At 41.1% G+C, this 72,089-nt stretch overlaps 1 pseudogene; it reads right to left on the bottom strand.

The window, feature by feature from the left end:
- Positions 1-28,077: 28,077 nt before the first annotated feature.
- On the bottom strand, positions 28,078-58,097 carry LOC136569485 (coiled-coil domain-containing protein 171-like; annotated as a pseudogene).
- Between the last annotated feature and the right edge of the window lie 13,992 nt (positions 58,098-72,089).

The raw sequence follows: 72,089 nt of genomic DNA, 5'->3' as shown, positions 1-72,089 counted from the left end.
GTCTGGAAATCAAGAATAAACGGCAGGAGAGGCTCCTCCAAGAACTGGAGGTAAAGCTTTCTGCCTGCTGCTGGGAGCCTCAGCAAACACTGGCACAACTGAGCAGTTTCATTTCTGAGGGGTGAAACCTCTGAGTTAGGCTATGAGTGCCCCGTGTTTTTTAATAACAAAATGCAGAGCATCACTTGGCAGGAAAGGTGGATTCACAGGTGGATGCTGCGAGCCTGACCTGAGAGTGGTGTTTGAACTGCAGATGGAAAGGGGTTTATGTCACTGGGAAAGTACTCTTAGCAATATGGGTACAGAGGGAGTATTTGCGCAGGATTTGTGATTTTTTTATTTTTTATTGAAGCATCTTAAGCAGATAGATCTTGTGGGAGGAGGCAAAGCTTAAGCCTTTTGGCTGATGCTTTTGTGGAGTGGGTTTGGTAAGCTCTGTGCTGTGACTTTCTCTTTAATAGGCCTTCCACAGATCGCTGTTTCTCAATTATTTCCTTTTGTGAATGAGTGAGCTAATACAGAGTTTAAATTTATTGCCAACAGCTCGTATGTTCATTTGATGTATTAATTTATTTTTCAGTTAACGTTTCCCTAACTGAAGTGCTTAGAGTTAGGATTCAGTCTCACATGCTTGCTCCTTTGCTTTACCTGTCCAAAATCAATGACTTGACTTGTATCTGTGTAACCTTCAGTGTCCTAAATTACTTTTAATATGAATGTCCTTTTCTTCATCTTTCTGGCATCACTTGAAGGCAGAAGTCATTTTGGGGTGTATTGTTCTTTTCAAATCAATCATCAGTCAAAGTGAAATGATGCTTTTGAAAGGAAACAATGTAGTTGAAATTTCATGTGAATTTCTATTATAGCGGCTCTGTTGTTACTGCTTCTGCTAAAAACATTTTTTCTACTGAAATACCATGTCCAGGCCTTTATGTAGAGACAGGTATCTGTGACTATGAAAACTGTAGCAAAAACATAATCCTACATCAACTTCTTTAACTAAATAGAAAATATTCTTTAATATTCTGGATATGTAATTGTTTCCTTTTATTTATTTATTGACATGAGTTTTCACAGTTCCAAAGTGCAAGTAGTTCAGATACCACAGGTTGGTTTATGGAGCCCTAATAAACTGAAGAAATTAAGTTGTCTTTGCATGATGTTATCATCTTTCTGGACTTAGGTATTTTTTAAATGTACTTACTTTTAGGCAGCTGCAGTGAAAATAAAGGAACTGGAGGATGATGCTGCAGCAGCAAGACGAGCACATGTAGAATGTAAATACACTACAGAAGTCATGCAGGTAAACTTTTGATTAAATATTTGGTAGATGTTTGCAGTAAAATAGAAGATGAACTTGTAAATGTGCCATCTTCCAAAAATGTTAAGACTTCCTTGCTCCAGGGGAAACACTGAGTAGATTTTTTGCAATGATTGTCAAGACTTGTAAAAGGTAATAGAAAAACATCTCCTTGATTTCCAGGGAACCATCAAGTTAATAGAATCAATAGCCAACTAAAATGTCACATTCTTGTGTTTTAGAATTCAAAGGAGCATTGAAAGCGTGAGGGAAAAGGAAATGTTTCACAATAGTTAAACTGCTAAAATATTCTGTCCTATATCTTTGGAATGGGCACTTAGGTAATTTCAGATAGAGTGCATTCACCCAGCTTCTCTAGGTGTGAGATATTAATGCATCCTGAGACTGCAGTTCCAAATGTAACTATTCAGAATACATTTCAGCTATTACATCTGCTGTTACCAGAAAAGTTTGAATAGATGAAAAAATGCAATATGCATACTTGAATATCAAATTTGTGTACCACTAAACTGTGTCACACAGGGTTTGATCCATTAAAGCAATTAGGGTTTATTAAAAAAAAAAGTGAAAAACCCTGTAAGATGATTGTTGAGTGATCTTGTACTGACTAACGAAGCCTTCCTAGTGGATTTTTGAAGAACTAAATGAGAAAACAAAAGGGAATTTCCTATTTTTTTTCTGGTTTTCTGAGGAACACAAACAAGCATTGCCACTTCTTCAGTCAGTTATTTTCTTATGACCTTCTCTAAGTACAGGCACTTGGATTTCTGAAGTGATGATTAAATAAATTGTGATGATTCAGGTTCTTTTATTCCCTCTCTACTTTTACAACATACAAAGGAGCTGGAAAAGTAACATTCCGTGAAGTTAGAGATTTATCTTTTATGGGTGAAGACCTCAGAAGGTTTTCTTCCTTGTTTATGTACATGAACAAGCTCCACATGAGCTTTGCTCTGAGTGCAAGTGTAGCTTTTACTGTTCATCCCACCCTTTTATGACTCTACTTCATGAATAGAATTCCCCTGGAAAACTTCTGTAATATAAAATGGAAAACAGGAAAATCCAAACACCATGCAAGGAGAACAAAATGTGCTTTTGGTCAACATATCTATTTCTTTCTGTTTTGAACTCTATGTATTAATCCATTTGTATGTGTGTTAAATGCTTTCTAATTCCATATAGAATTAATAGAAGATATTCACCTATAAAAAGCAGAACAGAACAGTGAACAGCATTCAAGACCATGGTAGTCTTTCCTAACTTCCTTTAACTGCTGTCTTATCACTTGGTAGTTGAGAATTCAAGAACTCGAAGGCATTTTGAATGAAGAGCAATGCGGCAGGAGAGAAGATTTTCCAGAAGGGATAGCAAGGGAAGATTTCAGAGAGCCAGTAAAATGCACTTGAGACAGGGAAAAAAGCGTAAGTTTCCTTTTAAAGCCATTGCAAAATGGCAGTAGACAGCCTCAGTACAACTCGCAGTTTACAGTCCCTGCATTTTTCAGTCAGCAGAAAATCTGGTGCAATGTGCCAAACCAAACTGAAGGTTCAGAACCTGGCAGTCCATCTATAACAGGCCCATATCAGTAACCAAAGGTATCGTGAATGGTACAGATAATAACTAGCCTGTTACAGATTATTTGCCAAACCAAAAATTTTGAAAATCATAGTTATGGTTAGGTCCAGCCTGCAGCAGTGGTTGGGGTGAGTGTAGGAAAAGATATCCAGCAGGTCTAGAAAAGATGGCTTTTCTATATACACTTAGATTATTATGAGGACATTGTTTTCCACTTCAATGAGTAAGTTGGATCTCTAAGACTCCTGTCAAGAAGTTGTGTATCATTTATAGTGGATAATCTTTGTTTTCAACTTTTGAATGGCTGTAGAAAGCTTTAAATGGTGAAAAAATATTGATAAGTGTGAGAGCAGAGGAAATCTCTTGGGATGTTTCCTGGCCAGCACAGTCTGCTGTGCGTGTGGTAGCAGAACTTGGGTGAGCTCTCTTTCAGCCTGGAGCTATATGGCTCTGTATACACAGGTGTTTATGTTGACTTACACAAGTACTAGTGGAGAATGAAAGAAACTGTGTCCAGTTCGGCTGTCTGTCTCTGCCCGGACACGGGTAGGGTGGTTCTTGGGTGGCACGCATTTCAAAGGATGAGTCTGGACTCTTCAGCTTTTCAATCTTCAGATTGTTTATTGTTCCTTATCTACAAAATTTTGTGTCTGCCCACCAGTGGTCTGATCTGCAAGGCAGCCAAGGGCACTCTGACCACCCACGGGGCGGTCATGTCTTTTTATACTAAAATCTACGTACATGATATTTACCATTATTTTCCAATACTTTTCACCCATGGTGAAGGCAAGTACACCTTCAGCATAAACCAATCCCCAAGTGCCAACATCACCACAGGAGATGGAAGACAAGAAGAAGAAAGAAGAAGGACGAGACACGCCCTGATCCCTCCATCTTGTCTCCATAACCCCCCTGTACCAAAAACCTTGAAGTTTATATTTCACCCTATAAATGTGTCCCTGTTACACCCTTCACTCTAAAGTGATTCTCATGTCCTCAAACTGCTGTCACTTCTGTGGATGCATCAAAATCAAGCCACCAAACACTCTTGGCAACATTCCAGGATTTCCGAGACCCCCAAGGGTTCTCCTGGCAACTCTGGACATCCGGAGTGATGTGCTGAGTTCCCACATTGGGGCTACCTTCTTCTGTGGAAACTGACAATGGCCCTGCCTTGTCTCACAAGAAAACACGTCAGTTTTTATGCTTATGGGGAGTCTCACACAAACTTGGTATTCTGCATTCACCAATGGGTCAAGCTATTGTTGAACACACTCATGCACTTGAAACATGTTCTGGAAAAATATAATAGGGGAATGCCGGGAGAGACTTCACATAGTCGACGAGAAAAAGCTTTATATCCAATTAATCACCTTACAGTGCCAAAGAATTCAGAGATTCCTGTAATTCTGAATCATTTTCTCTCGTTGAATTCAGCAGGTGAGACGCACGTGCCTGGAGCCAAGGTCTGGATATGGGACCTTGCCACCAAGAAGTGGGAGGGCCCGTGCCACCTTATGGCCTGAGGCCGCGGGTATGCATATGTCTCCACAGGTACCGGGGTACGATGGATACCTGCAAGGAGTGTTCACCCTGACTTGCAACATCAGAAACAGAATGTGGCCAGCAGGCAACCTTCGAGCAGTGGCCAAAGTGCTGACCATCGATCATCAGTCTGTGAATGATGATCAAGACACCGACCATCAACAAGCTGAGCCCTCTACAAGTGGGGAATGAACATTTTCTCTTTTCTTTGTTTCCAGAAACAGATTGTTGATGAGTTAGACTCCCAGTGTTATCAGCAGATTAACAATGTTGCTATACTAAAAGTTGGTAACTGACTTTTACAATTAAGAGTTAAAGTTTATGGAATGTAATAGAATAAGTATGAGATCTCTTTGACCATTCTGAGCCAATGTCTGATTGAGGTTTTGAACGATAGCTGATAAAGCTCTGGAGCTGTGTTTATTCTCTTTCCTGCAAGGGATTGCACAGGATCAAACAAACACCGCCTCCTCCTCTAAACAAAAAGGGGGAATTGTGAATATCCTCAGTTCAGTCGAAGAAAGAACAGAGAGAATTTCTCCCAGGCCAAGCCTGGGAAAAGAATTAAAACAATTATTATCTCTCCTTCTGTAACCGTTGTTTATAGGTATGGTTCTCCAGAGTGTGCTATTCATAGTACACCAATAGTGTGAGAGGTTTTTACTTTGAGACCAACCAAGTCTCGCCTTAGTGAGTCACATTATAAAAGACACACTCCCTTGATTCAATTGCCTTCTGATTCAGCTTCTGAAGACTGGAGTCTTTCATTCCATCTCTGACTCAACAGCATCAGTGAATTATTCTACTCATTCATCTGGAGGTTGCTGAGGCAGCAGCAATGCAGTTCAATATCAAAGATTTGTTATTGTTTAGGCCACATTATGAAATCTCTTGATTATCCATGTGCAGCATGATTTATTTCTTTGGCTAATATTTGTGCTCTTGGTAAGCAGCTATGGATTGTAGGAGACATTTTAGATCACAGACCCTATAGTTTCCATCTAGGAAAAGTAATATTAAAAAAGCTTTCATATTCTCCACATTTTGTTATTTTAAGCCATCTAAACCAAGAATTGCTTTTGCCTAAGTTTTTGTCTTTGCTCTTCTGGGCTGCTCCAGGATTGTATATGAAGGCTCATCAAGTCTGTGATAACCAGCTATTCTAGAATTTAGATATCTATAGTTTAGAATATCTAAATATTCTATAATTTAAAACTAGATATCTAGAATTTATCTGTAGTCTCAGCACAGCTGTCTAATATTGTTTTAAATGCAAAATGTCCACAATATGACCCAAGACCTGCAGAAAATGCCCTTTGGGACATGCAAAGAAAAAATGTCATTTACCATTAAAATTGATAACAAACACTCTTAGGCAGCTACAGAAAGTCTCTATAGTAGGACTGCATCTTCTTTGCATTCCTTATTTCCCCCATCCCTTATTTCCACAGGTGTATTGTAGTTAGAGATTTAATCATTTTGGGCTGTACTTTAGTCTCCCATGTACCTGTGCCTCCATGGGAGCTTGTTTAGATAGATAGATATAGATATATAGATTTATACACATCTCCATCTAGAGATTAGACACAGCTATAGATATAGATAGATATCTATCTATATAGATATGTAGATGTCTAGATATATGGATATATGAAAATCTAGCTCAGCTTGAAGGCATGAGGGTCTGCAGGAGATGTTGGCAGCTGCAGGTGTGCTCAGCTGGCACTTCTGCTCTTAATTCTCAAGACAAACCCAAGAGGCTTTGTTGAAGAGGTCTCCATCGGTGGGAAAGCAGCTTCATGAAGGGCACTGACTTTAGGAGTCTGACTTTTGAAACAAATTAATCCCTTTGCTGAATGGCTGTGATATTTAGCAGGTGTGAATGGTTATAGTGAAACTCACTTAAGGAGAGGGTCACACACGTATGTGACGTAGCAATAAAAACCAAAAAACCCACACAGTTGGGGTGCACTTTTTGACTCTTCACTGTGAGCTGTCAGCACTTTTGTCCCTACTCATGTGACTGCTAGAAGAATAGAAAGGAGAACAGCAAATTCCATTTTAAGAGTGCTGTGAAATACCAAACTAAGACTAATAGCAGAGGAATGATTGTGATTTATAAGCATGTATCTTGTTTTTATTGGAGGAAACAGACTGATTACAAAGGATACGAAGATCAGTTTAATGTTTTCTCTGGGATCTTTTCACAAAGTTAATTATTTCCAATTTGCATTTTCCAACCCACTGCAGTGAGCAAGAATGCTTTCACTGATCTGAACTGACCTAACTTTTTGTCATAGTAGAAAGCACTTATGCATGGATATTTATTAAAGATGTCCTAGCCAATCTTGTCTTTTTTTGCATTTATTCTGGTGTTTCTACTGTTCCTTTCAGTCAGCGACTAACCAGCAGACTTCAGATAGCTTCAGAAATTGCTTGACATGGTTTGACATTGTGGTGGTTTGACAGGAAATGTGTTTTTTGGGATGCTGTGTTTTGGGCCAATGGATATTCAGGCTTTAATATTGGCATTTAACCTGGCCATTTAGGACATGGACACGCCTCTGAGAACACAGGGTTAAAAGCAGAGCTCTCCCCTGGGAGGGTCCTCTTGGGTTTCCAGCAGGAAAGAGTTTGGTTCTCTCCCCGGCCCAGCTGCTGGCTGGGCAGGGGGAGGGGAAAAGCCATGTGGCCGAGAGAGGTAGGCCTGAGCCCGGGGTTGGAAGGGTGGAAGAGAGAGAGAGAGAGAGAGAGAGAGACACCGGGAGCCATCGGGCAGCCCCCCCTGAGAGACACAGAGAGAGAGAGAGAGAGAGCCGCTGCCTGAGACTGTAACCTTGAAACTGGATAAACATGGGCCTGTGCCGGCAGCACAGCACGGCTGGGAAGGAGAAGAAGGGGGGGGGGGGGGTGCAGCCGGCCACTTGTAGGAGCTTTTAACCCCTTTTTGGAGAATGAGAACTTTACAGATCATTGACCTGTCCTAGAAGATAGAGTGGAAGATGAGGAAGGAAATGTGCAAGTGTGAGAGAGGTCTGGGCGAGTGAGAAATAGTGGAAGACTAGAGAAGAATCCTAGTGGGAAGAGACGATGGAGTGGCTTTTGCTGGACTCTTTTTGTATAGCCATGGACAGACCCATGTTCCTTGTGATACAGAGACTGCATTCTAGGGGGGGGCAATGGCCACAGAACCAAGAGGGTTCAGTGTTGATGCCCCTCGGCCCCAGGGGGTGAAAAAATATGGGGGGGACAGGTGTCCCAAAGGAGAGATTGTGGGGACAGGTGTCCCAAAGGAGAGACTGTGCCTTTTTTGGATCGGGACAGAGCATCCTTAAAAGACAACCCTAGAAGCAGCTCTGGTCCGTGTTCAGTGGTGAGAGCACTGGACATGAAAAGGAAGAAGTCACGACAGCAGATGTACTCTGGGCGGTGCCACGAGTGACACAGAAACACACGAGGCTTCGACTGTGTTTCCAGGGGAAGCCCATGGTACAAGAAGGACTCCTCTCCTCTTGATGAACTGAGGATTGATTGTCTAAAAGGTGCTGCTGGACCGAGAGTTGGTGATTTGAGGAATAAATGTATTGTGTTGGAAATTTGGTGGGGGGAGGAGGAAATGCATTTGTGAGGTTTTCATTTTCCCTGTGTGTGTGTTCCTTTTTATCTGTAGTTGTAGAGTAGTTAATAAAGTTCTGTTCTTTTTTCCCTAAGTAGGAGCCTGCTTTGCTTATTCCTGGTCACATCTCACAGCAGAAACCAGGGAGAATGTATCTTCATGGGGGCACTGGCATTGTGCCAGTGTCAAACCATGACAGACATGATTTGATTCTGCCTGTGTTTAACATCACTTTTCACACGGTACTAGGTGTACTTCATGCTTTTCTTACTTTCTTTGTACAGTCCTACTTAAAAATAAATGACGGAAAAATACATGAAAACTTATACAACTTGAAATAAAAGTTTCGGAGTCATAGCCATTCAGTGTATAAGATAGGTTAAAATCTGTATTATGTGTTTCTGTGCTTTTATTCTCAGCTCTAAGCTAAGTTTCTTTTTGATCCCTATATTGCTTCATTGCCTTCTCTGAAGTGCAGCTTTCTCAGGCTGGTCTAGGGAATTCCCTATTGTAAACACTATTTTTCTCTTTGGAAAACCAACATTTTTTCTTACCCATAAATCGCAGATCAAGCCAGGAGAGGATGTTTTTCCAATATCCCTTAACTGCTTTATTAAACACTGCTCAGAGTATGGAAGCATTACCATCTAACACATGAAATGAAAGTTGGTCCCTTCAGGCTTTACTCATGATGCAGTTCTTGAGGCATAGAGAGGGATTATCCACCAGTTCCTGAGGAAAGCAGTTCTTGACCATATGAACTGCCAGACCAAACAGCACCGAGTAAAATCATGTTCTCCTCTGTGTTTGCTACATCTGCTTCCCTGGAAGACACAAAGTAAAAACTGATCTTTGAAGAGTTAGGTTTTAATAGAATTGAAGAGTTGTTCCTACTGCCTATTACTACTTTTGCCCATCCCTTCAGGATGGTAAGAGGAACAACTTGGAGCGACTGAGAGCATTCAGCTGTTTATTGCAACTTGCAGAATGAGTTGGGAGATGAGAGAGCAAGTGTGTTTATGTACATATTTGTGTATGGGGTTTAGTTACATAGATTGATATCTGTATAGGTAGAGGCCTCTTTTTAACCTGTTTCTCTGCTCTGCTTTCTCCCTCACTTCCTGCTTTTCCCCCGGTGCCCCCTGTGTCCCCTGTCCCTGTGCTGGGTCCCAGCTGGCGGCCGGGCCGGGCGGAGCAGCACTTCCAGCCCCAGCTGTCCCTGGAGCGGTGGGAGCTGCCGCTGGCCCCAGGCACTGTCCCCTGAGGAGCTGCTGAAGGACGGTGAGACAGAGGGGGCTTGTGAGAAAAAGTGAGGGGAGAGAAAGAGGGAAAAAAATCTCGAGACCAGTGTCTCTGCTAGCAAAAGGCAGGATTTCTCTGTTAACATTACAAAACAAACAAGCTCCAGTTGCTGTGAAATTCCTCCGAGACAGTCTGTAATTTACAAGGTTGTGAGGGAGGAAAAGAACAGTGAGAATTCTAGTGGTTCTGAAGAAGTTAACATATTACATACTAATCCCGCAAAAAGAGAAAGAAAACCTACTTTACCTTCTTTTGATTCAGAAAATAATTGAAAAAGACTGACCAATTGGGGTAAGGTGAGATGTAAAGTCGTACAAGATAAAACCGTCTCCCAAGTGATCCCAACTTATTACCCCCAGGGGCACGATGCAAACGAACAAATTCCAAATTAATTTATTTTTAAAAAATCTTTTACCATGAATACACTCACACAGGAAATGTATTCACAACAAAAACAAGATTTTTTCATTATAGGCAAGGACAGTAATAAAATTCTTGGACTTTCAATTTTTCCAACTGTTGTCTCAGCAAATTATAATGAAGAGCTGATGATTTCAGCTCTTACTTACAATGCTCCAATGGTAATTGAACCAAAACCAGCAATAGCTATCACTAGTACATTACCAGTGACTAGAAATAAGTAAGTTGTATGCTGAAAGTTCTTTTGAGAGTTTTAAGAGTTCTGGCCCGATGCCCAATGTCCTTTGGATAAAACATGTCAGCAATGAAGGGCCAGAGCTGGCATGGAGTCTTACACACCTTGGTCAAAGACTTCGTATTGCAGGTATGCTGGACACAGGGGCAGACATCACTGTGATTTCTTGTGCATCCCGGCTGTGCAATTGGAATTTGGTGACAGCCATGGGTGCTCTCACAGGAACTGGAGGAGCTATCTTGTGTCTGCAGAGTGAACTCATGATTACTGTTCTAGGTCCCAAGGCAAGGACGGCAACCATCCGTCCCTTCGTGGTGCAGAAGCCCATCACAGTGCGGGGGAGAGACGTGTTGTCCCAGTGGGGAGCAAAGACAGAAGTGGGTTTTTGACAAAAACCACAGCAACGCCTGCCACTCTGAAATTACCATGGAAAACCAATCAGCCAATTTGGATTGATCAATGGTCTCTTGAGCAGAAAAAATTGAATAGTCTCAAAAAATTAGTAAGTGAACAACTACAGAAAGACCAGATCAAACCTACAAAGAGTCCCTGGAATTGCCCAGTTTTTGTCATTCATAAGAAGACTTATGATTCCCAGAGATTGCTCCACGAGCTGAGGAAGATCAACAAGATCATAGAGGACAGAATTGAAATGTTTATCGTTGCAAGAAATGGCTCTTTCAAAATGTCTGCAATAGTGTTATTGGTCCATGATGTTTACAATCAAGTATTGTTGTATTTGTCTGCAGAAGTTGTGCAGCATGAAGGAAGATGCTGGCAAAGATCCTACATCCAAATGACTATCATTTCTTGACAAGCAGACTTCCCATCAGGATCAGGAGTACGAGGTGAAATGGGTCCTTGGGGTACGAAGACAAGCTGAAATGATTCTGTGTAGAGCAAGTACATTTGTACTTCAGGGAAGGTGAATTTTAAAAATATGGAAATGCATGGAACTGAAATGGTTCTGTTTGCAAGGGAAGGCAAATGATTTATCACATCAAGAAAATAAATGCCTTCAGTAAAAAAAAAAGTTGAAAGCGGAGATAATTTTAAAAACGAAAAAAATTACAACCTAACACCAAACCACCCAGTGGAACCACTCCCCAAAACCAAAGAACCCAACCAACCAACCAAATCCAAACTGAAAACAAAAATTTTGCATGCAGTCGAGAACCAAAAGAAAAATCCCACAAGTGATTTTAATCCCTGTGTTAGGTTTCACCATCCCCATTCTCTCCTTTAAAAACTCTCACATTTCTGTTAGCACTTGTTTTATTGCTCCATTATGTTTAAAATCAAGGATTGTTGTATTTACCTACAGGATCTGTTCAGCATGAAGGGAGATGCTGCCTAGAAAGCCACATCCAAGAAACTATCATTTCTTGAAAAGCAGACTTAGCATCAGAAGTAGGAGCAGCAGGTGTACTGGCTGCTTGGGATGAAATTGGAGGCTGAAAATTACCTGTTGAGTAAAAGTAAGTTTTAAAAAACAAGGAAATACTCAGAACTGAAATGCTTATGGTTGAAAGGAAAGGCTATTACAAAAATGTTAATGGTTTAAAACAGAAAGAAAGGAAAAAGGATTTGGTTAAAAAAATGCAATTAAAAGAAGTCATAAAAGAAAAAAAATGAAAAATAAAACACCGCCCACCCACAAGGACCACTTTGAAAAACCAAAAAGAATCCAACCAACCAAGCAGCTAAACCCAGACTAATATAAACAATATCTAAGCAAATAAAAGACCCATAGGAAAAAGAAATCCTCCAGCGTTAATTTTAATCCCTGTGTTAGCCTCCAACATCCCTGTTCTCATCTTTAAAAAGTATTACACCATTTCTGTTTGCATTAGGTTTAACGCTCCATTGTTTTTATAATTAAGTGTTGCAGGATTGGCCTCCAGAAGCTGTGCAGCATGAAGGGAGATGCTGGCTAGGAACTCACATCCCAGTGACTAAAATTGCTTGAAAAAGAGACTTTGGAGAAGGAGCAGGAGAAGGATAAACAAGAGGTGTACGAGCTGCTTGGGGTGAAACACAAGGCTGAATATTATCTCTTGTGGAAAAATAGGATTTACAAACCAAGGAAATTCACCGATGGGAAATGGTTATGGTTGAAAAAAAAGCCTATTGCAGAATATGAATAGTTTGTAACAGAAATAAAGGAAAACCAATTTTGCAACTAAAAAAAAAAAACAAACCAGAACGAAAGCAAGCATGCAATTAAAAGAAGTAATAAAAGAAAAAAAATCAAATGCAAACACCCACACATCCACATCAACCACTCCCCATGGATGTGGGCTCTGAACCCACATCCAAATGACAATAATTTCTTCACCAGCAGACTTATAATCAATAGCAGGAGTAAGATCATTAGGTGAAATAGGTCCTTGGGGACGCTGTGAGGAGTCTGTCCAGAGAAAGTGAATTTGCTTCAGATATGGTAAATTTTAAAAAGCAAGGAGATGTAAGGAATGGAAATGGTTTTAGTTGGAAGGAAAGGCAATGATGGGTCCAGAGACAGAACAGGTTCTGTTGGATGACACACCGGCAAATACGTTGCTTCCAGACGCAGTATAGTATCTGCTGGGTGAGTGGCCTTCAGATGCAGTACAGTATCTGCTGGGTGAGTCGCCCTCAGATGCAGTACAGTATCTGCTGGGTGAGTGGCCTTCAGACGCAGTACAGTATCTGCTGGGTGACGTACTGAAGGCTGAGCCGCTTCCAGACACAGAATAGGTTCTGCCGGGTGTCATGCTACTGTAGCCTGAGTCAGTTTCAGAGTATAGGTTCTGAACCTTGGACGTCCCCAGAATGCTGGAATAAAAAATAAAAAAAAATATAAACAAATCAGGAGAGAATCTACATTTGCTGTTAAATAGCTCTGACAAGAGTATGTATTTGAAGTACTTACAACTGTTTGCTCCTTGTCTTAATTGCTTATTTGAAACACATGGCATATAAATATTCTATATTAATCCTTAATAGACAAAGGACATTAGCACAAGTATCTTGCCCTAGGAAGTATTGTAATCAGACGTTGTTTGAAGTTCTACATATTCTCACAGACATATTTTACCCCTCGTCCTTATAATTTCTAGGGCGTGTTTTTTAATCAAGGAAACAAACTTCTACAGTCGGACAAAAATTTTAATCCCTGTGTTAGTTACACCACCGCTTTCGTGTCTGAAGAATGTCTCAGAACATTTCTCTTTGCACTAGGTGAATTGCTCCATTATCGTTACACTAAAGTGTTGCTGTATTTGCCTACAGAAGCTGTGCGGCATGAAGGGAGATGCTGGCTAGGAGCCCACATCCCAGTGACTACAGTGACTGCTCTCCTGAAGAAGAGACTTACCAGCAGGACCAGGACCAGGTCCAGGAGCAGGAATGACAGCAGGAACTGGAGCAGGAGCAGGAATGGGAACAGGAGCAGGAGCAGGAGCAGGAGCCGGAATTGCACGAGCTGCTTGGGGTGAAACACGAGGCTGGAAAATATCTGTTGAGTAAAAGTAAGATTTAAAAACTAAGGAAATGAACTGTTTGGAAATGGTTATGTTTGAAAGGAAAGCTTAATATAAAATGTGAATGTTTTATATCAGATAGAAATGAAAAACCCTTTGGTTATTAAAAAAAAGGAAAGGAAGGACAAAAGAAAGAATGAAAGAAAGAACGAAAGAAAGTAAGAAAGAAAGAAAGTAGGAAAAGAAAAAATTCAGAAATCAAACACCCACCCACCTACCCACCTCAACCACTCCCCAACACTAAAAAATGTCCAAGCAACCAAACATCAAAACCCAAACTAAAACCAAAACAACCCCACAAGGACATAGGAACTAACAGAAAATACATTCCAGTAATGATTTTAAACCCTGTGTTAGCTTTCACCATCCCCTTTTTCTTCTCTAAAACGTATCACAACAATTTTGTTAGCACTAGTTTTAATGCTCCTTTATGTGTTCCCTTAAGTTGCTTTATTGGCCTACAGAAGCTGTGCAGCATGAAGGGAGATGCTGGCTAGGAACCCACATCCAGGGGACTACAATTGTTTGACAAGCAGACTTACTTGCAGGAGCTGGAACAGGAATAGTAGGTGTACAGGGTGGTCTGGGTCCAAAGCTAATCCGAAATATATCTGTTCAGAGAAGGTAAATTTTTAAAAGCAAGGAAATGCATAGAACTGAAATGGTAATTTTTGCAGAAGATGATTAAAAACCATTAATGCTTTATAATAAAATGAAAGGAAGAAGCCTTTGGGAGAGGAGGGGAAAGGGAGAAAATAAGAAAAAAAAAATTAAAAAGTTAAAAAACAAACACCCACCCACTCACTATTGCTACTTTGCAAAACAAAAAAAATCCATGCAACAAAGCAACCAAGCAAAAAAAAAACCCAAAAAAACCCAACCCTAAAATAGCCAATCAAATGGGGACCAATAGAAAAAACCACAGTATTTACAGAATTCACAGAATGACTAGGTTGGAAAAGACCTTAAACATCCTTGAGTCCAACCCATGCCTTAACACCTCCACTAAACCACTAAACCATGGCACCGAGTGCCACATCCAGTCTTTTTTTAAACATATCCAGGGATGGTGACTCCACCACCTCCCTGGGCAGACCATTCCAGTACTTTATCACCCTTTCTGTAAAAAACGTTTTCCTATTATCAAACCTATATTTCCCCTGATGCAGCTTGAGCCTGTGCCCTTGGGTTCTGTCAGTTGCTGCCTGGAGAAGGAGACCAACCCTCACCTGACTGCAACCACCTTTCAGCGAGTTGGAGAGAGTGATAAGGTCACCTCTGAGTCTCCTTTTCTCCAGGCTGAGCACCCCCAGCTCCCTCAGTCATTCCTCACAGGGTTTGTGCTCCCAGCCCCTCACCAGCCTTGTTGCCTCCTCTGGATGCCCTTAAGCATCTCAAGATCCTTCCTAAACTGAGAGGCCCAGAACTGGACACAACACTCGAGGTGTGGCCTCACCAGTGCTGAGTATAAGGCAAGGATGACCTCCCTGCTCCTGTTGGCCACACCATTCCTGCTCCAGGCCAGGATGCTATTGGCTTTCTTGGCCACCAGGGCACACTGCTGGCTCATGTTCAGCCAGTGTCAAACAGTAACCCCAAGTCCTTTTCTGCCTGGGCACTGTCCAGCCGCACCATCCCCAGCCCATAACATTGCAGGGGGTTATTGTGGCCAAAATGCAGGACTCAGCACTTGGATTTATTAAGCTTCACCTTGTTAGACTGCCCATCCATCCAGCCATTCCAGATCTCTCTGCAGAGCCCTCCTACCCTCCAACAGATCAACACACACTCCCAGCTTAGTGTCGTCTGCAAACTTACTCATGAAAGACTCAGTCCCCTCATCCATGGCATCAGTGAAGATACTGAACAGAGCTGGCCCAGCACAGAGCCCTGAGGGACACCCCTGGTGCCTGGCTGCAGCTGGATGCAGCACTGTTCACCACCACTCTCTGGCCCGGCCATCCAGCCAGCTCTGAACCCAGCACAGAGTGCTCCTGCCCAAGCCGTGGGCTGCAGCTTTTCCAGGAGTATGCTGTTGGAGACAGTGCCAGAGGCCTTGCTGGAGTCCAGGCACACACCATCAACAGCCTTTTCTGCATCGACCAGGTGGGTCACTTGCTCATAAAGGGAGACCAGGTTGGTCAAACATGACCTACCCCTCCTAAACTCCTGCTGGCTCGCTCTGATACCCTGGCCATCCTGTAAGCGCTGTGTGATGACACTGCATATAAACTCTTCAGTCCCCCTTACTGGGGACTGAGGTCAGGGTGACTGGCTATCATTAACAGGATCCTCCTTTCCACCCTTTTTATCAATGGGTATCACATCGGCCAGCTTCCAGTCTTCTGGAACCTCACCAGTGAGCCGGGACTGTTGGTAAATGATGGAGAGCAGCTTCGCAATCTCATCTGCCTGCTCTCTCATCACCCTGGGATGGATCCCATCTGAACCCATGGATTTGTGAAGGTCCAAGCAGCTCAGCAGTTCTCTGACTGCCTCCTCTTGCATAATGGGGGGACCATTCTGCTCCCCAATATCATCAAGCAACCCAAGAGGACAGTTGTCCTGAAGGCAAGCCTTCCCACTAAAATCTGAGGCAAAGAAGGTGTTAAGCACCTCTGCCTTCTCCTCATCTGCAGCTACTAAGTTCCCTTCTGCATCCAATAAACAACAAAGGTTGATCTTACTCTTCTTTTACCATTTACCAAATGATCTTTTACCATTAATCTATTTACAAAAGCATTTTTTATTATTCTTTACAAAAGTCAACACTTTAAGTTCAAACTGAGCTTTGGCCTCTCTAATTTTTTCCTACGTGCTCTAGCAGCCCCCTTAAATACTTCCTGAGAGACCTGACTCTCCTTCCAAAGAGAATACATCCTTTATTTTATTCCTAAGTTCCTCCAAAATCTCCTTGCCCATCCAGGCTGGACGTTTGCCTCATCGACTCATCTTTCGGCACACAGGGACAGTCTGTTTCTGTGCCCTCAAGATCTCTGTTCTGAAGGTCACCCACCCTTCCTGAACTCCTTTGTTTTTAAAGGCTGCTTCCCAAGGAACTCTCTGAATAAGTGTCCTGAACAGGACAAAGTCTGCCCTCCAGAAGTCCCATGTGAAAGTCTTATTAATGTTCCTCTTGATTTAACCAAATATAGAAAATGTTACAATTTTATTATCACTGCAGCCTAAGTGACTTCCAAGCATCACATCTCCCACCAGTCCGTCTCTATTTGCAAATAACAGATCTAACATTGTCCCTCCCCTGGTGGGCTCACCCACCAGCTGTGACACAAAGTTGTCCTCTGCAAACTCTAAAAATTTCCTGGACTGCCTTTTTTCAGCTGTGTTGAGTTCCCAAAAAATGTCCGGCAGGTTGAAATTGCCAGCAAGAAAAATGGCTGATGATCCAGAAACATTCTCTAGCTGTTTATAGAATGAATTGTCCACCACTTCTTCCTGGTTGCGTGGACAAGAACAGACTCCCAGTAGGATGTCAGCCTTGTTGGCCTATATATTCCCTAATATAAAGGGCCACCCCTCCACCTCTTCTCCCTTTCCTGTCTCTCCTGAAGGACTTGGAGCCATCCAGTGCAGCACTCCAGCCACGTGAGTCGTGCCACCACATTTCTGTCATGGCAATGACATCATAGCTTTGCTGATGTACCGTGGCCTCCAGCTCTTGTTTGTAACCTGTGCTGCGTGTATTGGTATACCTGCACCTCAGCTGGGCTGCTGATTTCACTCCTGTCTCAGGCTTACCACCCTTGGGCCTGCTTCCAGACAGCCCAGATGCATCCCCTTTCCCCTTCAGACCTAGTTCCATGTCCTTTCAACAAGTTCTGCCAGTTCCTGAGTTAAAACCTTCTGTCCTTAACAGAGAGACGGAGCCCATCTGGTTCCAGTAGAGCAGGTGCTGTAAAAGTTGCCCCATGATCAAAGAACCCCAAATTCTGCCGATGACACCAACCTTTGAGACACTTGTTGATAATGTGAGCTCTCCTATTCTTTCACTGTTTTTCTCAGCCACCAAAGGAACTGAGGAAAAGACTACCTGTACCCCTGTCCTATCAACCACTTGTCCCAGTGCCCTCAAGTCCCTTTTAATTGTCCTGACACTCCTTTTTGCAATCTCATCACTGCCAGCCTGGAATATCTGCAGCGGGTAATAATCAGAGGGCTGAATCAGCCCAGGAAGCCCCTCAGTGATATCCCAGGCCCCAGGGAGGCAGCAGACCTTGCTGTGGGGTGGGTCCTGTTGACATGTGGGGCCCTCTGTTCCCCTCAGAAGGGAGCCATCCACTACGAGTACCCTTCTTTTTTTCCTGATGTTAGAGGTGGTAATCCTTCTCACAGATGAGTCATAACTGGGAGGCTCACTGGGCAGATAATTTTCTTCTAAATCATCTGGTTGACTCTCTAGATGGAGGGGTTCATACCTATTCTGAAGTGGCACCTGACTTGGGGATGGGGGTCGGGAGGAATTTTTATTATTACCTCCTCAAGTAGGTACCCATTTCCAGTCCCCTTCACCTATCAGGTGTCCTTCTATTGTCTGACAGTGAGAGGCATGGGAGTCCTCTGACTCTTGGTGGGCTTCCCTTAAGGATGGAAGGGCAAATCCACCAATCTATTTCCCTTTCACTTTCCCTGATACTCCTTAGTCTTTCAACTTCCTCTCTAAGCTCAACCACCAGAGAAAGGAGATTGTTCACCTGTTCACACTGCAGGCAGGTTTGCTCCACAACGCCCCCTGAAACTGCTACTAAGCTCAAACAGTCCGCACAGGAATGGGTCTGGACCGATGTAACCTTTTTGGAGGGTTCCGTTTGATTATGTACACGTGTACTAACTACAGTTTTCAATTGCGTAAAAACCATTACTAACGCAAACCCCAAAAACCACCAACCAACAGAAACACTGCAAACAACACACAGCAAACCTTGCGGGCAAGAAAAGTTGCAACCCTGCCTGCTTGCCCTGCCTGCGCCAACTGCTACGCAAACTGCTGTGCCACACCCTCAGAGAATAAAAATTCATACTAGTAATTTTTAGTATATTTTTAGTATACAAAATATAATTTCAATCCCTGTGTTAGGTTTCACCATCCTCTTTCTCTTCTGAGAAAAGTCTTACAGCTTTGCTGTTAGCGCCAGTTTTACTGCTTCCTGATGTTTGCAATGAAGTGTTGTATTTGCCTACAGAAGCTGGGCAGCATGAAGGGAGATGCTGGCTGGGAACCCACATCCAAGGGACAACAATTTCTTGACAGGCAGACTTACCAGCAGGAGCAGAAACAGGAGTACGAGGTTTTCCAGCTGCTTGGGTGAAATGGGACACTGAAAGGCGTCTGTTCAGAGAAAGTAAATTGACTTCTCTGAACTTAAATTTTCTTCAGAGAAGAAATTTTAAAAAGCAAGGAAATGCTGAAATGGTTATGGTTGGAAGGAAAGACGATTAAAAAAACGTTACTGGTTTCTAACATAATGAAAGGAAGAAGTCTTCAGTTAAAACAAATACAAAGAAATAAAGAAGAAATAAAAGAAAAAAAGAAAAAATCAAACACCCACCCACCCACCACCACCACTCCCCAAAACTAAAAAATCCAACCAGTTTAGCAGCCAAACCCAAAATAAAAGCAGAAATAGGGACCAATAGAAAAAAACATTACAGGAGTAATTTTAATCCCTTTGTTAGGTTTCTCCACCCCCTTTCTATTTTCCAAAAAGTCTCAGATAATGTTTCTCTTAGCACTAGATTTAATGTTCCCTTATGTTTATAGTTAAGTATTGTTTGCCTCCAGAAGCTGTGCAGCATGAAGGGAGGTGCTGGCTAGAAACCCACATCCCAGTGACTACAATTGCTTGGAAAACAGACTTACCAGCAGGAGCAGGAACAGCAGCAGCAGAAGGAACTGGAGCAGGAACAGAAACAGGAAAAGCAGCAGGAACAGAAGCAGGAATAGGAGGAGGAGAGGAATAGGAGCAGGAGGTGTACCACTAGGTTAAAGTGAACTTGCGGAGATTCTGTTTAGAGAAAGTCAATTTTAATAAGCAAAGAAATGCACAATACTGGAATGGTTGTGACTGCAAGGAAAGGCTATTACAAAATGTTAATGGTTTCTAATAGAAAGAATGGAAAAAGCCTTTGTTAAAAAAAAGGAAAGGAAAGGAAAGGAAAGGAAAGGAAAGGAAAGGAAAGGAAAGGAAAGGAAAGGAAAGGAAAGGAAAGGAAAGGAAAGGAAAGGAAAGGAAAGGAAAGGAAAGGAAAGGAAAGGAAAGGAAAGGAAAGGAAAGGAAAGGAAAGGAAAGGAAAGGAAAGGAAAGGAAAGGAAAGGAAAGGAAAGGAAAGGAAAGGAAAGGAAAGGAAAGGAAAGGAAAGGAAAGGAAAGGAAAGGAAAGGAAAGGAAAGGAAAGGAAAGGAAAGGAAAGGAAAGGAAAGGAAAGGAAAGGAAAGGAAAGGAAAGGAAAGGAAAGGAAAGGAAAGGAAAGGAAAGGAAAGGAAAGGAAAGGAAAGGAAAGGAAAGGAAAGGAAAGGAAAGGAAAGGAAAGGAAAGGAAAGGAAAGGAAAGGAAAGGAAAGGAAGGAAGGAAGGAAGGAAGGAAGGAAGGAAGGAAGGAAGGAAGGAAGGAAGGAAGGAAGAAAGAAAGAAAGAAAGAAAGAAAGAAAGAAAGAAAGAAAGAAAGAAAGAAAGAAAGAAAGAAAGAAAGAAAGAAAGAAAGAAAGAAAGAAAGAAAGAAAGAAAGAAAGAAAGAAAGAAAGAAAAAACAAAAAATAGTAATACCAAAAAAACCCAATAAACCCACCCACCCCACAGCCAACACTTCCCAAAACCAAAAAAATCCAACTCCCCAAGCAACCAAAACCAAAGGAAAATAAGAAAACCCAAGCAAAGGGGGTCGAATAGAAAAAATAAATTACTGTAGTAATTTTAATCGTTCTGCTATCTTCCACCATTCCCTTTCTCTTCTGAAAAGTCATAGATCATTTCCATTAGCACTACTTTTGCTGCTCCATTATGTTTACACTAAAAATTATTGTTGTATTTGCCTACAGAAGCTGTGCAGCATGAAGGGAGATGCTGGCTAGGAACCCACATTCAAATGACTACAATTGCTTGACAAGCAGACTTACCAACACTAATAGGAGAAGGAAGAGGAATAGCACCACCAGGAGAAAGAGGAGACAATCCAGCTGCTTTGGATTCAAAGTGGACTTGTAAAAATTTTGCTCGGAGGAAGAAATTTTATAAGGCAAGGAAATGATAGAACTGAAGAGGTTATGGTTGCAAAGAAAGGCCAATACAGAAATGTTAATGGTTGCTAACAGAAAGAAAGGCAAAAAGATTTCATTTAAAAAAAATAAATAATGCAACAGAAAAGAAAGAAATGAAAAACAAAACCAGCAAAAATCAAAAACCCACCAAAAATCAAAACCCATCAAAAACAAAAAGAAAACACCCGCCCAACAACCACCACTACTACCCAATAACAAAAGATTCAACCAACCAAACCCAAACTAAAACCAAAAATATCTAAGCAAATCAGGACCAATAGAAAAAAAAATAATAGTAGTAATTTTAATGCCTATTTTATCTTTCACCATCCCCTTTCTCTTCTGTAAAGTCACAGATCATTTCTCTTATCACTAGTTTTATTGCTCCACTATGTTTAAAATCAAGTATTGTTCTATTTACCTACAGAAGCTGAGCAGCATGGAGGGAGATGCTGTCTGGAAACTCACATCTAAGAAACTCTAATTTCTTGAAAAGCAGACTTACCTGCAGGAGCAGGAGGAGTAAGAGGAATAGGAGATGAAGTAGCTGGTGCAGGTGCAAAGTGAACTTGTGGGGATTCTGTTCAGAGAAAGTAAATGTTAAAAACCAAGGACATGGACAGAACTGAAGGGGTTATGGTTGCAAAAAAGGCTATTGCAGAAATGTTAATGGTTTATAACAGAAAGAAAGGAAAATCCTTTGTTAAAAAAAAGGAAAGAAAGAGAAAGAAAGAGAAAGAAAAATAAAGACAGAGAAGGAAAGAGAGAAAGAGAGAAAAAAGAACAGAAATAAAGGTAATGTATAAAAATAAAAAGAACTAATACCCACCCACCCACCACCACCACTCCCCAAAACCAAAAAAACAGTCCAACCAATCAAGCAAGGAATCTGAACTAAAACCAAAAAACCCCCAATCAAATAGTGAGCAATAGAAAAAAACATACAGTAGTAATTTCAATGATTGTGTTAGCTTTCACCATCCTTTCTCTTCTGGAAAATATCTCAGGCTATTTCTCTTTGCAGTAATTTTATTGCTCTCCATTATGTTTACAATTAAGTGTTGCTGTATTGGCCTGCAGAAGCTGTGCAGCATGAAGGGAAATGCTGGCTAGGAACCCACATCCCAGGGACTACAATTGCTTGCAAAGCAGACTTAGCCTCAGCAGAAAGAGTAAGACTCTCAACAGCTGATAAGGATCCATAGTTAGAGCCCAAAGAGTCTCTTCCTGCTCTTAATACGTCAATTTTGGAAGCCGCCAGTGAGTAGACATCCTCAAAATTTCTAACCACATTCTTAAATCAAAGTAGAAGGAATCATTAGTGCCAGGCAAACTACACTTAAATGGCAAATAGCACATATCCAAATTTTTTACAAAAGACAGATTTTTTTTTTTAGCAGAGAAATAAAATAGAGTTTGTAAGCCAGGGAGAATGTCAGTCTCAGGACTTAAACATCAAAAACATCTAACACTGGATTTTCTATTTTTTTCTAAAATGTTGAATATTAATATCATTGAGGAAAAGGGAATTGCTCCACACCCTAGTTAGGAGCTGCTTTGATGAGATGTTTTCAAGCATGCAATACAGCATTGAGCTCTTGATACAACTTTTTCATTTTATTTCAATACAAGACGTAGTGCAGGTTCAATTTCTGTTGACAATTACCACACAGTTTCAGGCTAATGTTCACACTTGCAAGATCAATCAATTTACTAATCCTTCCACTCCACAGCAAAACAATTAACTTGGCAGTAAGAAAAGAAACATCACAAACCTACAGACTTCTGAAAACAAATAATCTGATTGCACTAGAACTGGAAAAATGTAGCTGTTTCCATGTATGCAGTGGAAGAATGTCCAAATTTTGTTATATTGATTGGATTGATCATAAAGTTAGCAGGACAAGAGAGCACAGATGATTTGGCAGTACTGGTCACTTTATATCTAACCCAAGTAGTCTCAACTAACTGTTGAAATTATTGGTCTTCTTTGCAATGGTTAATCACATTTTATTTGTTATGATTTTTCCCTTCAGATAGTATTACATTGGTCTTTTGAATGTAAACCTGTGATACAGACAAAAATCAGCTAAGTATCACAAACAGGGATTTGCAAAGGTTTTTCAGTTTTCCTTTCCTTGGTTTCACATTGATGATTTTCAGAATAGATGTTAACACAGCTAAAATCCATCAGGTTATTTCATCATGGTGTCTAGGAAACAGCAGTGGCAAATTAACCCGTATCACATCTTTTCTCATCAGAAAGAATCTCCAAAATGTCTTGGTGCTGTGGTCCTAGTGCCAAAAAAGGATTATTGAAGATTATAAGGCCTTTAATTGAAATGTTCCCATCACAGACTAAGGCAGTTCTAGAGAATGTGCCTGCAAACAACTCCACTGCTTTTAATGACAAGTGTCCCTAAAGTCATTCCTAGCTGCTTACCTCGCTCAAGATTGCAGGACTGCCCTTAATACAGTTTGGCATAGAGTAAAACTAAAATCCATTAAGTCACCTCTGTCCATAAAAGGCAAACTTTGTAATAAAACCTCAGTAATGAGCTTGGAAAGAAATCAAACAGGAACTAGAGAAGAGGGCTGAGGAGAGAGAGAGGGAAAAGGGTGAATGAAAGAGAGATGAGGAAAGGGAGAAAGAGAAAAAGGGATGGAGAAAAGGAAGTTCACAGTGACACAGACTGTGAGCCATTGCTGCTGTTTGTATATGTATTGAGTTACCAAATGCACCTGAGGCTGCAGGTGAACAAGAACTTCACAGTTCTGCCCCACCAGCGAGCTCCCCAGCACATACTGTACTATGTTATTTATACCACAAGCACTCTGTGCAAATATGAAATGCAACTTTTTGTGTTTATGATTCTCTTCTAGAGAGAAAGAGGGAACAGGCTGCAGGTTCTTCTGCAATCATTGTGAGGTCAAAAAAGAATGGGAGTTGAGATGGGACTTAAAAAAAAAAAAAAAGCAGCATCCACTACCAAATTAGGAAATAAGGATTTAAAAGCTGGCAATTGCCACAATGCCTCCTGTGGAAATCGCCACCCATGGGACCTTTTGTGCAGCTCTAAAATGGATCATCACTGTACTGGGAAAAGATTTGTAATTCTGCCTTTTGACAGAAAAGTTCATCTGTGCTAATTAGCTTTATGGGAATCTCAAGGCATTCCATATTCCATATGTCCATATTTTAGTGTGGAAACATGATAATGCACACATAATTTATATCTTTATCATATTGAAATGTATGTATGCATGCAAGAGGGCAACAGTGAAAAATTTCCAGTTTAGAATCTGCCTTTCTTGAATGTTTGATTTTGTGAGCCCGATCCTGCAATTATATATGCATTAGAAAGGAAAATCTACAATAAATTGGGAGGAATTACTGCAGAAGCTTACACACTGTATGCAATACTTACCTTGCCTAAGTTCCTTGCACTTTACTTGATTACCTACTCTCTCTCTAATTCAGACAGAGAAGCACAATGAAAGACATATGTACTCACTTTGCCTTTTGTTCTCTCATTGGGAAAAAAATTCTGTCTTGGCACTAATGTATTCTGCACAGCTCTAAAGACTAATATAGTTTCTGTAGAAGACATCAAACTTAAAAATAATGAGGAGGCATTGCACTGAATCTATGTTCAGAGCTGAAAATATGGCACATCTTCTGTTAATTTCTCTTTTTTTCCCACTCATTGTTTTATCCTAACAAAATTAGTAGTTTGAAATGTGCAAGTTTTTAAACCTACATGGGCAACATAGCTTCTATGTTTAAACATTCTAAATAGCAGTTTCTTTTAAATAAGGAATGCTCTAAACCCCACAATTGATTCTAAAACTCTGGGTTGAAAAAAATCGGATACTGACCAAGAAGGAATATGAAAATTTTGTCTTTTTTTTTTTGGTTGGTTTTGTTTGTTTGTGGGGATGTTGATTTTGGTTTTGTTTGTGTTTTTTTTTGTTTTTTTTTTTTAATTAGTCTTTTTTATATTAATGGGAAAAAAGGGAGGGGGATAGAGGGATATTAATTTTTAGGTATATGTACTTCTGTCCATGTTTGTATTGCTGTCAGTTATTTAACGCTGTAACTGCAAAATTAAAAGTTACCATCATCTCTGAAATACCATCTGCAGGAGTATAATTGGAAATTGTCTTTCAACTGTTGACTGCAATAGTTTTGAAGCTTTTTGCTCTCCACATGCTCAGAGCAGCTGTATCTCAGATGCAAAAAATGAAAGAAAATTTAAAAAAAAAATTAAACAGGATTGGTTTTAGACTCTAACCTGGAAGGATGCAGCCTCTGGCCTGCCCGCCGTTGCTTCCTCTGGAAGGGTCTGCAGCTGCAGGCTGGGGAGTGGCGCGGCTGCTTCAGCACCTGATGCCTCTGCCTGCTCTTTGGCCTGAAGGGAAAATACCCCAGCATCAGTGGTAATTCTCCTTCAGACACACCAGCGGGGATGAACGGTGGCCCCTTGAGCCCATTGAGTGGACTTGCTTTGATCACTGCACCTAACATCCATGAATAAAGTATGACTGATTGAATTTTCGTTGCAAATAAATCTCTAATTCAAGGGGCTGGGAGAGAATGCTACCAAAACAAAGCACCTTGCCCTGGTCTGAAAAGAGAAAGGCCAAGGATATGGCACATATGTATTACTGTAAGAACACAGCACTTGCTGCATGACATTCACTTCCAAAGTTTGAAAGAAGCAGTATGGAGATGGTGGTGGCACAAAGGAAATTTTCTATCAGCACAGTTTGCTGTAGGAGAAAGATGCAGTTCAGATTCTGTCACTTTCCGTGAACATTAAAGGAAAGAGACTAGAAAAAGATATCGGAAAATAAATAAATTAAATAAATAGCAACAGTTTTGGTGACCTCTGAAACTAAAATAGTGATTCCCACATTGCTGGGAATTAAAGATATAGTAAGGGAAATTGACACTCCCAGCTAAGAAATCACTTTTGCTCTGTGCTGCTCTAGATTAAAAACAGTTATGAAACCATCTGCCATGAGAGCTATAGTTGAAAAAGTCCTTTCTCCTAAATAATTCATATGTACAGCTTTGTTGGAATTTCAAATAGTCCTATATCAGGACACAATTGCACAAGTCAGAGGGAAAACATGAGATTACTATTAAGGTTAAAATATGATTTTAAAAAATACTATGGAAGTTTCTGACCACAGATTACTACTTCCTGCCTTTTCCTTTCCTATTGATGATGTTTCATAGGTTAAAGTAGCAGACACAAAGCCAAACGTTTTATGGCCACCAAGTATGTGACGTTTTATTATTCAGTAGAGGGGGTAACTCCACAACAATTGCCAATTTTTGGTGTGTTCCATTAGTCTTCACTTGTCAACCAGAAACAGTGCTCAGTGAGGGAAGGCAAGTGAATTTTGTCATAACTTCTACATTCAGAAAAAGTTGTGTATGTACTACAAACTTGCCTTTTATTTCACTGTGGTTTTTTAAGATGGAACAAGTTGAGAGGGGAAACTTCAACACTAAGGAAAGGAAGTTGCTTTGCTACAACTTCTCTCGTCCCCTGAGAATAAGCAGTTCTAAGGCTTTAGCTGATTTAGAAACACAAATCAGAGGGAACACGTCAAATTCTTACCTCATTCAGGGCAGCTTCCACAGCTTTCATTTGACTAATAATCAACTCTTTGTCTCTATTATAAAAGAAAACAAAACAAAACAAGAACAATGAAGTAACTTTATGGAACTGAAACTCTACCAATGTAGAAATTAATCTTCTGCTACTTTATGGCTGTCATGTCTTGTAAAATAATTGTTGATAACCCAAACTATGAGGATTTTCTCTCTTTTTCATATTTCCAGTGCCAACCCGAAATATAGTTCATGTACCACTATTTGGTGCATTTCCATATGAAAGATGCTTCTGTTGAGGATAAGCAATTAAAATTGAGATAATTATAGGCCTATCAATGAACAACCATCATGGCTTGGATATAGAGGTCATAAAAAGCCTCTAGCAGGATGGAATTATATTCTTGTATTGAAAACCACAGACAGATTCTGTTTATTTAATCTCTGTTGTTTATATTACAAAGGGAGAAATAAAACCTATTAGTTGTGAAGAGTTGCTGTAAGATTGAAGGAAGAGTATCTTTCTTTGTTGATATTCAGCTGCTATATACAGGAGAAAAAAAAATAAAGCCAGTTTTAAAGTTACTTCACATTAGAATAACCTTTTCTGGATATATATATATGGCCACAAGGAATGATCTCTACTGAAATGCCCAAAATAGATTGGGGCAGGATGAAAAGGGCAAGCTTTCTGGAACAAATCTTTCTGCAGGTGACACCTGCTTTGATCAACTCATACCAAATAACATTTGTCATTTTAATTCGCTTGTTAAACATTTAATTGATGACCATATAAATTGCATTATTTCCCTGGTGCATAAAACCCTTAAAGCTTCTCAGATATTGTTCTTCAGAGGTTGAATGATCCCAGGTATGATGAGAAATTTTAATTAACTAACATTTTTTTAGATCCCAGCCATGGAACAACAATATTCATAACACATACTTCAGACTATGAAAAGTATTAGACAACAAAGTCTGCAAAGACTTATTTTTTTCATATGGCATAAGAATTGGTTAGTAATAAGCTCCTTCAAGTCAAGGGGGCTCCTTTTGACCACCAGTCTTTTCAAGACCAGTGCCTGAGCCTTTAATGCCACTCCAGGTTATGGTGCAAGTGGTGTGGGGATTAGGTCTAAATCCAAAACTCCCTGAAATCAGCTGGAAGATCTATCTTGTACCACAGGAAAGGCGAGATCCAAAATGGGTTTCAGTCCCTTTGGCAGTGAAGACCTGTCCCCTAGCTGATGCTTCTGTATTTACTATAAATAAATTGTATCTGTCTATAAAAAGTTGGCGTGGAAACACAGAGACCAAACAACCATTTCTTAAATAAACAGAACTTTAAGGATGTGCCAAAGAGATGTTGTCAGATCAGTTAGATAGCACAGGTATTTTGTTTGCCAGTTATTTCAGCACCCAGAATTTGAAGCACTACTATGGGATAACCGCATAAAATGTATGACCTAATATTTTGAACTAACACTTGTTTTTAGAAGACTATCCCTGAATTTCAAAACAAAAGAGACGGATGTACTTTTCTCTTCTAACCTTACGCTGTCCAGGGAAGTAAAGCCCTGCCCATGGAAGTAGGAATTTCAATTTTTGTTCATTTAAAGTGACATCCCCCAGGCCCCAGGGCTCACTTTACTCCCTGTTCAAGGGCACGTTCTGCCTCCTCGAGAGTCTCCCACAGCTGCTTCTGGTCCTGCTCCATGTCTTTCAGGAGTTTCTCCTGTTGATCCAGAACTTGGTCTCTTTTCCTCAGCTCCTCTGCTGTATCAGGGAGGTCCTGCCAGCAGACAGAGAGCAGAGTTACTCTGTCGCCCAAAGAAACTTCACTTTATGCCACTGGCTACTGACCAACGTGGAAGACAAATTGATTGTGAAGTACATTTGGACCACTGCATCCTAAGGTTTTATGAATTTCCTAGCAAAAGCATTACTGACTCAGAACCCCCCTAGTTTTTAGTATATTTGCTATATATAAATGTGCTTTAGAATGCAAAATGATTGTAGGCAAAAAAAAACCCCAAAACAAACCCCCATTGAAGACTTTTTCTTAAACCGTTAAAAAAAAAACAGCTTAAAAAAATTTTAAAAGGAGTCTTTGAAGTGTTTTCGCAGTAGCCTAAAGTTCCAGCAGACTGAGTAGTGCGTGTGTATTTACTCCTGTTATTTTATTTACACAAGGACTGCGCTATTTGGCTTATTTCATGAAAGGTAATACTCTGGTAATACTCAGGACTGTTCCAGAAGAATAATCTTACCGTTGGAGATATGTGGCTTTTACTTAGCTCAGTAAATGAGTGTGATTCCAGTCTATTGCTCAGCTCCTGAACCCGTCGCTGCTGTTCTTGTAAAAGCAATTGTGCCTCATGCTCACGCTGCAAAGCATTTTGTAACTCCTCCTGTACATTGTCTTTGTTGATTTTCTGGAAAGAGAAACAAGTTGTGCCTGATTCTGTAACTATATTCAGTGGTTTCCCTACCATTGAGTGAGTTCCACTTGCCCACATATCAAATTCTAAAATAAACGCATGCTTATGATTAGTATTGAGGTTTTTTTAACATGAAGACATCACTGACCACTAAGATGGCAGACCAGTTAATTGCTGTCTTTTTTATAAAGAACATTCATGGAAAGTCTTGGCATTCATTATTCTATTCTAATTAGCACCGTGGGATGCAAAACTTCAGTATTTAGAAGGAAAAATATGCAGGTCAAGGTTCAGAATTTTAGTGGAGAGCTTCTTAACCCTTGTAAACACCTTTGTGGACTGTTCTTCCTGTCCAAAAACTGTTCCAGAAAGAAATAATTCTTCAAAGAAAGTTGTCATCTGCATTTCAACTACAATCTAATATGTGATCATTTTCATCTAACAGTCCAAAACCACTAAGGGCATAAAACCTGTTAAGAACAAAACTGAAGATGATTAGAGATTTTTGAGTTAAAAAAAAAAATCCATTTCACTAGCTAAGAATAGGAAGGACAATGGGTGAGACATCATCTAGCAGATATTCTTTGCTTAGAAGTGTTTGGATTGGGACACCCTGACAGGTTCTACCAACTAGGCTTCAGGTTAGGGAACCCACAGTGTCTCGGTAAGTCAATCACCAACAGCAAAAGACTCAGGGGAATTTTGTGCTACTGAGAATATAGACAAAAGCTTTTCCTCCCCCTGCCATAAAGTTACTTCTTCAGGGAAACAGACCCGCTAAAATTTGTCTTGTATTTATTATAACATTCATCAACATCCATACAGAGTTTCAACGGCTATCTTTATATTTCATTAACATTCCTATTGAATACCCCCATTCCCACTGACTTTACTCTGTTGAAGTGAAATCTTCTTTTAGGATACATAAATCAGATCAACATTTCCAACAAATGATAGAACCTGGATTGCTGAAGACCAAACTCTAATTTATACAGGATACCTCCTTCTACAAAGCAAAAGATAACTCCAGTGGAAAAGGGATATTTCTAAATAAATCTGTCTTCTGGTTTAGTGACATTTACAGGCAAGGTTTGTTGTACCGTGTTCGGTTAAAGTTGGACTGTTCTGTTCCCCCCTTGTTTGACAATGGTTCTGCCCTGGTTCTCCTTCCCATCCCTGTTAGTGTCTGTCACCCTAACTCCACCCCAGTTGGTATTGTATCCTTTAAAACTCCTCCCCGGGTTCCCCAGAAACCAATGTATCCTTTTCTCAACCCGTCCCCAGTGTCCTGCCAGTCACTCTCCATCCCCACCTTTGTTGCTAGAAGTTTCCAGTTGGAGAGTTGGATGATTGGTCCAAGGACCAGGGCCCCTCCTCAGTATTGTCCCCATTGGTGTTTTCCCTGTGTCAGTCCTTCGGATCCCACTCCCCACTGTGTCTCTATTGGTCCTAGGTCTGGCACCTCCCTTACCTCCTCCAGCTTTTAAAAACCGCTGTAAATCCCCTCCTCCCCATCTTCTCCTGCTGGTTCCCCTAGGATTCCCTAAATCCTGGATAAAACCGCAGTTGGAGTCCGCCCTCTTATTCCGCTGGTTGCAGCTTCAATACAGTCTCGTCCTGCACAAGGCAACACTTACAGCCGCAAGCTGGGCGTTGGCCTTAGGCGCTGTCCTGAAGCTGAGCTATGGGGACAAGTGCCCCCTGTGCTGCTAGCGGTGCTGGTTGGCTAGCTGGACGTCTTTCTCACAGCTGCAGTGCTGCAAAGGTTTCTGGAAAATTCTGCTGAAAGGAAATCAATTTTATGCTTGTTTTCCAAAAGAACACAAATCAAAAAATGTGTAGAAAGGAGGATCTCTTTTAAGCAAGAGAGCCTCCAAGTCAAATGCACTTACTTGCTGAACTTCACTTAATTGGCTCTGCAGTCTGTGGGGTTTTTCAGCATCTTTTTGCATCTCGTTGAAAGCCCATCTGCATTCTGCAAGCTACAGGTGCAGTGAGTGGGACTCTACCTCTGCTGCATGAAGCCTTTGTGAAAATTCAAATATTTCTTGCTGCAAAGTTGCTATGTTTCTCTGTCAGCAAACAGAAACAAGTTGATGGGCTATAAAATCTGCTATTTTAGCAATCAAATAAATAAGACTTAAGACTCAAGAAAAGAAAACATAATTTTTTCCTCCAGCTCGAAAAGACATACACAAGGACAAAAATTTGAACCTGTCACCTACCAAGGGTTACTGCAAATTCTGTTTACAAGGAACTACTCATTTCACCTAAGGTTTATTATGGAGATTATTAGAGAAAGAGTTTATCCTTTCATTTTGGTTAAAGGGAAGAAGGTTATTTTTACTGAAAGAAAGGATGGTAAACATGAGAAAGTAGAAAATAATCATAAAAAGCAACCTTAACATTTACATCAAGCCAATTTGTTTTTATAAGCTAATACAGATCTATCTATACAGATAGAACTTGAAAAAAAATCGTGTACTTGAATACACTAAACCTCCTCCAAAAATTCTTTCTCAATAAAAGAAAAGACTCATTCACACCCTAATGTGTGACAAATCAACTTGTGGAGTGTCCATATAGTAGCACTTGACTGCCCTGGACTCATCACCAGCCTGAAACCAAAGAAATGTTGCTATCAAGGGAGCTTCACCGTTGCTGTAAACCTTCTGTTTCCATGAAGGAGGACTGTCAATCTGCTTACTGTGCTGGGCAGTCTGTCATGGAATCCAGCTTCCAGGGCCTGGCATTTACTCTCTGGAGGCCACGAGCCAGCCTCTCTATCAGCGAGTCCCTCTCCAGGTAGGCTCTGCACCCACGAGCGTTCCCTTGAACTGTCTCCATCAGAAGGCTCAGGTTGTCCATCAGTTGTGCAAAGCAGTTCCTGGCTGTGCCAATCAGCGAGTTACTAGAAAGCCAGAGCTCTGAATCTTTAAGAAAAAAACAACACAAAGGAAACATTGAGCAGGTTATTAGTTCCCGTTCCTTGTAATATCACGTTCTTTTTCACTTCTACAGGATGGAAGCTGTAAATATTCTGAAACACAGAATGCTGAATCTGAAACACTGTTCCAACTTTGCTTTTAAAGGATATGAATTCAATTTCTTGAAAACAGCATGATCAAAGAAGAAAGTGCCTGAAAGTGAATCCAAACCCATTTGATTCAATGGCAACTTTGATCCCAATTTAGGGTTTAGGCTTCTGGAAAATGCATCATCTTGTCTTTGTCCTGTTATTTCCCTTTCTTCACATAAAGTATCCCTCTTCTAAGATCCTTTCTTCTGGGACAAAAATGTGGGGATTCTAAAAGTAGAGGTTAATAAAGAACCAGGGATGGCAGAAATGCAGATGAACCAAGGGAACGTGTATCAGTTCTCACTGTAAATAAATTCCAGAAACACTTTCCAGCCTTCAGCTTCCATGGCTCTATATACTGAAAGGATAAAATATCCTATCAGCTGCTTAAGAAAATTAATCTGTTCCAACAGTACAAAGATGTGATCATTCAGAGAATGTAGAAAAGAGGACCTATTTTACCCTGTAATCAAATTACTCTTTCAGGGAAACAGCCCCACTAAAATTTGTATTGATTAGCTCAGGATATAACCTCTAGTCAAAGGCTTCTATCATAAATATCAGAAATATCTCTTCAGAGCTATGATCCAGAATAGCTGGATTTAGATAAAATCATAAAAATGGGAATGATATTGACCACCCTGACTTATTTATTTTTTAACTATATTTCTGCTACAACAATATACAGTTAAAATTACCTTGGTTGCTGAGAACACCCTGCAGTTCTGAGATGGAACTGATTATTGCGGTATAGAGGTTAGAGCTAGACAACCAGTGAAGTGCTTCAATACAGTCAACTCCTTCCTCTGCAAAACCTGTTAAAGAGAATTGCAGCTAGCAGGATAAGTAAATCACTAAACTATGGCACACTGCTGCCTCCAGCTGTTTCAGAAATTAACCAAAAATAAGCATATAAACAAGAAATCAGTCAAGACAATTTAGACTGTTTTAAGCGTGCTTCCAGAATGACTCAAAAAAAAAAAAGTCGATGAATCTTGTAATTTGGAAAACATTTTTAATACCATTTATCATTGTAGAGGGAAATCTAAACTGGTCTGGCAACAGAAAGGGGCAATCTAGACATAATCTCTAAAGAAAATTTTGAAATCCTATGCTAATATTTTACCTGAATCAGAAAGCATTTTTGTGGATTTTTAGGAAATAAATATGAAAAATTATTTTTAAAAAAAGAGGAAATACCTTTTCCAAAAAAAAAAAAAAATAGGAACATTGCAAGATATTTACCACAGAGAAGATGCTGTAGCACCTAATTCTGAAATCCATAACACAAATATCAAAACCACCAGATAGTGTTGAGTTCATGTGCATAATTGCAATTTTACCTGCAATATTTAACATAAGACTGGGCATTTCCTCTTCGAGTGAAATAAATTCGTCAAGCAATATAAAAACATAAATCTGTAAATAACATTTGTCAAAATGTCATTAAATATGTCTTTATGCCCTAGCAAGAAAAATATTATTCCTCTTTGTTATTCCCTAAGCGTGTAATTTGGTTTAACTCTTTAAGAACATTTCACTTACGTGGCACAGGATGCCTGCCTCTGGATTCTCCCAGACAAACTTGAATTCCAGAGCTTCCTCTGCATCCATCTGTCCAGATGACAAAGGTACAAGAATATCGGGCCAGAGCCCTCAGCCTGTTAGCAGCCAGAACTGCGATCACAGCTCTTCGGAACACATAAACCAGGTTCTTGGCTCTTCTCTGCCTCAGCCTGCCTTTGTCCTGGTTTCTTTCCATGACAGCAGGGAGAGCATAAAGGAGGCTGACGATCTTGTGGTTCAAGAGTTAGTGCTGGTTCACCTGTTCCTGGAGAATGTCTCTTTGGCAAGACGTGGCGCACAGTCGGCCGTAGAGAGAGCACAGGGCCCCTGACAGCAGCGCACAGGCTGCCAGCAGGGGTGAGCGTGCCTTGAAAGCATCTAATAATGGATTTTTCAAGGAATTGCTTTCCTGGGCCAGTTTGTCGGAGAGTTGTTCGAGGCCATAGAGTTTTTGCCTCATTTTCTGCACCGTTTCTTCACATTCCTGTGACAGAAACAAACCAAACAATAATGGAAGAAACAATAACTACGTGGTTTTTACCTAGACAAGAATGAAAAGAAAATTTAGCTTTGCCATTCAAATGATGCATTAAAGGAGCAAAAGTTGCTAGTAATAATCGTGATGAAAGTATCTCTTCTAGTAAGCAATTACAGAATTAGATGTCTGAAACAAAAACAGTGGTAGGAGGGAAATTTCCATGATCATCAATTGCAAATGGACTCCTGATTTCTGAAAACAATCCACCAACACCATGACAGCTCACAGAAGGTCCAACACCACCTGTCTGCCCACAAGACAGTTTTAGGAATTGACTTAACAATAGTAATAACATCCTCCAGTTTCAGAGAGAACACTGCTGTACCGAGCAGAAAGCCCCAGTGGAAGTGAGAGGAAAAACATAAGAAGTCTGGAACATGAAAGTAGACAGATTAAATTTTTCAGCATGCAAAGACTTCCAGTCCTGAAATCCGCATCAAATACAGCATTATTCTGTGAAGTTGCAGTAACTGACAAATAACAAGGGACATCTATTTCCTTTATTCACAACGCTTTTAATTGAAACAGGTGCGAAGGAGTGTGATGATAAAGACAGTAAATGGTGGTTGTAGAAGAACAGGGAACATTCTGGATTGCAAATAACTCATCTAGCAAGGAGTGACAGTTTCACACTTTTAGGCCACTCCTCACTGTAGTATCAGAAAAACAGAGTTGCTTAACACCATTGAAATCTACCACTGCTCTTAGGGTCAGTACATATGTAACTAAATTTATCCCCAGGTTTATCCACATGATTGTTATTCTCTACAATCTCTGCAAATGATGATGCTGAAAAAGTAGCTGCTGCCCTCAGTAATTCTCAAAACAAGCCAATTTGATCTTCCAGCTTTAACATTCTCAGAAAAAGAATCTGCCATCTGTAGGTGAAATCAGGCTTCTCAGCTGGGCCTGCAGACTAAATTCTCTTCAACAAATGCTTCATCAAAGTAATTGATTCTTATTTGAGTGATGTTAATATTAGCACAGGGATGGGTTGGCTTGTTGTTTGGTTTTGGAGTTTTTTAAACTTTAAACGTCTACTGAAATTCCCAAATGACCTTTAACTGCTAAGAGGCTTCAACTATTGAAATAATCTATTCAACTTTTAAGGAAAAAAAGTTAGAAGTTCACAGCACCATACCTGTGATCTTGCATGAACTTCTGCAAGGATGTTTGAGTACTGCTGTTCAAGATATTGCTTTTCTTTCTGCCACCAGTGTTCCTTTGCTTTTAACTGTTCAGACATTTTCTCCAAAGCATCCTCCTGGTTCTGCTGAAGGTCGTTCATAGTGTCGGTCTTGTGCTTGCAAATATATTCTAGGTGAGCTATCCGTGTGACAAGCATTTAAGAAGAAATTCTTATTTACCTTTTCACTTTAGGTTAAGCACAGCCTATTCCAGCATCAAATCTAAACTGCAGTTTTTTCAATACTTTGATTAAAACTAAGTAAAACCCTTTCATGGCAGATGAATTACTTGGTTCTGAAAACAAAACTGAAATGTATTTTGAAGCAAAGTATTTTATTTGGTTTCAGTTTTGCTATCCTTCTACCACCTTGCAGAGATATTTGTCACCCTCTTTGCAGGAAACCTGAGCCAGACACTTCATAGATTTTTTTTTAATGATCGTATTAAATTTTAGGAAATTAGTAATCCAAGTCTATCCTTTAGAAGTTTGTGATGATTGCAAACAATAATTAAAACACAGCCTTTAATTTTTTGTTTGTTTGTTTGTGGGTTTTGGTTTTTTTCTTTTGTTGAAAAGCCAAGAGATTCCAGCTTATTATTAAGTTTTAAAACAATTTTAGGGAATTCTAGCACAGAGAATTTTTTCCTTACAAGTAGCTCATAAGTTTAGGATGTATTTTCAACAAACATGAAGGGATTCACTCTTGTGCTTGAACACTGCACCTCATGCAAGCTAAATGGAGGAATGAACCAAGCCAACAATGATCCTCAAATGCACACACCTGAACTTTCTGCTCCTAGAAAATATCGAGATACTTCCAGATAGACCACACTGAACTGTGTGGAGAAAAAGTTTTTCAGCACAGTCTAAAAGCCCAGAAAAGCTGCTAAGTACATGAGAAGAGCCCTAGAGACCTCATAATCAGTCTCAATAACAAGGCCTAACTAAAAAGCAAGCAACAATAAGACACAAGCCCTACAAACGCTGCCAGCAGTGTTCACCTTCCCTTCCCTTCCCTCTTTCCTCATCTACTTCAAAAGAGAAATAAACCAGAACACAAAGTGATACCCTAAAGAGCTCTTCAGGCATAGCTTAGTCTCTGGAGCCAGCTGAGTTATTTTAAAAGGGGCTTTTTCCTTCATAAAAGCAGAAGGTTTTCTGGGGAGAAAGGCCATGTAAGCTCACTTGCTTTAAAACCACTCAGAAAAGTACAACTCCTCCTTCATGCAGACCCTGACATGTTTTATAATAGGTATTTCTGTTGTGTTTCTGAATAAAAATGTCATAATCCAAAGTTACAATTCAACAAAAAAACCCACACTGGCATTCTTTCAAGTAGTACGTCTGAATCATAAACACATAATTAAAAGGTGATATTCCTGGAGAAAGTGTATTCTGCCTCTGGATTCAAGTAAAAGAAAGACTTGATTTATGACTGTAAATGACTATGTTCAGAGAATTTCTTCATCAGTAAGATGAATTTATTATCTTTTAATTAGGTTCCTGTGGCTACTATCAGATTGTCCTTTCAGAAGATCCTGCACAGAAGGTGGAGCTGAGAGACTTGATGCACACTCCAGTCACATCTGAATGCCCCTGGCAACAAAGTGAGCAGTGGACAAGCCAGAATTAATGGTGCTCATTTGTTAGTGTCCAAATCCTTTTGGGGGGATGAATATCAGTCCTTTTTAACGAGACTGCAGTGTGAACAAATGTCACTGAGCTCAGCAGAGACAGCTGATGCCTGGGGACACTCACCCTCTGGTTAGCCTTGCTGAAGTTCGAGAGCAGGGCTTCAATATTCTCATGCAAGAGAGATGGACATGTCCCTCTGGAACACAAAGAAAAAAATTAATTGCTGTAGCTGGGCAATGTTCAAATCAAAAGAGATGCATCCTATGTGTGGTAGCAGTGGTGCGCGCAGCTGAAAATGAGCCCTCAAGGCTCATTCTCACAGCTTTACAAAATTCCTCAGTTCATTTCTAATAATTGCAGCCATAATAGTGCATAATATTACAGCAGAGTAAGAAAAGAGATTTCACAAAATTTATCTAATTAGACACAGTATGTAAATAAAGTATGTGAGTAAATCCCAGTCCTGTGGGGGCCACAACCAAGACCTGGCACAGATAAAAATTTCCATGCTCTTAGTGGATGCAATTCATTCACCCATGTTAATACCTTGAGGTGCCTCCAAATTGTGCCCCAACACTTGCACAGCACACAGAATACTGTCCAGTTGGCCTGGCAGCACAACACACTCTAAATTCCTTTAAAAACTTGTTTTGCATGGATTAGATATGATTAAACAGCTGGCCAAAATGGGCCTACAGCTCCATCAGTGAAACTCCACAAGCCATGCCTCATTTATTTACAGTGATTTTAATCAGTGGTATATGAAATTGATTCAGATTATAAATAAATTTTAGCAACAACAGCATACAATAGAAATTCAATTCTTCATACTTTTAGTACATACAAATGCCTTAGAAACTTTTTAAGCTAAGATAATAGAAAGCTGTTTCTCAAATGCTGTCTTAGTACAGTCAGAGATCAAGATAAGATTATCCAACTGGAGTGGAAAGAGCATATTCAGGAAGCATAAAAATAGTATAAAATATGAAAAAATACTGTACAGGTTAGGAAAGCAGGAAGGGAAAATGAAGGGAAGAGAACACAGTGACATTTTTAGCCAATTTAAGTATGGGTATAGCAAAGACCAACAGCAATATATTAAATGTGATCTATACTTAGGTTCTGCTACAGTCTTCTGCTTTTTCATTTTGGGCAGCAAAATCGGAGCTATCTCAATGGAGTAAACAGGATCACATACAGGCATTCTGCTTCCCAAACAAATAGAAACAGCTTTGGGAAAAATGCAAAGCCATCCAAGGCAATAAATACCTGATCTCATAAGGCAACCACTAATACAACTCTTCCAAAAATGAATATTTTATCACCTGCTCAGGACAGTCTTGTGGTTTGAACGCCTTTGAGTAAAACAATTAAAACAACCAGCTCTATGAATATGACAGTGGGACAATTATTATTAGTTTTTAACCTTTCAATAACGTAACATTAATTTTGAGTCTAGCATTAAATACTGTTTCCATTACCAGAAATCTTGATCATGAATGGAATCTTGCCCATAGTTCTTGTCATGTCATATATTTTACTAAGGAATACAAATAAAAAGGAAAACTCCTACCACAGCAACAGCTAGCAAGCACTTCAGGTTTGGAAGCAAGCACTTCAGTAGAATATTTTTAGCTTGCAATTGTGTTTTGTAGTTAGAAATAGCAATCATTAATGCCTGTAGTTAGGGCAGACAGTTGCTTTTCTCTGTAGGTATTCCTTTTGTGCCTGATGAAATGACTTTTTCAGGCTAAGTAGGCCAGCAAATGTCTTTTAATGCATTAATGCTTGCATGGAAGAAGCTGTTATTCTCCCAGAAAGAAAAAAGAAGATCCTGATTTTATTTGCCTCCAGTTTATGAATGACAGATCTGCCTGGGCAGTGGACAGCACTAAGACAAAGTGTGGAATAACTCCATCAGCTGAACAAAAGACACCCACAAATCTGAAGACTCTCTGATGCAGGTCTCTGCTCCTGTCCACAGGGAACAGACCTCATGCACCTTCCATGCTCAGAGCTCTGACAGAGAAAGAGGAGAAGTTTGCAAGCCACCAGCAAAAAAAATGTATATTGCTAAGAGTAGAAAGAGAGCAAATGTAACCACACAATGAAAGGAGAGATTTTCTAAACATGCTGACAACTTTCCTTTGTCCCTGCTGCTATGCAAAAAGATGGCAAAATTGTTATTCAAGGTGTAGCTGGGTAAAGAGAGTAGAAAAGCCCAAAGTGGTCATATAAAAGGAGAAAGTGTTCAGAAAATAATCCAGCGAAATACATCCAATGTGCCAAATCCACAGCAAAACAAGTAAAAAACAAAACAACAAAAAATCCTCTCTGCTTTTCCACCTGAATGCTTGAAACAATTTTCAAGCAATTTTTACAGTCAAATACTTGCACTAAAACTAAAAGGGTGTATGAAATAGAAATAAGCATTTTTACAATGATAGCTAATGAAACTTGACAAAAAAGTTAGGTAGAAAGAACATTCTTCACATGAAATGATCATCAATATCTACAAAATGCCTTAATTAGGAATGCCAGTACATCCTACCCATACTTAAAAAATATTTTCAAATTAGCTTCTCCAAGGCATTGGTTACATTTATTCATGTAGTAAATTTTTTTAAAGGTAACATAATAACAACAAGGGTGAGAGAACGGCAGAATTCTTCTACAGCTCAGCGCAGCAAATGCAGCAAATCCTCACCTCAGTAAATATTTTGACAGTATGTTTTAAAAAACCTAAGCAAGTGTGTGCTATAGATGATTAATCCAATATTTCTGGGTGGGACGTGCCTGGCCCCATCTGACCCTTGCTGCTGGACCAAAGGCGGCAGCTGAGGTGTTTCACCTCAGAGACACCTTTGGCCGGCTGGGTGCTGCAGCTGCGCACTCGCAACAAATCCAGGCATAGTAGAAACTCAGTCTACCTCTGGTGGAAAAGGTTCAGGCAACGGTGAAGAGAAAGGAGAGGATTCTATCGTAGAGTTTTAATCCAGAGTTTTATTCCAGGATGGTAGACCTCTGAAAGAGCTCCCAGTAGAATCCCAACCGCATGGTCCCGTCTTCTTTTAAGCCCCAGGCACAGGGGGAAGGGAAGGGACAGGTGAGGCACCGACCAGGTGTGAGGAGGGGAAGGCTCAAGGGATACAGACACTTGGACAGGCCAATGAGCCCGGACCTGAGGGGCATCTTTTGAACGTCTGCCAACCACACCACGACCCTGCTGGAATGTTAAGATTGATGGACAGCTCTCAGCAGGTAACAAAAGGGGAAAGGAAAGGTTGGCACACCTGAGGGGTTGGGATAGGTGAAACAGGAAGTGGCATCACACTGCAACAGTGTGCCACATTTTTTTCCCTACTACTGAGCTTTTATTTCAATTTACTATTTCCTATGGAGGCTCTTTTCCCTTACTATTGAGCCTTCATGCAGGCTGAAGCTGTCTGGAGGAGCCACTAATGTTGCATTGGAATCTTGAGCTCTCTTCCTTTCCTCAACCTGGTCTTTCCATTGCACACCGGAGGATAAACGCTGTCTTCATGAACTGGAAAGTTTCCACAAAAAAGATGCTTTAATCAAAATGACTTTTGTCAAATGCACTGTGTTCTTTTAAAGGATAATCAATGGATTTGGCAGATACTACTTTAGCACATCACATGGATTCTGAAGCTGCTTGCTTTTCTGAATTGAATGAAGAAATTTATATTCCTTCTAAGAAAGATTTTTCAAGAGGTAATATTTTCAGTTACCAAGCCTCGTGTCATGCAATTCATAAGATTATTTGGATGTGGCCTCAAAGTTACATATAACAAACAGAATTCTTCATATTTTAATTAACACAACAGCTGTCTTCAGAGAGACCATGTCACATCTTGCATCATCAATGCTGATTTCAAGTACAGTTCTTGCTCTTAAGGTTTCCACATGCCTGACTCTACTCTGTCTGGCTTTTAAAGCAGACTGCCCAGAATTTTAATCTGTTCTTGTACTGTGTCAGTCAGGAAAACAGATCTATCAAGAGCCTGGCATGACTAAACAGGCAGCTGAAGAGGAAACTCCAAGGCCAAACAATAGCATAAAGGACACAGAAGCACAGAGAGAGAATCCAAGGAAGAATTTTAAAAGATTGCCTGAGGATTTAGGCACAGTGTCAGGAAAACCAAAAGCTTGCTTCAAATTGATGTTTGCACAGCAGGACAAAGGCTTTTCCAGCTCAAGTTTTAAGTATCTTACTAAAAAATATCTCCATCACCATGAATCTTGTATGAGTTCCTCAGGCCACAAACTTCCTTTCTTTTAGGAAAAACCAGTTTCTTTCCTTCTCCACTACTACTTGTGTAAGTCAACATAAACACCTGTGTATACAGAGCCATATAGCTCCAGGCTGAAAGAGAGCTCACCCAAGTTCTGCTACCACACGCACAGCAGACTGTGCTGGCCAGGAAACATCCCAAGAGATTTCCTCTGCTCTCACACTTTTCAATATTTTTTAACCATTTAAAGCTTTCTACAGCCATTCAAAAGTTGAAAATAAAGATTATCCACTATAAATGATACACAACTTCTTGACAGGAGTCTTAGAGATCCAACTGACTCACTGAAGTGGAAAACAATGTTTTCATAATAATCTAAGTGTATATAGAAAAGCCATCTTTTCTAGACCTGCTGGCTATCTTTTCCTACACTCACCCCAACCACTGCTGCAGGCTGGACCTAACCATAACTATGATTTTCAAAATTTTTGGTTTGGCAAATAATCTGTAACAGGCTAGTTATTATCTGTACCATTCACGATACCTTTGGTTACTGATATGGGCCTGTTATAGATGGACTGCCAGGTTCTGAACCTTCAGTTTGGTTTGGCACATTGCACCAGATTTTCTGCTGACTGAAAAATGCAGGGACTGTAAAGTGCGAGGAAAGACTACCATGGTCTTGAATGCTGTTCACTGTTCTCTTCTGCTTTTTATAAGTGAATATATTCTATTAATTCTATATGGAATTAGAAAGCATTTAACACACATACAAATGGATTAATACATAGAGTTCAAAACAGAAAGAAATAGATATGCTGACCAAAAGCACATTTTGTTCTCCTTGCATGGTGTTTGGATTTTCCTGTTTTCCATTATTTATATTACAGAAGTTTTCCAGGGGAATTCTATTCATGAAGTAGAGTCATAAAAGGGTGGGATGAACAGTAAAAGCTACACTTGCACTCAGAGCAAGCTCATGTGGAGCTTGTTCATGTACATAAACAAGGAAGAAAACCTTCTGAGGTCTTCACCCATAAAAGATAAATCTCTAACTTCACGGAATGTTACTTTTCCAGCTCCTTTGTATGTTGTAAAAGTAGAGAGGGAATAAAAGAACCTGAATCATCACAATTTATTTAATCATCACTTCAGAAATCCAAGTGCCTGTACTTAGAGAAGGTCATAAGAAAATAACTGACTGAAGAAGTGGCAATGCTTGTTTGTGTTCCTCAGAAAACCAGAAAAAAAATAGGAAATTCCCTTTTGTTTTCTCATTTAGTTCTTCAAAAATCCACTAGGAAGGCTTCGTTAGTCAGTACAAGATCACTCAACAATCATCTTACAGGGTTTTTCACTTTTTTTTTTAATAAACCCTAATTGCTTTAATGGATCAAACCCTGTGTGACAGTTTAGTAATACAAAAATTTAATATTCAAGTATGCATATCGCATTTTTTCATCTATTCAAACTTTTCTGGTAACAGCAGATGTAATAGCTGAAATGTATTCTGAATAGTTACATTTGGAACTGCAGTCTCAGGATGCATTAATATCTCACACCTAGAGAAGCTGGGTGAATGCACTCTATCTCTGAAATTACCTAAGTGCCCATTCCAAAGATATAGGACAGAATATTTTAGCAGTTTAACTATTGTGAAACATTTCCTTTTCCCTCACACTTTCAATGCTCCTTTGAATTCTAAAACACAAGAATGTGACATTTTATTTGACTATTGATTCTATTAACTTGATGGTTCCCTGGAAATAAAGGAGATATTTTTCTATTACCTTTTACAGTCTTGACAATCATTGCAAAAACTCTACTCAGTGTTTTCCCTGGAGCAAGGAAGTCTTAACATTTTTGGAAGATGGCACCTTTACAAGTTCATCTTCTATTTTACTGCAAACATCTACCAACTATTTAATCAAAAGTTTACCTGCATGACTTCTGTAGTGTATTTACATTCTACATGTGCTCGTCTTGCTGCTGCAGCATCTTCCTCCAGTTCCTTTATTTTCACTGCAGCTGCCTAAAAGTAAGTACATTTAAAAAATATCTATGTCCAGAAAGATGATAACATCATGCAAAGACAACTTAATTTCGTCAGTTTATTAGGGCTCCATAAACCAACCTGTGGTATCTGAACTACTTGCACTTTGGAACTGTGAAAACTCATGTCAATAAATAAAGAAAAGGAAACAATTACATATCCAGAATATTAAAGTAATATTTTCTATTTAGTTAAAGAAATTGATGTAGGATTATGTTCTTGCTACAGTTTTTATAGTCACAGATACCTGTCTCTACATAAAGGCCTGGACATGGTATTTCAGTTGAAAAAATGTTTTTAGCAGAAGCAGTAACTACAGAGCCGCTATAATAGAAATTCACAGGAAATTTCCACTACATTGTTTCCTTTCAAAAGCATCATCTCACTTTGACTGATGATTGATTTGAAAAGAACAATACACCCCAAAATGACTTCTGCCTTCAAGTGATGCCAGAAAGATGAAGAAAAGGACATTCATATTAAAAGTAATTTAGGACACTGAAGGTTACACAGATACAAGTCAAGTCATTGATTTTGGACAGGTAAAGCAAAGGAGCAAGCATGTGAGACTGAATCCTAACTCTAAGCACTTCAGTTAGGGAAACGTTAACTGAAAAATAAATTAATACATCAAATGAACATACGAGCTGTTGGCAATAAATTTAAACTCTGTATTAGCTCACTCATTCACAAAAGGAAATAATTGAGAAACAGCGATCTGTGGAAGGCCTATTAAAGAGAAAGTCACAGCACAGAGCTTACCAAACCCACTCCACAAAAGCATCAGCCAAAAGGCTTAAGCTTTGCCTCCTCCCACAAGATCTATCTGCTTAAGATGCTTCAATAAAAAATAAAAAAATCACAAATCCTGCGCAAATACTCCCTCTGTACCCATATTGCTAAGAGTACTTTCCCAGTGACATAAACCCCTTTCCATCTGCAGTTCAAACACCACTCTCAGGTCAGGCTCGCAGCATCCACCTGTGAATCCACCTTTCCTGCCAAGTGATGCTCTGCATTTTGTTATTAAAAAACACGGGGCACTCATAGCCTAACTCAGAGGTTTCACCCCTCAGAAATGAAACTGCTCAGTTGTGCCAGTGTTTGCTGAGGCTCCCAGCAGCAGGCAGAAAGCTTTACCTCCAGTTCTTGGAGGAAGCTCTCCTGCCGTTTATTCTTGATTTCCAGACAGGGGCCTGGAGCTTCAGCACCTTGGTGCAGCCACTGTGCTCTGCCTCCATATCCTTCAACTTCTTGGCTATGCTTTGCAGGGCAGCATTAGTTTTCTAAAGATAAATAGGTAAAGGAATAAATCAATACATCAAGAGGCACTTTTTCTAAGATAAAGTATTGCAGTTGAGAGTTCAGCTGCAGTTTGAGAGGAATGGAGACTGCATCAGAAGATGATGTTAGAATTTTAAAATCTACGACGCCAGCACACGTCAACAGAAGTGTTTACCCAACAGCAGACGTGCTTTTGATTCACCACCAAGAAATCTGTGTTGGCCCAAAAATCACTGTGAACATGATCTTCTGTGGTAACACTAAAATCAATACCAGATCTCCACTGGAAACCTTTCCCTAAAAGAGTACAGCCCTTCCAATCTCTTCTTTCTCCCAGCTCAGTGGCAATGAGAGAAACAGAGTGCATTTGGTGAAATTATGCATGGGGACAAAAGTTCATTTCTGTTATGATTTTGATTGCTGAAACTTCAGATGTTTTTAGAAACAGTTAGTCCCACAGACTAAATAATTTTGATTTCTGCTTTTCTGAAAAGCATTTTCTTCTTTCTAGAAACTGAGTTTAAAAACTTATGAAATATGAAGTCCTGAGTAGAATAAAATAAGATGGTCCCCACTTCAATTTCTGCATACAGAAATTGAACTCAGCTAGAGGCTGGAAGCATTATTGACATTACTGGACACTGCAGCTCCATCAAGTCAATGCTACAGAATCCTCATTGTCCATATGAATTTGGATTAAATTTAAGCTAATCCTCTAGCTTTGCACATCCAGCAAGACAGGTTTCTACCTTTCAGAATGCAAAATAAATAAATAAATAAGCCAAAATTAACTGTTTTCTACATTTTCTAACATTTCTTCTCTATAACTGGAAAGATACAGAGAAATATTTATTTCTTCAGGTTTATCTTCCAAATATTAACAAATGTGAACTGGGAAATGTGAAATAAGTAACAAATAGTTTGCTGTGAAATACAACAAAAAATTTTAAAATATTTTCGACTGGAAATATAATTAACATCAGAAAACTAAAATTGTTGTGAGTATATCAAGCTCGTTAAACAAGTCGGCATGAGCTGTAGGATTTCAGAATTTTGAAGAATTTCTGAACTTTTTGGAGGTGATATGACTGTTGAATACTATCCCCGTAGCCACCTGCAAATACAAATATTTGCTCATGAAAAACACAGCTGGTTTTTTGTTTTTTGTTTTTTTTTTTTAAACCGTTTGTGAACGACACACTCTCCCAATTATTTGAAGGAAAAAAGCGTGCAGGGATATGAACTCCTCCCTAACCACGAGCTGCTGCTATTGCCCTTCCTACCAAATCCGACCCCTCCTACCCCAGGCCAGGATCCGCCCAATAGATCCTGTCACAAAGCAGGGAGGGTGATTTTTCCTGTGTGCTCGTTCCAGAGGCACATTTCAATACTCCATGACTCCACTCCCACGCCTACCTCAGCATTTTCACCGCCAAGTTCAGAATTACGGTTTGTGCAGTGTAGTTTTTCCAGCCAGGATTTGCCTACATGCTCAGAATCGCACTTCTCTGCACGTATTAAGACCACAATTAAATCTCCTTTCATTTTAAAACTCAGAATAACTAAAGGATTTAAACTGGGCCTATAAATACACAACACAAAAGACTGCAATGCATTCAAAGTCATCATTTATAAACCCAGATATAACTGATGTTCATCTGACAAGCTTAAATGAATTAAGCTTTCCATGCAGTCAAGGACAATCAAGATGTAAGATTTTTTTATTTCCCAGCATTTTATAATTATACATAACATAACTCTAGGGTGGTGGGCAGGGGAACAGCTACAAAAGCAAAGTGGAAAAATGTAACATTTTTACTACTGAAGGCAGGTTAGGGTTTGACACCTAGCAGGGAATCTCATTTTCCTTGCAGTGAGTTTGGAAGTCCTGAAAGATTTCTGAGTCCAGTGACATCAAGATTCTGAAACCCTACAGCTCACTCTGGCCTGTTTAACGAGCTAGATGCATTCATGGCAATCTTAGTCTACTCATGTGAATTGCATTTCCTACAATTTTGTAGCTTTAATACATTTACCAACAAAACCCCTTCCTCTACAACCACTGTCAGAGAACACTGATATGGAACTGACAGAGAAGACAATGTCCTGAGCCATACACTGCTCCTCTTGTCCTTTTTCAAGGACAAACATCACTCGACAGAGCATGGCATACTTTTTCAACACTGATTTTTGATGCAGCATTAAACTCTCTGAAGGTAGCTTCTACAAAACACTGTGCACAACAGAAGGCAATACCCTTCCAGAGCCTCCTCAAACTAACTCAGCCACTGACTGTTAGGCAGAACTCAGAGCTGACCCTGCTGCCCCTGGCAACTTAAAAAAGAAAACCCTATCTAATAGTAGGCTTCTTCACAGCCTATATCCTGCCCTACCTTTGCAAGAATCAGCTTTGAATAAAAACTGGCTTGTTTTGAGAAGGACATTAGGTCCTGTCCACAGCTCCTGTCCTGTCCACAAGCTCCTGTTTTCACTACCACTGTGTACTGATAACTTGGGTTAGGCGTTTCCCATGACAAACAGGCACAACACCTTCCATCAAAGCCCCAAACCAGCATTACACACCAAGTGTAACTTCATAATTCTGTAACTTCATGACTTCTGTAATCTTCAGAACTATTCTGCAGTTTTTAGCTATTTGGGGGATTTTTTTTCTCCCTTAAACCAGAAAAACTCCAACCCACCGCACACTTTGCATCAAAAAACTTTCAGCCAGCATCTCATGGAACTTTCCATCTATTACTACATCATACCTGAAAAGCCATTTCTGCTTCAGCTTTTTCTTTAAAAAGGAATTCTAGCTCAGCAAGGTGTACTCTGTGGATGTTATCCCTCTCCACTGCAAATCTTTGTTGCTCCTCTTGAAACTGCCACTGATCACTTTGAACTATTTTCTCAGTCCCTGATGCTTTCTGCTGATGTCTGTCATTCATTACTGTTGTTTACAAAAAAAAAAAAAAAAAGAGAAAAGGAAAAGAAAAAAATAAGCATGTCCAGAAAAAAAAAGGTATAATGAACATAAGTTCCTCTGTGTATTGTGATATCCTGTGAAACACTGGAATGGTAACACTTCCAGTTTCACTACAGAGAAACAATCACATTTTGTGTTCCTGTAGCATCTTTCACACAAGGACATAGAATTGCTTTGGAGATTTCTCAAAAGCATTGAAAAAATTAGATTTCAAAAAAGTAGATTTCAAATTTAAGCTCTTCTCCCTTTGGAAAGGAATAAAAATTCAACTCTTTCAAGTGAGACCTCTATAGCATAGGGAACTTAATAACTTAATTACATTTTTCTGTAACACTTGGCTAGCTTATTTCCAAATATTTATGAGATATTTCAGTCTGTATCAATTAATTTCAAGCTCAGTTTAAGTAACAATAGAGACAGCCACCTGCCACATGAAAATGATTCTAGGAGAACCTTAGGCAGCTTGGGCTAATGAGCAAAGGCTTAGCTTTTCTGGGGAAATTTACTGCTGCTCCAGAGATTGAAATCTTCAGCCCAATGGCTGCCCCAAGATAGGGAAATACTGGATCTACTTCTCTGTGAAAGCTTAAATGCCAAGGAAGAGTTCTTTTCTAAAAGCAGTTTTACTAGGAACTTTGCTTCATTTCACAAACTCAGTCAAAATATTTTGTATTATTTTTTTATGTTACTGAGTACAACTAGCTATGTTGGCATTTATGTGATCACCACTTTCTAAGAGATTTTTACTTCAAATTCATCCTACTCTTCTGCAATTTCTTCCTAGATGGAGAAGGGTGAGAAAACCAGAAGAGACATGTTGGGAAATCACGGAGAATTTGTGGACACAATGATGGAATAGACCTGTCAGATGCCAGGAAGTCAAACCTCAAGAAGAGCAGCAGAAAAATATCTTGGAGAAAATACTAATGAAAGGGCACAAGTGAGGTGCTCTGTCCAAGAAGTTAAGTTGAGGTTGTATCAAAAACACCACATGAGGTGAGCAAGGCTCTAAGGGATAAGGAAGAAGAAGCAGTAAGTTAAAAACTGAAAAAGAAATGAGAAGAACACTACAACTATTTGGCTTCTTTGACATTTGTCACAATAAAAACAAAACCAGGGAAAAACAAAACAACAAAGAACAAAACAAACAAAAAAAGCCAATCTAAAAAAAACAGTTTGAGAAATTTAAACCAACCAAGATTTCTGTAATTTGTGTGTTCTCCAAATGAATGAAAGTGCAGAATTCTTGTTATCTTTTTTTAAAAATCTGGCAGTTTAAATGCACTTTCAAGTTTCAGAGTCTCCTTCCATCCTTGTAAGCTTACAAACTCCAGGAGTCCTCCAGTCTTTTCAGTGAACACCAAAGATTCACAAATACATTTCCTGTACTGAATTTAAACAGTATTATATTTACTTAGGAAACAAAAGAAAAAAAAAAACCAAACTCCCCAGCTTTTAAGAGTGAGAAATCTCTCTCTGTTTGAGAAGGATTAAGAAAATTTGAGTTTCTGAATGCAAAGCTAGTAGGGGAAAAATATGTAGGTAAAACCCTTCCTTTCCACATACTACTGTCATAACCCATGTTATTTGTATAAAAACAAAACCAAAGATGACATGAAGAGGCCAGATATGAGCAACAAAAAGCCAGAAATATCTGAAAAGGTGAAAGAGAAAAGCAGCATGATGAGAACTCCTGGGGGAAAAGAAAAAGTTTTTGGAAAGAGCATAAACAAATAAAGAGGATTTGATTTTATTTTTTTCCCCCCTGAAAATAAAAAGGAAGAACGGCTGGATATAGTGATAAGCAGGAAGTGGAGAGGGACTCCTTAATTACAATTCTGTACCCACCGAAGGAAGGAATAACAGAAGGTAAGGAGCAAGAGAAAAAAAAAAGGCATTGATAGGCTTAGCAGGTTATATTTAATTGGTACGAGACAGCAAGGGTTTTGCAAACTCTTATGAGCTTATAGAAGCAGATGAGTAAGACATGGGAAAATAAGAAAATAAGAGACTTTCAAAAAATGCTGTAACTGTAAAACCTTGTGCAATCTCTGCTTTTTTAATGACATGGGACTGATGTATCCTCTGGCCTGTGGTTTTTGGTTTTTTTTTTGAAGATTATGTTGAAGTTCCATAACTTTGGTTTTTGCATCACACAGTTCATCCTCTGCAGAATACAGCTGTAAATTAGCTTCTTTTCTAGCAAATGTCATTTCAATCTCCAGATGTTGACAAAGAGCGTCTCCTTTCTCAAGTTCCAACCTTAATTGCATTATTTCTTTCTCCTAGCGAGACATCTAGAAAATAAATATTTCAGAAACTGCATTCATAGCTGCCATCTTATCCCATCTGATTTTGAAATACAGTCTTGAAACCACCCATTTTAGATACTTTTATTTTTGTTATGCAAACTGATCCTGTTCCTAGATCATTTTCATGTACCTTAAATGTACCTCTCTGTTTTTCCAAACATGCTCTGCCTTAAGAAAATAAAAGCTACAATTATATTCCACAGGCAATTTTATGGTAGCTGTATTTAGGAACCAGAAAAGCAGTTGAGTTGGGATTCTAGATTATCAGACACCTAGGAACTCAGTGTGTAAACACAAACTTCAGTCCAATGATGTTCAGCAGTCAAGCACAATGCTATTAAACACAACAAACAAAACAAAGAAAAGGCTTCAAAAAGGATTCTTATCTGGTGTAAGAAAGATAGTCTAGTCAGTGCTGCCAAAAACTGGACCCAGGAAATCACATTCAAGCCATTCGAACTCAAGAAGGTGGAAAGTAAACCATGAATCTCTTCAAAACATCTACAAAGCAGCAGCATCCTTGAGGGATGCTCCATTCACAGGAAATAATTTAAGCCCATTACAAAGGTTTTCCCTGATGCTCTCGTGGCTAACTAGTACCTAAATGAAGTAGCAGTGAGAAAAGACTCCATCAAAATTTTCTTTAGTTTGAATTTTATTACTGCTAAAAGTAACGATTCTGCTCTTAGCAGTTTGTTAGGGGCATCTGGTGTGGGTGCTCATTCATCTGTTTCCTACTAAACACAGCCAATAAACCAAGTTTGTTGTTCCCTATCCATTTATTTAAGGATTCCTGCTTCTTACAGAGTGACTTGCCCTTGTCATGATCCCATTGCTCCGTCAGTGGTGGGGTGATGCTGTAAAATGGACCCCTGGAATTCCTGGGATTAAAAGACTCAAACAAACAGACAAACAAACCACATCTTACCTTGAGAATTCCAAAGCTGAGGGTGCAAAATATTCTTCTGCATGATTTTACGGTTGTGTAGTGCTCAAGTTTCTTACACACACCTTCAACTATTGGCAATGACGCTAAAAGTGATATCAGTTTCTAGGGACAGGCATGAGATGTCTGTACAGTGCTACTTTGTTATTTTCCAACTACTGAATGTCATCTTGACTCACCTGATGAGAGGATTATTTCAAGGAAACAAATTGCATTTAAGGAAATAAATTACATTTATTCTAAGGGTAAAATAAAGCAAACAAAGAAAAAAACTCCTTACCTCTTGATTGTGTTGATTGTTTATTTCCAAATTTATTTTCTCCAGACTATGGAGTTTTCTTCTCAGATCTTCAACAGTGTCCATTTCCATTTGATTTAAATGCTGAGGCAATGGTAACTCTTGTAACCATTATTATTGAGCTGAAAAGTGTGTTTTGCAAAACATGAGCATTCCTTTGAAGTTTTAATGCTTCTTTGCTTCAATTACCCTATCATGGGTCCAGAGTTTTAAACCTTCACATAAGTAAAATGATTTTGTGCAGTTTTCATCTTACTATTGCTCTTTGAAGAAAGGATTATATAGAATTGCTTATTGTGCAAGATATGAGAGATGTGGCACCAGGAACTTAAGAGATCCACTTTGGATTAATAAAGTTGATTTAAGCATAACATATTAATTATTATTTTTCAGTATCTTTGTTTCCCATAATGAACTTCCATAATTTTTGATAATTAACTTCCAAGAGGCTTAGAAACGTAATTCCAATTATGTGAGTTAAAACAACTGCAAGCTTTTTGTCTCCACAAAAAGTCTCATTTTTTTAACATTAGTTACCATCTCGAAACCATCTCTGTCATGAAACAAATGCACAGATGTGGGAAAAAACCTCTCTTTTTACACTTTGTCTTCTGAGATACATACATTCAAACCACAGACATGCAACTGGTCACAGACACAACAGAATTTGAAGGTTTAGTCCTCCAAACTACCCTGTTTTATCATAATTTCCACTACTATTTTACTTAAAGCAAAATCTACTTGGCAATTAGCAGAATCAGCCCTCAAGCACCACAAACAATAACAAAAGAGTCAACACCAAGTTTCTATATATAAAGTGAAAAATTTATACATACAATATATAAATTTATATATATACACAGACAAATATGTATAGATACATATATATATATATATATGTTACATATATATATGTATGCATATACATATAAATAGTTACATGAAAAAAAATATTTATTAACCAGTTAAATAATTTAAAGTGAAATTATTATAACTTCAAACTGGAAAACTTTTCAGTTATTTCAGTTCTGGAAAATCAGTGTTCACATTATTTGATATGTTCGTTTTCACATTATTTTAGGTACATAAGACTGCAACAATTACTTTATCCAGACAAAAGTGCAAGAGTTTATGGGCAATAAATGTCAAATATACTGATAAAAGAAACATGATTAAATTAAGCCTAAAATTATATAATCATATAATATGATCATATAAACTTATATATCATATAATGCAGAAATGTAAATACTAAAATACCATACCTTTGTCTACATGAAGTATTTTTTACAGAAGTAGCACTGTACCGGCATTTAATTAATAGATTTTTCTAAATAAAAAGTCACCACTTTACCCCTAGGTTTGTGTACAGGCACAGTTACCATTTTTCATGACCAAAAATTTACCTGATGTCATATTTTTCTCTTTTTTTTTTTTTGGCTGGCCAAAGAGATACAAATACTATCAATAAGGGGATCTGTAACTTAGATTAAATCTTGCCTTTGAAGACATCTCTCTTAAAGGATGACATTTCAGTTTTTTAGCTGCAGACCATAAATATTTTATAATTGAATAAATAGTAAGTATATTCCCATTTTAAAAGAAGACAGACATCGTCTGTCAGATCAGAACAGCTCGATGTCATCAGAAATTGTTCCACAAGGTGCCGTGTTCTTAACCCATTTTATGTATTTAATAAATGTAGGAGATAATAATCATTAAAACCTGCAAGAAAACCACAAGGTCATGATTAGTTTTCAGAACTTACTACCAAAGCCATACCCAAAGCAAGCAACATGAATCAAAGAGCAAGAGATCAGCAACAATTAAAATCACTATTTTTAGTGTAACTCTGCTCCTGTAGTAAGAAGATTTGGAAATAAGTAGAACCTGAGCAGCTAGAGCATCTGTAATAAAATCTGAATAAAACCTTGTTTGTGGACATCGTGTAATAGGTTTGAGTGACCCTTTTTTCTCCCTTTCTGGGGAAAGACAGAAGAAATAAAGGCAAGTAATATTATTCAGAGATGATGAATGAAGTACCAGTCTCAGCTGAAAATAGCTAAAAGCCAGACAGCACCAAGGGGGAAAAATGAAACCCAAACTGAAAACTGGGGAAGACTTGGTCCAAGAAACAAAGGTTATGGAAAGGGGAACCATTTATTTGGTCTGTAGGCAGCAGGGGAGTCATTGACCTTATTTAAACTTGGTGAGATGAAATATTATTTTCATGGAGACCACACAGAATGGAAGCAAGAGAATAATGACTTTTTGTAAAAACCTTTAAGGCTTTCATTAAATTATATTGGTTTGTGTGGCAGTCAGAGCTAAAGAAATCTGTTTCTTTCAGCTCTCCTATGAAATTTCCACCAACAAAAAATCATAATGGAAAGACATTAAAACTTAGAGGAGAAACTAACTGTGCAATTAACTATTCTGCTTAACTGAATCTGTGGGGGGGCTGTGGGGGAGAATCAAAAAACAAAACCATACCATGCACAAATTATGTGATACCACAAGCATTAGCAAATTAAGGATGCCATGGAAATGAAAAACATGTATTAAAGCATTAAAACAGAGAACATAATATTAAGTACTGGCAAAAAAAAGCATTAGACACCTTTTTGAAATAGCATTTTATGCACAGCTTCTGAAGTCACGATGCAACTGGTGGAAACATAAAGATATATATCAGAAAACCCTAGTTTTTTTCTTAGTATAGAACAAAAAACCCCCAAAAAATCCAACAAAACAAAAACAAGAAAAAACAAGAAAAAACAAGAAAAAACCCCAAAAAACAAAAAAAAAAACCCCAAAAAATCCCCAAGAAAAACAAAAAAACAAAAAACAAGAAAAACCAAGAAAACCCAAGAAAAAACAAAAACAAAAACAAAAGCAACAAAAACAAACAAACAACAACAACATAAAAAAAAACACAAAAAAACCCCAAAATCAAAAAAAACCCCCAAACCAACGAAAACAAACAAATGAACAAAAAATCCCCCAGCCAATCAGTGTCTGAACTGTTGAACTATTACTTATGTTGCCCACTTCATTTTGGTTGTCTACTTATACATTTTCAAATAAAATGGAAAGTAGCCTTAAGAATTTTTGTTTCTGCAATACTTTCTTTAATTGTCACAGCATGGCCAGCAAATGCAATACTTTATGAAAGCTTCCTACTACCACTTCTAGGAGATTTTTCCTCCCATCTTCATAGAACAGCTAGAAGTGTTACAACCACAAAGCTGTCAGAAGATTCAGCCAAAGACAAAACCACACAAAGTCCCTAGAAGGTTTCAAAATATGCACAATTTGCAACCTAACAAAATTCAGAGAATGTTTTCTACTTCCATTTTCACAAATTAGGAGTTCATCAACCCTTGGTTTTGAGCTAAAACATGCTTTTTTTACCAACTACAGCTTTTAATAAGATACCATTTTTATTAAGACACCATTTTTAACAGGAATTTATGAGGTTTCAATAAAGCATGTGAGCAGGTGAAATAGTTCCTGATTTCTACATCGCAGAAGGTATTTGGTAGCTCAAAACCTAAATTCTCAGTTTTCACTTCACAAGTCCGCTGGTTACAGTCAGCATTGACCATTGCAGAAAAGCAACTTTTCACTAGCTTCAATTCCACAGCTGGCAGAAAATGCAGAGTAGTTTTGCAATTGAGAGAAATGTTCTTGCACTTACTACCTAGGAGTGTAATTTTGCTGAACTTCTGCAGCTAAGAGAGCAGCCTGCAGTCTGATTTTCTAACCAAACTCCATATTTGTGGAATTTTGCAGTTCCCATAGAACTGGCAGTTTTGTACAGACTAAAGAGAGACAAATTGTTTGTGCCAAAGATCAAACTCCTATCGAGTCATAAAACACGGGGGTCATGGTAAGACTTAAAGCCAACATCTACCAGCCCAATTAATGTGGAACACCCTCCTGTGCCTCCTGGGCAGTGTTCCTGCTTGCTGGCAGAAACTATCTCTACCTCCTGATGACTCTATGACACTTTGCATGTGTCACACCATATCTGGTTCTTCCTCTGCCTGAATTGTATCATTTCAGGCATCTAGAAAATAAATAAGCCACAAAAGCAGGAATTAAACTGCTAGGCCTTAAAAATCCAGAACTGGACCTCACCGGATAGGTTCCCTGGAAGCGATGTTGTCTGAAGGGGCTGAACTCATGGTTTCCAAACTGTGGTTTTCTTAACTCTATAAACTGTGGAGGATTAAGAACACAGTTAACCATACATACTTTTACTTGATGAGCTTCAAAGATTAGTCTCTTCTGTATCATTAAACTATCAAGGCCTCTAGCAGACACATGCTTTGCTTTATTTGTCAGCCTACTAAAATATTGATTTTTTTAACCACTCATACTACCATGTCACGTGAACAATTACCACAACTGCAATTTGACATCAGCTTTAGAAAATAGAATTGTACTGCTAGTCTTGTAGCAGGATATCCACTGTCAGAGTTTTCAGAAGACCAATAGAAAAATGTTATGTTTGCATAGATTGAGCTACATTCCTCCCAAGCAGATTACAAACTCTGCTTCTCTTCAAAAAAAATTTTAATGTTCTACACAGTTCTAATGGAGATAAATGGTACTATAAAAGGTACTGTGATTTTTTAAGTAGATCAGATATCCAAGGTTGCCTGCCTAATAGAACACTTGCTATGTTAAAGGCTGCTAAGTCTTTCACAAATTGCAAAGAATTTTTGCTTTAAGATGTAGCCCTGAAAACTAACAAATTAGTTTTTCATAACATCATTCTTTTTGTTATTGCAACTTACACCAAAAGCTCATAATGAACAGGGAAAAAAAAAATTCTAGTTTCATAACAGACTCAAAATGTTTTCTGTCACATCCACATCATTCTGAAGTTTTAAAACTTCTTTAAATTACTCTGAAGCCACATAGAGGAAAAGAAAAGCTAAATCTGAAGAGTGTCCCCTGAGAATGCTAAAGATTTTGAATATGCAATATTCCTCTGTTAATATATGTATTAATAGCTTACTAGCACACCAAGAGATAAATTCAAAAAATGGGCTATTTCAGTTAGGAAAAAAAAAAAAAATCCAGTGCTATGGAGCAGCTTGTGGGAGCTCCATAATTAACCAAAACAGCAGAGGAAGTTTTTGCCTGGGGAATTATGTTTGATGTGTCACTAAAAACTTGTGTCAGCTTCTTCTTGCAAACTTCTGAATATATGCTGAATACTTCACAATAGGCCACTGATTTAGATATGAGGAATAAATTCTCTTCAGTGAAGGTGGTGAGACCCTGGCACAGGGTGCCCAGAGCAGCTGTGGCTGCCCCATCCCTGGGGGTCTCCAAGATCAGGCTGGACAGGGCTTGGAGCAGCAACCTAGGACAGTGGAATGTATCCCTGCCCACGGCAGAGGGTGGAACAGGACGACATTGGAAGGTCCCACGACGTTTGAAGGTGATGGAGACCACTCATGGATAAACCCAACCGTGATCTTAAGGGGCACTAACTTAGAGCAGGCAAAAGCCCCGACTAGTAACAAATCCGCAGCGAACCTACAGAAACTCACCGGAGTGTCTGCAGCGCATTTCTGGAGCTGTCCCGATGGTGCTCGCCCTCCAGCATGACGAGCTGGGACTGCCGCAGGAACTCCAGGGACCAAGGCGGAGCCCTGGACAGGAATTCCGCAGCTGCCTGGATCCGTGGGGTGATGTCGCAGTTCCCCGAACGCAGCGCGGGGCTCCGCCGGGCTCCCTCCGCTCTCTGCCACCTCCCAGAAATGTCTAAAGGCTTAAAAAGGGTTCTCCAAGGTAAAATATAATGCAGGCGATCAAAAGGACCGACTGACACCACAGCCAGGCTGAGATGTGCGTGTCCTCAGGGCAGCACCCAGGTTATGGAGAGCAAACAGGCAGAAAGTTTTGAAGGTCTGTGGACAGAATTCAAATCAGAGGGCTCTCTGGACCACAGGAGCACATCTCCCTCCATGAGGAGGGACTTAGGGTTAGGGAAAGGTTCTTGTGTAACCTCTCAAGCAGAGAGATTTCGAGCCCCAGGTGTGTCAAACAACAACTGAATAAAACTCACTCTACAATATGCTGGGAAAGCGCTTTCTCCCTCTCCAAGCACTGCTGTACTTTCTGCAGCTCCGTTTTTAAGTTCCTGTTAAATTGTCTCTGTCTGCACACTCAGAGTGCAGATGATTTAACTATTTGCTGGCACCAGCGATGCTATCCTGAGCTTTTTTCAGGTTTTGTCCTACGGCACACATCTATCAGGATACCCAGGATATGGCCTTTAAGACTAAAGATTTTAATTGCAAGAGATAAAAGCTCCACAACATTCCACACACTCTCTGGGATAGCTCTCAAAACTTCATTTCTCATATGTGACCTGATCTCTGTAAATGGCTTTCAGCTGTGATTTTCTTCATTCTATGTCATGCAGTTATTTTAAAGATGTTGTGTCAAATGAAATAAGGCGGGGATGGAGGGTGTCTTGTGTGTTGTTTCATTTTTTCATAATTATTTCCAAGAGATTTTAGTGCACAAGGTTGTGATTTTAAAACAAACAAATAATAAAAGTAGAGAGTAAGACAACAAACTAACTCCATGGAGAAATCACACAAAAGTAAGGTTTAAGTTTGGAGATCTGAAATAAAGATTGAGTTATAAAATGCAGACTTTATCACAGTTGTCTTCTATTTCCTTTTGTGAAGAGAAGCTGTCAGGTCCAGTCCATGGCCATGCTCTCTGTGTTTTCTTTTAGAGTTTCATACAAGGCTTGGCTTTTATCTACTTCTTCACTGGGGTGCAATTCTAGTTTTTTGTTTGACTCCTGTAGCTGTTGCTCCTGTTCATTCAAAAGTGGTTGTACCTGATGCCTCCAATGTAACGCATTACTTAATTCTCCTACACTGTCAAACCTCTCGCAATGTGATGAATCTTTGCTGAAGCATATTTAATTGCTCTCACAGGCCCTGGGCTTTGTCAGCTTCTTTTTTTCATCTTACTGAAATTCCATTTGAATTCTGCAAGTTGTAGGTGTAGTGAGTGGTGTTCCGTCTGCTCTGCATGAAGCCTTCCTGCAAATTCAAATATTGCCTTCTGCAAGTATGATTTTCATACTGGACAGTCTGTCACACAACCCACGCTCCAGACAAGGACTCTTTCTCCAGATCAGTGGTGCACTTGTTGTGGGCTAGTGGAACTGAACTAGTGGAACATTTTTACATTCAGCTTGTCCATAATTTCTGAAAAGGAGTTTCTGGCTGCACCTAGTTTTAAATGTCCACAAAGCCAGGACTTTGGTTTGTTAGCAACATTCTGCTGCCCAGTCATGGAAGTGATTATTGCAGCATGGAAATTAACTAGGAAACCAGCTGAGTGCTTCAAAGCTCTCAATTTCTTCATTTTCACAAACTGGCAGATTATGCCTGTGTTTGGATACTCGTACACACACTTGAAATCCAGTGCCTCATTTTAAGCCCTTTTGTCCAGGTGGAAAGGGAGCAAGAAAACTGGGCTAAAACTTTAAGCCTTTTAGCTGCCAAAACTGCAATCACAGCTCCTCAGAACACATAAGCCAGGCCTTTGGTTCCCCTTTTCCTCATCCTTGTTTTGTCTTCTTTTCCTCATCAGCAGGGAGAGCATTCATTAGGCTCCTGATTTTCTGTTCCACTGATTTGTGGATGTTGACCTGGTCATGGAGGGAGTCTCTTTGGGAAGACATTAGCACACAGTAGAGAGGGCACAGCCATACCATGCTCCTTTTTGCCCACTCCTACTTGTTGCAGTCTCGAAATCCTTTCTATAATTGCCTGCTAATGTCCTGGAGGTTGCCTGAAGTTCATAAGTAAGAAGAATTAGAAGCTTATGGAAGTTTTCTATGCATGGAGAGAAATAAAAAATGCCACCATTAGGCAAAGGTGCAAATAAGGAAAAATAAAAAAAAAGCAACTGCCCAGCCACTGTTGCATACAAAATGTATGAGAATTTGTTTCCACAGCAAAACCCAGCTACTGAGGATTTGGAAAGCAACAGATCTGTTTGTGGCAGCTCACCATTTCTCTGGAGCCCAGCAATCACATGCCCTGACTATCACGGATATCCTTTAGAAGGAAAACATGCCAGAAAAAAAAAATTTCTTCCAGAGGCCACTCTGAATTCTGCAGGAATAATGATGGTTTGTTTTGTTCTGAGCCAGTTAGCCAATGGGAAGAGAAATCCTCATGAAAGCATGGTAGTTCTAAATTGGACAAATTAGGACTGATCCTAGGAAGCTGAGTTTTGAAGCATTCAGCAGTTTACTCTCCATCCATCAGCTCCTGAGGCACTGTGGTGGTTTGACAGGAAATGTGTTTTTTGGGATGCTGTGTTTTGGGCCAATGGATATTCAGGCTTTAATATTGGCATTTAACCTGGCCATTAGGACATGGACACGCCTCTGAGAACACAGGGTTAAAAGCAGAGCTCTCCCCTGGGAGGGTCCTCTTGGGTTTCCGGCAGGAAAGAGTTCGGGTCTCTCCCCTGGCCCAGCTGCTGGCTGGGCAGGGGGAGGGGAAAGCCATGTGGCCGAGAGAGGTAGGCCTGAGCCCCGGGGTGGAAGGGTGGAAGAGAGAGAGAGAGAGAGAGAGAGAGACACCGGGAGCCATCGGGGCAGCCCCCCCTGAGAGATACAGAGGGAGAGACAAAGAGAGCCGCTGCCTGAGACTGTAACCTTGAAACTGGATAAACATGGGCCTGTGCCGGCAGCACGGCTGGGACGGAGAAGAGGGGGGGTTCAGCCGGCCGCTTGTAGGAGCTTTTAACCCCTTTTTGGAGAATGAGAACTTTACAGAACATTGACCTTTCCTAGAAGATAGAGAAGAAGATGAGGAAAGAAATGGGCCAGTGTGAGAGAGGTCTGGGCGAGCGAAAGATAGTAGAAGAATAGAGAAGAATCCTAGTGGGAAGAGATGATGGAGTAGCTTTTGCTGGACTCTTTTTGTATAGCCATGGACAGAACCATGTTCCTTGTGATACAGAGACTGCATTCTAGGGGGAGGCAATGGCCTCAGAACCAAGAGGGTTCAGTGTTGATGCCCCTCGGCCCCAGGGGGTGAAAAAATATGGGGGGGACAGGTGTCCCAAAGGAGAGATGGACAGAACCATGTTCCTTGTGATACAGAGACTGCTCAGAGTTGATGCCCCTCGGCCCCAGGGGGTGAAAAATATGGGGGGGACAGGTGTCCCAAAGGAGAGATTGTGGGGACAGGTGTCCCAAAGGAGAGACTGTGCCTTTTTTGGATCGGGACAGAGCATCCTTAAAAAACAACCCTAGAAGCAGCTCTGGTCCGTGTTCAGTGGTGAGAGCACTGGACATGGAAAGGAAGAAGTCACGACGGCAGATGTACTCTGGGCGGTGCCACGAGTGACACAGAAACACACGAGGCTTCGACTGTGTTTCCAGGGGAAGCCCATGGTACAAGAAGGACTCCTCTCCTCTTGATGAACTGAGGATTGATTGTCTAAAAGGTGCTGCTGGACCGAGAGTTGGTGATTTGAGGAACAAATGTATTGTGTTGGAAATTTGGTGGGGGGAGGAGGAAATGCATTTGTGAGGTTTTCATTTTCCTCTGTGTGTTCCTTTTTATTTGTAGTTGTAGAGTAGTTAATAAAGTTCTGGTTTTTTTCCCTAAGTAGGAGCCTGCTTTGCTTATTCCTGGTCACATCTCACAGCAGAAACCAGGGAGAATGTATCTTCATGGGGGTACTGGCATTGTGCCAGTGTTACACCATGACATTTTTGGTTCCCTGACCGGGAATCGAATTTTGAGGGAATGATAAGATAAAGTTGTGAGTAAAGCTGTGAGATGGGACCAAAGAAGAATAAGAACAAAGCATGTATTGAGTTAAGGTAGATGCATAGTAAAAATCTGGCGATGAAGGTTTTCTTGTTTTGTAGAAGTGTTGAAGTGTTTTGTAATTTTGTTAATAATTTTAGAAAGTGTGTTCTCAGAGGCGAAGGGTGGAATGTGGTGGTTTGACAGGAAATGTGTTTTTTGGGATGCTGTGTTTTGGGCCAATGGATATTCAGGCATGTTAAACCATGACAGGCACGGACAGTGCAAAATGAGACAGAGGGGGAGAATTGGAACAGAGAGTTTGGAGATTTCAGTGTTGTTACACCAAGCAGAAAATGCTGGAGAGGTTTTAGCCTTAAATCCTGCTGCTGAGAGCAAAACCTCTTACTTAATAAGCCTGTTATTCTCTGTTGCTTTTGGGAATTAAACCTCTGTTGCAGCCAAGGATTTTAGAGACATTTAACCCTGACTTCAATTTCCCTGGTGCATGTGGGGAAAGGAGCTGTTTTCCTTGCTATAAATCATGCCCTGTGTGTTGTCATCACTGTCACAGGTGCTGGTAGAAGATACCTTCAGGTTTGATCTCATCAGCCAAATTTTCAGCTGCAAAAAAGCAGCTTAAACATCACTGAACACTGCTGAAATTCAAGATGCAGTTATTTTAAGGTGTAAGAAAATGGTATAAGTTTTTGTTAGAAAATAATTAATATCTCTCTGACTTGAGATATCTATCTCCTGTAGGATAAAAGCATAGCTTAAAAAAACATGAGTGTTTCTACTACATGACCTTCTGCTTTCTTGCTTTCCTTGTCCAGAGTCTCACACAGCTGATTTTATTTTGGGTGTAACCAGATGCTCATCCCTCTCCTTAGTCTTGTAGTTATGCTTTGAGCATCCCTGGGGAATAAGAGGCTCCACTTTGTTCCCCAAAATGTTCCACTTGGTGCTGCACATCCAAAGTGAGCCTGCTTTGGGGTGATGCCAGAACTCTCCAAAACTATCCAGGTCCATGCTTGGTGCATCAAAAGCCAGTCTCCAGCAGACCTGAATGAGGTCCCTGAGGATCAGCTATAGTGATTCCAAAGGGCTGGGATGAGGGCCTGAAAGACCACCCTGGGGCCACTGGAGAATCCCTCAGAGCAAATCTGCTTGGAGCTGCCAGGACTGAGCCTTGCAGCTGACACAGGGACTCAGAGCAGCTGGAGCACAGCCCGGGGAAACGCTGCAACTGCAATCTTCCTCTGCAGCAAGAAGGACAACTTCTGTCTCTCCTCAGCTGCCATCCCTCTGACATCAGCACTGCTGCCCTCTACCTGAGCAGAAAAATAATGAAAAATTTTCCTCAACAAACCATCCCTTGTAAAAGTGGGCAAGATCATTCTGATGACTCATTTGGTCTCCAGGCCGCGAAATATACTGGGAGCTGTCTGTGCCAGGGCTGCAGGAAGGACACTGACCTCCTGCCACAGTTACAGAAGCTGCTGAATGGTTACAGAATTACCCCAACATCTTCAGCAAACTCCCAGAAATTCTTGACCATGGCTCTGCCTGGGTCAATCCCCATTCAGTGTCACTACCAACCATCTGAGTCCATCAATATTCCCTGCCTCCCACAGCTTTCAGCAGGAAAATTGAGTGAAGCTGGCCTGATCTGTGTTCACAACTGGGCCTCACTCTCTGGTCACACTCCTGGCTTGAGTCCTCCCCCAGCAGGACCTATGCTGGACAAGAGAGCAAAGCAGAAAAGTCAGAGATGCAGATGGGGAAGAAAAGCCTCAAACTGACATTTGGAATAAGCACTCACTCAATAAGAAAATGGATTACATGCTCACAGCTCCACATTTCTGCAGGTGCAAAGAGCAGGAGGGATTGTGCTCACCCAGCTCATCATCAGGCTCGGAGCTCCATCTCGTGGGTGCTGGCCACCAGCAGCACTGGCCACTGGCCAGGGGGCCTGGAGGCCACCAAATCTCTTGGGGATACGGGCTCTCAAAGCCATGGACACGCTTTCTGGTAACCTTTGAGTTAGTACTTTTTAATGACGTCCACCTTGCATTTCTCAGCATTGAATCTCTCTTATATCCACATCAGAGTCACTGATGGACAAAGCTGCATGTCTGGCAGGGCTGTCTGTGAGCTCCTCCTGCTCTGCCATGGCTCAGGGCTGCTTTGTCTCAGCAGTAGTGAATGGGAAAACATTTGTCATCTTTGAGCTGAGACGTTGCTCTGATCCTTCCAGAGGCACCAGGTCAGACTCAGACCTTCCCAAGATGTGCATTTGCCGGATGTCAGGTAACTGCATTGGACAGGGAAGCAGGGAAGAAAGGGGCTGGACTGAGAGCTTGTGAATGTTGTTGCATGGCTGAGAAGGAAAAGCTTCTTGAGTTCAGCTGTGAATGGACAGGGAATGCTTTGCTTAAAGCAAGATTTCCTAAAGAAGAGGGAATGAAAATGTCATGTCATCCCTGAGTAAGGATGAAAAGGTGTGAGCCTGTGTTGGCCACATTTGTGTGCTTGTTTTCCTGGAATAATCCCTGGTGCAGGGACATTTGTGGTGAGAAGTGGAAGCTTGGTAGGTTCTAAGAGGCTTTGTTTGATGGGAAAGAAGAGAAGAGTGTTTGGAGAAGGGGCACTGAAGGCCAAGTGTCCCGTGCAGGGAGGGGCATGCCAGAAGTGCCTCTGTTGCAGCAGCAGATGCGGGCTGTGCCTCTTTTGGCTGGGAAGGCCAAGGCAAAGCAAGGGCTGGGCTGCAGCTGCTGCTGCTGTGTGAGCCCTGCCGTGCGTGTAGGCGCTCCCAGAGCCGTGGCTGGGGCTGGGCTGGAGCTGCACTTTCTTGTCCTCTCAGGAAGCTGCTGCCTGCAGTCCAGTTTCCATCTGGGAAATCCTCAGCTGGGCAAACTGGCCAGTCTTGCTGTCCATGTTGCAGAGCTCAGTCCCCTTGCTCTTGGGCATCTCTGTGGGAAGAGATGTGTGTTCCCATGCTGTCCCTGCCAAGCTGCAGCCTGGATGAGACTGCTGTGCTCAGGGCTGTGGAGGGAGGAGCACATCCCTGTGCCAGGAGCTGGCAGGACTCCTTCCTTCGCAGCCATTCCATGTGTTCAGTGTCACCCCCATATTCAACCCTGTCAGCTTTGACAGCTTTTGGACTGTGTTTGAGAAGTCAAATCTTTTTGACTGTTGAAGGCCTTTGGGGCCCAGAGTTCTTGTTAGGAACAAGGGATTAAGTGTGTGAGCCATGGAGGTGTTGGACCAGGTGTTTTGTGTAAGTGGTGAGAAGGGTTTCTTCCTTTCTGTTTCTCTTTCAAGGGGAATATTACTGTTGGCCCTGAGTCTTCAGGAGGGGAGCCTGTGGACAGAGCTGCAGCAGAGGGAGCTTTGGCTGGCACCGAGAGCTGCAGGAACAATTCCCAGGAGCCCGAGGAGCTTGGTAAGGACAGAGCCCCCAGTGGTTTAGAGAGGTGTGAGATGGCTGCTCTGAGCCTGCCTCTGGCAGCAAGGGAGATGAGAAGAGTTGAGTTCCTGTCTGCAGGCTTGGTGCTTCCTGGTGCCTTGAGTTCAAATCCTGCACGGGCACAACCTGCCTGAGCCCTGCCCTCCACGCTTCTCCAGAGGCTCTGACACCGAATCCTCTGCTGGGGCAAGAGAGCAGGGAATAAACCTGACCTTGTGGGACTTGTGTCACCAATTCGGGTGTCCCAGTTTTGTGCTGATGTCCATGGATAAGTTTGCTGCAGGGTGTCAGTGCTCTGGAGGCAACACTGAGTGACTCTTGAAGCAAGAGAGGAAAAGCCCAGCAAAAAGTCAGTGTAGAAGGCTGAGGTTTTTGTCTCCAAGCATTAAATCAATGTAGTACCACAGTCTGCTGATAGGTGTAGTGAGATACATTAAAAATACAAGGAGCAGAAGCTCTGAGGCAAAGGAAATCATCAGTCGCAAATCCAGTAGCTCAAGGAAAAACTGAAATTACCCCCTTAAATTAGCGAGAACTAAAGGAGAGAGAGAGCACTTTGGATCTGCATTCTTGAGCAAAGCTGGTGCAGCCTGCAGGCCTGGTAGGGAGCTCTTTCCCTCTGGGATGACCCAGAGCTGCTGGTTGTTTTGGAGGAGCTGCTGCTCACTGCAGAGGGCAGGCTGTAGATGGCAGGGAACGGTGCTGGTTCATAACTCACCTCCCAGCACCTTCAGCTTCAGCCATTTCAGTGAGGACTGAGGTCTCTCTGTCAGCACAGAGAAAGAACCAGGCTGGGCTTCTTTGTGGCAGCTGGCACTGTCTGTGTTTCAAGTTCTCGTGGGGGCCCTTTGCACTGTGAGGGCTTTCAGTGTATTGGGATACTTCAAAACTTCAGAAGTTGTAAACACTCTGAAGGAGTCTAGCTCATTGAAGAGCAGGCTTCAAACTGCCAAGTGGGAGTCTGCCTTTCTGGCCATCTTTTACAGACTTTGATAGAAGGACAGTTACCTCCCAAGGGAAAGATGCACAGAGGCCAATATTGACCCAATGTTCCCTTTGCTTCCCAGATTTCCACCTGATTTGCCTTGCCAGGAGGGCTATCCTGCGTGGGAAGAAGGATTAGAGGGGGAGCCTGTGACCATCAGGCAGGTGGAATCCCTTAGTGTATACATAGATTTATAGATTTCTACAATTCTATTTCTATATCCATATAGTTACATTTATAGATTTATAGAGGTGTGTTTATGTGTGCATGTATATCCAGCTATACCGTAAATTGATCTATATTGTTATAGATGGGATAGAATTAGTTACATTTCTAGATTTTGAGATTTACATTTATATATTTATAGAGTTACATTTAGATGCCTACATTTAGACCCTTACATTTAGACCCTTACATTTAGATGCTTTGATATAGATTTAGAAATGTGTGTAGTTATTTAGTTAGAGGTATGTGGAATTTTAGATGCATAGATTGAGCTGTGTAGGCCTGGGGTGCATTTTCAGCTCTTTCCCCCCTCGGCTGCCTTTTTCACCTCTTGCTTTTCCCCTGTGCCCCCTGTGTCCCCTGTCCCTGTGCTGGGTCCCAGCTGGCGGCCGGGCCGGGCAGAGCAGCACTTCCAGCCCCAGCTGTCCCTGGAGCGGTGGGAGCTGCCGCTGGCCCCAGGGACTGTCCCCTGAGGAGCTGCTGAAGGACGGTGAGACAGAGGGGGCTGAGGGTGCTGAGGGCAGTGGCGCCGAAGGGACGGTGACCCTGAGCTGCTGCTGGGGCTGAGGGCTGTGGGGCAGCCGAGGGCCATGGTGGCACTGAGGTGACAGGGAAGTGGCACAGGCTGCGGGGCTGGCGGGTCTCAGGGGACGGGATGGGTAAGAAGGAACTGAGGGGGGTGAGAGGACTGTGAGGGGCTGAAGAAACTGAAGGGGGCTGGGGCTTCACCGAGAGCATGGCGGGACTGAGGGGATGGAGGGGGCCAGCAGGGAGGACAGAGAAGTCTGGGACTGCAGCTGTGCCAGGCCTTGGAAGCAATTCCAGAGCCTCCACTTTGGCCACAGCTACAAGGAAGATCTTGAGGACAGCCGGAGACTGACGGGAGCCAGCAGGGAGGAGCTGAAGGCCGGCAGCAAGAGCAGTGAACGGGGACCTGCTGCTGCCAGCCTGGAGAGAGCCCGGCTGAGGCCACAGGCCCGGGGAGGCAGGCTGGGGCTGAGGCTGGCGTGGGCTGTGGCCGTGGGCACTGCCCGGCGGGGCAGGAGCAGGCCCTGCCTGTGCTGGGGCTGCTCAGCGCAGCTGCCCTGGCTGGCACAGGGGCAGTCCTTGTGTAATGGGTTAATTTCTCAAGTTTGTTCATCAAGTCTATTAAAAAAAAAAAAAGGGAAGCTGATGAAAAACCAAAAGATAAATATAATGGGCTAATATGTTGCAAAATGTCATAAGGCTAATATGTTGCAAAAGCTAACATGTCGAAAAGCTGAATATGCAATATGCATGCAGCCACACGCCTATATATGGTAAAGACTATTGCAGGGTCATCAAAACTCTGAGAGAGGGGACGGGAGCCTTCCTCCAAACGACCACCAAAAGGCAGAAAAAGACCCCCTAGCAACTATTGGCGCAGACGCAGATAACACCGGAAAATACGCAACCAGGACAGATCAGAGAGAGGCCTGAACCGCCAGGTGGGTGCGAGCCGTTGGTGGAGCGGAGACTGCCCGGCTGCACCCAGCGCTGTAATTTGCCTATTATCGCTTGCTCTGCCAATTAATAAATTACATTTCATTTGGACTCACTTTTGTTGGTGATTGGTTCCTCACCACAAATTATAACAAATTGGTGCCGTGACTTGGATTGGGAGAATTCTTGGAGAAGAGAACCTGCCGGGGAGACGCCCCACCTCACGGTGGCCCCGGGGTTGCCATTCTCCAAGACCCCCGACCGATGAACCCAAAACTCGATAATAGGCAAATTGGAGGCCAGCAACCCCATAATCTTTGTGCATGAAGTCCAGACAAAGATGCGTGGTTCTTCGGGTGAGTATCAGAGGGGATAGCGTACAGTTGGGGTTGGGATCCCGGAGTGTGGTGCGTGAGACATCCTCTGGACAAGTGAGTGCGGCCCCCATATAGTGCGGTTCCCAGGTATCCGTGAGGGACTGGGCCACGAACAGGGGGAGCGAGAGAGTGTGTAAAAGAAGGCACTCTGGAGGATGGGACAAGGGAAGAACAAGCCCTCTGATCCTATAGGAAAAGGAATTAGTATCAAGCTTCCCCCAATACCTCCAGATAGCCCTTTATGTTTGATGACCAAGTTCTGGGATGCTTATCCCTCCAGAAAAGGGAAGGACCGGGCTAAGATGATCCATTATTGGATCATGGAGGCTTGTGGAGGGAAACAGATCAGGGCAGGTAGCCTTTACTGGCCCGTGTTTGGAGCATTTGAGGATTGGATTTGTCAGGCTCTGAACACATATGTTAATTCAAAGGAACCATTTAGTGTGGAAGAAAGTGAATATGCAGCCCTGTGGATCGTTGGTGAGACTAGTTCTTCCCTATTTGTATTAAAATCTAGAAAGAAGAAAAGGAGACCAGGGGATACTTGGGAAGCGCCTGATCCATCTCCCCCACCTTATTTACCCCCTCCACAAATTCCCAATGCACCCCCTCCTCCTCTTCCTCGTCCCCCGTCACCACCTCCCGTACCCCCTATTCAAGAAATAGACAATTTCAAGTCAGAACCTGATCCCCTCCAGGAACACAGGAGAATAACTAGAAGTCAGTCTCGGCAAGAGGCAGGCGAGGCCCCTCTACTTCCATTAAGGGAACTAGGAATGGGCATGATTCCAAACCCTAATGCAGGACAACCAGGTCAGCCTGCTCAAATTCCAGGGGTAGGATATGTGATGGCTCCTTTGAATTCAGGGAACGTCAGGGAATTTAAGAAAGAAATGGGGCACCTCTTGGAAGACCTGCTGGGGGTAGAAGAAAGGGTGGATCAATTTTTGGGACCCAATATATATACCTGGGATGAATTACAATCTATATTAGGAATTCTGTTCACACTTGATGAACGGGGAATGATAAGAGCTGCTGGGATGAGAGTTTGGGACCGGGATCATCAACAGGGGCCACAGGGGGACGTGAAATGGCCACTCCAGCGTCTCAACTGGGACAATCAAAATCCTGAACATAGAATCCATATGAGTGATTTAAGGGCGATTGTCATTCAAGGGATAAAGGAATCCATCCCTCGAGGGAGGAATGTAAGTAAAGCATTTAGTGAACAACAAAAGAAGGATGAGGATCCCACTGAATGGCTGGAGCGATTACGAAAATGTTTCCGGCTATATTCAGGAGTAGATCCCGATTCAGAAGTTGGGCAAGCCTTACTGAAAACGAAATTTGTAGCCAAGGCGTGGATTGTTATTAGAAGAAAGTTGGAGAAAATGGAGAATTGGCAGGACAGAGGCTTAGATGAGTTGTTAAGGGAGGCTGAGAAGGTATGTATTAGAAGAGAAGATGAAAGTCACAGAAAGCAGATGAGGATAATGGTAGCAGCAGTACAAGAAGGTCAAAAGGGGGGACAAATGAGACAGAGAGTGCCCGGTATGCAAAAGAGAGATCCAGAAGAAGAAAAGGGGGGGCGGGGTTGTTTGTTATTATTGTGGGAAGAAAGGACACATGCGACGGGAATGTTGAAAAAGGCAAATGGATGAGAGACAGTTTTAGGACTAGGGGTGTCAGGGGCTCTATTTGCCCCAGGGACTTACAGAATCCCCTAATCTGTTTGGTCAAGCATTAGAACAGATCTTGCAGGAATATCACCCCGAGGAAGGGACCATCTTAATTCAATATGTGGACGATTTGCTGATAGCGGGAGAAGAGGAAGAATCAGTTAGAAGGGGCAGTATAAAGTTACTAAACTTTCTCAGTCTTAAAGGGCTACAAGTTTCTAAATCTAAATTGCAGTTTGTAGCAAAAGAGGTAAAATATTTAGGACACAGGCTGACCGAGGGAACCAAGAAGTTGGATCCTGGTAGGGTCCAAGGTATACTCTCCCTTGCCGCCCCAAGGAGTAAAAGGCAAGTTAGACAACTCTTGGGGCTCTTTGGATATTGCAGGCAGTGGATTGAAAACTTTAGAGGAAAACAAATTCCTGTATGATAAGCTCACAAAGGAAGGTCTGGTTAAGTGGTCTAAGGAAGATGAGGAACGACTGGATGCACTGAAGACGGAGCTGGTAAACGCTCCGGTCCTCAGCCTCCCCGACCTTAGAAAGCCTTTTTACCTGTTCGCCAGTATAGATGAAGGTACTGCATATGGAGTACTGGCACAGAATTGGGCAGGGAGCAAGAAGCCTGTGGCATATCTTTCCAAATTACTGGAGCCCGTTAGTCGGGGATGGCCAACTTGTCTCCAAGTAATAGTGGCAGCAGTGCTGTTGGTAGAAGAAGCCAGCAAGGTTACCTTTGGAGCAGAGCTACACATACTATCTCCACATAATATTAGAGGAGTTTTACAACAAAAGGCTGAAAAGTGGATCACAGATCCTGAAATATGAAGGGATATTGATAGCATCCCCAAAATTACAACTAGGTACTACGTCCCTTCAGAACCCAGCCCAGTTCCTTTATGGGGAACCTGAAGAAGAACTCACTCACGACTGTCTACAAAACATTGAGGAACAAACCAAAATCTGCCCTGACCTAGAGGAAGAGGAGCTAGAAACAGGAGATAGGCTGTTCGTGGATGGGTCCTCCCGAGTAGTAGAGGGAAAGAGAAGGTCAGGGTATGCAATAGTGGATGGTAAGACCTCTTTGGTGGTAGAATCAGGACCCTTGAGCCCTAGTTGGTCGGCCCAGGCATGCGAACTCTACGCTGTCCCACGAGCCTTGGAACAGCTCAAGGGCAGAGCTGGAACTATCTATACAGATTCCAAATATGCATTCGGCATCGGGCACACTTTTGGAAAGATTTCTTTTGGGAAGAAAGGGATTAATTAATTCCCAAGGCAAGGGGTTAATTCATGAGGAACTAATTTGAAGAATACTTAAAGCTATAAGAGGCCCTACAGAGATAGCGGTTGTACATGTTAAGGGTCACCAGGCAGGAATTGGGGCCACTACCAGGGGAAACAATTTAGCGGATCAGGAAGCTAAACAAGCAGCTTTGATGGTACTCCAGGAAGCGGATAGTAATACTGTAAATGCTAGAGAAAATTGTACTACTTGTGGTAGAGATTTGGAGGAGGCCCCCTGTTATGCTTGCTGGAAGACATTTGGGACCGAGGCTATCAGGTGTTCTTGTGACAACCCAGAGAAAATCCATTGTTGGTTTCATGGCCCAAAATACATTCTAACTTTCTCTGCAAAGGAACAGGAGAAGTTAATGCAGATGGGATTACGAGAAAAAGAGGGGAGTTGGTTGTTACAAGATGGGAGGGAGATGGTCCCAAAGGCCTTAGCCTTAAGAATCCTCCAGGCAATTCACGTGAAAACCCATTAGGGCACACAAGCATTAATTGATCAGTTTGCTATAAAATACATGGGTATTGGGTTACATCATTCAGCAAAGCAGGTCACTCACGGGTGCCTCACCTGTCAGAAGGTTAACAAACAGCACCAGAAATCCCGGATAATGGGAGGAAGGGAGTTGGCCCATAGACTGTTCTCCCATGTACAGATAGATTTTATAGAATTATCTAAAGTTGGGCGATATAAATATCTATTGGTCCTGGTAGATCACCTGACCCACTTTGTGGATGCCTTTCCCACTGCTCGGGCAACAACTCATGTGGTGGTTAAAGCAATACTTGAAGAAATCATCCCCAGATATGGGTTAATAGAAGTAACAGACTCTGACAGAGGCCCCCATTTTGCTTCTAAGGTAGCAAAGGAAGTTTTTACTGCTTTGGGAACACAGTGGCAATATCACACTCCATGGCACCCTCAGAGTTCGGGCAGAGTAGAGAGAATGAATGGAGAAATAAAGAAGCAATTAACCAAATTTATGATAGAAACAAAAATGTCCTCGCTCAAATGTTTACTGCTGGCTCTACTAAACATCCGTACTCAACCACGGACAGACGTGGGAATTTCCCCATTTGAGATGCTATACGGAATGCCATATGACATGGAGGCACCGGTAGATCATCCACACCTAGAGAATATACAGATAAACCAATATCTGACCCAATTGATGAATAGGCGAAGGGAGCTCCGTGATAAAGGATTACTGGTACAGAGACCTCCCTTAGATGTCGCCATCCACCAAATCAAACCTGGGGATAGAGTATTGATTAAGACTTGGAAAGAAGCCTCCTTGACACCTCGTTGGGAAGGCCCGTATGTGGTATTGCTTACTGCAGAAACTGCCATCCGAACAGCTGAGAAGGGATGGACACGTGCTAGTCGAGTGAAGGGACCAGTCGAACCTGAACGCACATGGAAAGTGGCAAGCCAATCCGAGAACCTAAAGGTTAAGCTTAAAAGAGACCAGTAATGACAAATAATTAACCCCAGGAAACATTACCATCAGAACACTCCTCACCTAGATCAAGTGGACTTTTTGGTTCTTCCCAGCAGGGACTGCGAAGGAGAAACCAGCGTGGTGGATATGTTGGGACAAATTTTGGCCAATTTGGCTTGGCACATCTACTATACTGCCTTTTCAGTTACTGCATGGACTTTGAACATTAGGAAAATGTATTTTGAAAATTTTAAAGAAAACGATTGTATAGATAAATGGAGCTGCCGATGTGGCAACCTGCCCAACTT

Source organism: Molothrus aeneus, assembly GCF_037042795.1.
Source record: "Molothrus aeneus isolate 106 chromosome Z unlocalized genomic scaffold, BPBGC_Maene_1.0 scaffold_33, whole genome shotgun sequence".
Classification (NCBI taxonomy): Eukaryota; Metazoa; Chordata; class Aves; order Passeriformes; family Icteridae; genus Molothrus; species Molothrus aeneus.
This window is presented reverse-complemented; position numbering and strand designations above follow the sequence as displayed.